This window comes from Argiope bruennichi, chromosome 10 (assembly GCF_947563725.1).
Source record: "Argiope bruennichi chromosome 10, qqArgBrue1.1, whole genome shotgun sequence".
In the NCBI taxonomy this organism is placed as follows: domain Eukaryota; kingdom Metazoa; phylum Arthropoda; class Arachnida; order Araneae; family Araneidae; genus Argiope; species Argiope bruennichi.
Genome location: NC_079160.1, coordinates 81,320,243 through 81,392,331, shown reverse-complemented (window position 1 = coordinate 81,392,331; position 72,089 = coordinate 81,320,243). Strand labels below are relative to the sequence as shown.

The following is a 72,089-nucleotide window of genomic DNA, read 5'->3' as shown; positions in this document are numbered from 1 at the left end:
TTACAAAGTCACCAGGACTCGGGGGCATTGATCAGATTCCATCAGAACTATCTGTAAAACTGTCTTCGTTTCATCAGGAGATGTGTCTGCGAAACAACATTGCAAATTCGCAACATTATCATATAAAAATTTGTTAAGAATTATGCACTGCATAAAAATTTAACCAATATTATTCGAAAGACAATTATTTTTTCTTTTAGATAGCGATGATCATTTAAAAAATTACTGACGAAAAACTGAGAAAAATCACAGAAGTTTGTATTTATTTTCCTTATTTAAATAAATATTTAAAGAAAGAATAAATTTAAAATGTTGAATAGTACAGTTGACCTAGAAATAAATCATATACATACATATATATATACACAAAAGTATTAAAATCAAGATAATAGGAAAATCAAATAAACCAAATTAAAATTAAACCAAATAAAAAATAATCCCGCCTGAAGACTTTTTCAAGGGTCACCCTCAGACAGGGATTAAAAAAAAAAGGGAATTTTTTCTGTGAAGGAAATGCAGACAAGAAAGTCTAATAAAGCCTCGTGATCCGAAAATCCCCTGAAATTAGGCCCAAGAGATATACCATTTTAATAGAAAGGAAAATACAAAACAACAAATTAGAAGAAAGTAACCACTAATAATAACAATAACAAAAATATCAATAAAAACAAACATACCATATCCTACTAAGTATTGATTGTGTAAGTATCACTTTAAAAAATGCAAATCTAAGATACATCTTACTAAAATGAGCGCAACTTTGTTTGTAATACAGATATTGTAATACTGTTTTTGTTATTAAATTCTACATTAAATTACCTTCAATTTGATATATAAACAGTTGTATTTAAGTGAAAATTAATGTATTCTACAAGCACGCAAAGTTGAAAAACATGAAACTTTCAAAAAATGTCCACACTTTTGGCCACCACTGTATATATATATATATATAATATTGTGGCGTTTTATTCGTTTTCTGACTGATAAATAGCGAGGCATTTGACCTACGACATTTAAGGTTTGTTTCGCCAGTACTGTTTGAAATATTTAATGAAAATTATTATTACGTCGTAGTAAGCAGTCATATTACACTTGAAGGTGAAATAATGATAAAAAAGGCAAAGTACAATTTTAATTAACACTAAATTAACAGCAAATGAGTTTAAAACATTATTATCTGTTAATTCTATTTTTAGACACACTGTTCGTGACAAAACTAACGAATAGCTTTCTTGTTTATTGCGGAATGTAAGTAATTAATTCGTTTCTCGGCTAGCAGCAGTCTGAATACCTAAGCTTAACCCGTGTTAACCCTTCACTGCATTTTTTAAAATAGTAATGGAACATGCAATTATTGTTCTCGGCTTGTGGTCAAAAAGATTGATCACTATATTTTGCATGTTGGGGTGTTGACGGGTCACAACAAAGTACAATTGTTCATATACCACGCATTAATACTGATTCAAAAAATGATGCAGATTTTCCATTTGTATTGAAAAGGTTAAAATGTCCAGTGAGACTATCTTTCGCCGTGACCGTTTAATAAATAACAAGGTTAGCTAGAGTTTTGACAAAACTGGTCTGATTATTAATGATCAAAGGGTAATATTTTCACATAGTCACTTGTATGTAACATTGTCCAGAGTGAAATAAAAAGTTGGAATTAGAATCCAAGTTAAAGTAGGTAACCTTAAAAATATTGTTTTTAAAGATGCTTTTAACTAGTAAAAATTAAGTATCTTTTAAAGGTTTTAAGAAAGTTTTTATTTAATTTGTGTAACATTTTAATTTCACGTTTTAACTCTACATTTCTACCGAAAAAATTAAAATTATGTTGATATTTGTTTTGAATTTTAACTAATGCTAAAATATTTATTTTTTAAAATTTCGATTTGAGCTTTTTTGTTCGTGACATTTTTTAAACAGTTCATTTTCAATTACTTTCTCTTGTCTAGAGGGAGAGAATCAATCACTCAGGAACCTCCACTAACCTGAGGACATGCATGATTTGAGGACAACTTCGGGGTTGGTAAGAGAAGATTCGTTTCAATGGAAGTTTAGCAAGCTGCAGATACTATATGTTTTGGGATTACAATATCATCGATGTTGAAACTGCCACTATTTGGCCAAATTAGCTGAGATCTAATGTATACTGAAGCACAAAAATTTCCATTCTAATACATTTGAAATTAAAATGTTGAAAATACGTAGAATGTGTATTTTGTTGCAATAAAATGAAATTAAAGGTAAATACACAATTGGAAAATGTGAGAAAAAAATGTCTGGATCTATCAAAATACTAGCAACAGATGTGTTAAATAACTTTATTTTTAAGATTTGTGCATTGCCTATTTTTTTATTAGATCCAATCACTACAACTATTAACACAATTAAGTTAATTTCTTATTTCTTGTCTAACTTAACTTATTTGAAGGAATTAAAATTCAACCAGAAAGCCTTATTATTGAACAGTGTTTTTGAAACACGTTATGGAAATACAAGATGTTATAAGAATATTGAAAAATATCTAGAAATTTTTAATTACATTTCGATATTTAAGAAAATTTCAAAAATATATGATTAAGAATTCCTGGAGTTTATAAAATAACAGAAGGAAAAATTTTTAATGAGTCGACTAAAAAAGAATTTATTTTTTCTGAAATTCAATTTAAAATCTTATATATCTTCAACTCGGAGGATACCATATTTTCTGTTCAGAATTTATACATAAAAACTCAGAATTGCTGTCAATAAAATCCTCATCACTTTCTTTTTCTGATCGTTTTGATTTCTCATGAAGATTAAACCTGGTACTTATTGGTCGGTCGACATCTTCTGATTCATTTTGTTGAACAACTAAACTCTCAGAGGGCTTTAGTCGCTGATTCGAAATTATTTGGCGACGGATGTGACGGATTAATTTTACAATTACAATCCACAATAACACATCGCAAACCAAAACAGGGAAATACAGAATAATGATGTTAAATATGTAAGCTCGTACATTCTTATCTGTTTTTATAATATGAAGAACTTCGTACAAGTTAAATTCTATATTTTCCAGATATTCAAATGTACCCCGGTTTTCTTCATGTGCTGAATAATTCCGAATTAGTTTGGGATCCAATGTGCTCTCCAATTCACTATCAACGTACAGAATTCTATCATCTTCTTTCTCACTATTTGGAGTTAGTTCAGAACCAATATCAGCAGTTTCATCATCAGTATGTGTGGCAGTCATTAAGCAGTCTGTGGTTTTACAAGTCACGAATTCCTTCTTAATCCTTTCATTTAATTTTACTTCATAATTACTGATCAAATCATGGCTATCTTCTGCAGTTACCGGAGCAGCATTGTTTGGCATTAAATTATCTGGCTCTGAATGATAATTTGCACTATATATTGAATCAGGATGCTTAAAACTTTCAATTTCCTTAACATCTTCAGGAGGAAAAGAAATGTTGCGAACAATATTCTCGGAATCTATATTTCTAACATGTAAGCTCTCTAAATATTCAGAATTGCCATCAGGATTAATATTAAAAGCATTATTTGGTGGACTCAAACTTTCTTCAACAGCAGCCTTTTGTTCTGGTAAAGTTTGATCATTAAATAATTCGATATCATTTGACACTGAATTACTGGAATTGTTATTTGCTCTTTCAAAAGACTCTAAGGCAAGTTCTGATTCTCCATGTGAATCAAGATCTGAAATATGATTAATAGGCATTGTTTCTGAACCAGTTATATTATGTCGGTTTACTTCGGTTACCGATGAATTGAATGGATGAAAGTTTTCATTTTCATTTTTAAGAACATCCTTTCTGGTGTTATCTTCAGTGATATAAGAGTTTTCATTCAAAATGTTTTGGGATATAGGTTTAAAGTTATCCTCAATTTCTGCCTGCTCCAAGGTATTTGTTTCCACACTGTTGGCTAATTCATGCACAAAGCCATCAATAGTTTGATTCAAATGAGTGTCTTCATTAATACTAAAGTCATTTTTAGCTTCTGCACGTTCATTGAGTTTTAACTCATTTCTACCAGTCAATTCATTCAAATCGATTTGCGTGATGGATTTATCCCCGTTCTCTACTTTCGCAAGATTTGATTTAACACTGCTGGCTGATTCAGGTATAAAACTTTCAGCAGTTTGATTTAAAAGAGTATCTTCATTAAAGTTAAGACCATTTTCGACTTCTGCTTGTTCTTTGAATTCTAAATCAGCTCTGCCAGACAATTGATGAATAATATTTTCTGTTGCTTCATCCAAATGAATTTCCTCATTAGCATTTCCATCATTTTCTACCTGTTCAATGGCTTTCGATTCAATACTGCTGGTCGCTTCAAGAAAATGTTGTCCAGTTTGATTCAAAAGAGTTTCTTTCATTACTTCTGTTAAGGATCCAGTTTGATTATGATCTGGTAATTTATCATCAGATTCTTTCAAACGGTTCTGATGGGGCATTGCTTCTGAATCGAGAGACTGGAAACCATCCTCAAGACTTCTTAGCTTACGATGGTTACTTTCTTCAGAAGTAGGCGAAGAATGTTCATTCTCGGAATTTCGATAGAATTCTAAATTCTGTTCGCCATTGAAATGGTATTCAGGTTTTTGGTCTATAGGACTAGGGGGATTGTCAATGAAATTCTCTTCAAAGTGATTTAAACCAGTCTCAGGTAACTCTTTAATTTCGAATTCATGATTCTGACTAGAAAATTTCTGATTCAAGTCAATATTTATCTCATCCTGTTGCGGTGAAGCGATATCAGAGTTTATTTGAATTTCACTGGAGGATTTAGTTATTGGAACCTCATTTGAGTCGAACAAATCATCAGCTACTTGTGTTTGTTCAGGCTCAAGTTCATGTTCATGCTCATTTTCTGTAGGTTCTATCACTTTTTCAGCTATCAAAAAAGAAAACATTATTTTATAAAAATAACAATGGATAATTTTATTTACATTGAACTGAAATTTATTAATAAGACTAAAATGAGTTCACACTTTTTGACAAAAGCAAGTGTATTGAAAACGATCTTTATATTAAAAAAAAAAATGTATTACAGGTGTTTTAAATCGAAAAATGCATTAATTTTAAGTGCTTTAAAAAGTCTCTTCAATGTTTATCTTCTTATTGTACTGACTGATAATTTGGCGACAGGAAATCATTCGTCTCTATGGAGAAAACATCAGGTGAAATTCTCCTATTTATATTGGAATTGTTTACCTGTCGTCCAAGAGGTATAGGAGAGAAAGAACGGATTGGCACAGCGTAGAATAAGACAATTTACAGTAATATATAAAGTGCGCAGTTACGCTTGTCATATGATTTGAGCATGATATGAATTGATTTCATTGAGAGTTTCTCAAAATTGAGATTTCTGATGACGTTCCTTTTAATTAAGTTTCTCAAGTCTGGCTTGGTGATCGTTTTTTAATGACAGACTGTATAGCACAAAATAAGCTTAAACCAATTTAACGAAAAGGAAAAATGCTCTACTTAAGACTAATACCCTTTAGCAAAAATTGGATTTTTTGTGGGCGATTTTTCGCCAAATGTAAATAATGTAATGATAATGGAATGTAAGTAATTATTTTATAAAAATAATTAATAATACAATCCTAAGAGCCATTTGTTGCCATATGTCGCAACTATCTAAGATAGCGAGATTTTAGAAAGTTTTTGGAAAGTTGGCACGATTTTTTCGTGCTTGTAGAGAAACCAGACACTAATTTTACTGGAACACTCCTATCGCAGAAGTTTTCGAGAAAATAAAATAAAATTCAATAATTTTTTAAATCTCTCTTTCCGAAAATAGTTTCGAGTAGATGACCGTTTATTGTCATTTGCTTTTATCTGGTTATAAAGGCCAAAGTTTCCATCGTTTGTTTGTATGATTTTTATTGACTCGAAAAGCAAATTTAGTCACATATATGATTAAAAGAAGCAGCACAGATTTTTTAAAAAATCAACCGAATACCATCCTGACAAAAATCCAAAATTTACAGAATAAGAACTAATAACAAAAAAAGAGGTACAGTTCTAGGGACGGGTACCATTTGGCGATTTTCCGCCAATTTTTTCTCGCCAAGCCCCGCGGACGCTGTAATCTTCAGAATTTTATTTCTCAATATTATGACTATTTTGGTGACTTTATCTTTAAAGTTTGGAGCCAAATTTGGCGGTACCCGTCCCTAGGATTTAGTCTAAAAAGACAGTAATTATAAAAAAAAAAAAGTCTTACAATTACCATGAAATATGGTAATAATAATAATACGCTAAAATGAAACTGTTTACAGAAATTTTAAAAAGTTAGGATGGGATTGCACTCCTACTAAGCCTTGTATAATCAAAAGAGATGAGCTAACAAAAAAAATCGAATACAATAATGATTAAAAATAGGACATTCAGTTCAAATACGTTGCAAACATTGCAATTAATATTAAGTGGCATTGCAACTTAAACAAGTAGAACATTATGTTCTTCACCAAGTCTTGCACAATCAAAATTATGGATCAACAGAAAACGTTTGTTTGATGATGATGATAATGATAATGATTAAAAACAGGACTTTCAGTTGAAATACGAACAACAATTAAAGTAGCAATGCAACTTGAACAAATAGGATACTGTGGTCTATAAATAAGCGATATTTATGCGTGAAATGTGTGCGACCACTGTAGAGCCTAGTCAGTCTGTTGAGACCACACAATGGAATATAAAACTATATAATTCCCCCCCCCCCCCTCCTTTTGCATCGCAATATGAAAGCCAAGAATTTCACAATGTTGACTTCATTTGTTTAACGCCGTCGTACAATTATTTTTTTCCTTGAAGTCTTTCAGATTTAATGAGCAAAGTTTGCGATCTTTTTTGCATTCATTGAATTCTGCTGTCAGCAAATCATTCAAACCCACTTGGAATTCGTTTATTTCGTTAGGCGACATTTAAAAACACACACACAAAAAAAAGCTAAACTAATATTTACAGAAATCTAATCGAATTGCAAACGAAATCATGCAAAATTAATTTTAGCTCTAATGAAAAAACAGTTTCACTTTTGGGTGCAAAAAGCAGAAAAACTATCTTAAAAATGGTATTCTAAAGCATATATTTTTTTTCTTCAAATCAAAGTTAAAACCTTTACCGGAATCGCTTATTTTATCATCAGGATAGTTTTCTTTCGACGATTCGACAGTGAATATGAGTTCTGTCTGGCTCAGCTGTTTGATATCCTTTCCTTCTGTATCACTTGCAAACTCTGAATTGTCTTTCGAAGTTCCGTCGGATGAAAATGCATATACATTACGAGGTTTTAAAAGAATAACTAGAAACGAGTACCACAGAATAGTTAGCATATCTTAAATACACTGGTGGCTAGAGAAACAAAACTTATCGACAAATTTAAAAATAAGAAAATAAACAGAACGGCATTTTGAAAAGCGAGTAAATCAAAATTATTGAGTGCGGGATCAAGATCCGTGACAAGAGCAGATCAATATATTTAAGAGTTGTTTTGCAGCTGAGTAAATAAATTCATGTGCAGCTCATAAACAAATAATAAAGGAAACAGAGTATCTATTACGGGTTTAGGTTGGATATGAAGTATTATTGTTTCTCCAAATTTAATTTTGAATAGTTTCTTTTTATTAACATGATAATATTTATAGGTCAGTATATAATCAGTAAACTGTGATTTGAGTGATTCATATATTGTGATGAAAGTATTCATTCAAAACCCTCTACATCGCTCACTGAACCTACAGCTTCAAAATTTTTCCTATTTACTTCTTCGCTAACAGGTGTTTTCTCAAAGTTTTAATTAAAAATGTATTAAAATTTTTTCATCAATTTCGGAGTATTTTATTACATAAGTCATTTTTATACTATTTTACAATTCAAAATAAATAAATATCAATTTTTATTACCACAAAAGTTTTTTTTTTTTTTTTGAAAATCTTGATAAATTATTTAAGAATATTTACATTACGTTTATTGTTAGTTACTAGATTAATTCTTACGCACATTGTGACGCTTTAAATATATTTTTTGTATGCACTTTACAGCCAGAGTTCATGATCTTAATATAACAAACTGAGTATTCACATCAGTCATATTATCATGTTGCCCGTGCCCTGAATTACTAATTCAAGTCTTCGTCTTCATGAACACAACAGCCCCTAGCAGACCTTAGCTGCCTCAACCATGCGCACTTTGCAGCGCTTTCTATCTCCTTACAGTTCTTTATCCTCAGAACACCCAGGTCTCTTTTCACATCATCCAGCCATCTACTTGGAGATCTTCCTTTGGCCCGGGATCCTATAGGATTTTTAAAAGTGGATATTTTGAGGGCGCAGTTTTCAGGGCTTCTCCAGATATGGCCAAGCCTCTTAACCAATTGCTCCGGATAACCAGTGTTATCTGTGGTTGCCCACACAGTTTGTATAATTCAAAATTGAATCTAGTTCGCCAACATGCTCTCTCTAGTAATGGGCCAAAGATTGTTCTAAGGATCTTTCTCTCGAACACGTTCAGAGAACGCTGAGTGTCCAAGTTTCACTTGCATAGAACAGAACAGGCATAACAAGTCTTATAAATTCTTAGTTTAGTTTTTCAACTGATTAAGTTGTATCTTAGTTGCTTTTTCAGTCCAAAGAAACATTTATTAGCTATTTTTATTATGTTGCCAATTTCTGCTCTGAGTTTATTATTGTCATTAATCATTGTGCCAAGGTATTTGAAATGATCGACTTTTTCGAAGGTATGACTGCTAATACACAGAGGAACACTGCGATTTATAACTAAAGGCGGGAATTCCATAAATTTGGTTTTATCTTCGTTGATGGTAAGGTCCATATTTGCGGCAGAAATTTCCAAAGCTTGAAAGGTCTCTCTCACTGCCTTCCAATAATATCTATATCATCTGCATAGGCCAGGAGTTGAATGGATCCATTCCACAGAGTGCTCATTCGGTCTAATCCACTATATCGGATACATTTCTCCAACGCAATGTTAAAAAACAGACAAGCAAGGGAATCCCCTTGACGCAGGCCTCTTTCTGTTGCAAAGGGCTCAGATAAATGGTTTTGGATTACCAATCCAAGTACCCATTGAAATATTTCTCAAATAATTTGAATTCCAAAACAAAAGCCTCTCGCAATCCGAGATTGGTATCTTATTCAAAGAATGTACTAATTGGATTATTTCCCGAATTACTTCATTATCTCACCCGATACATCGAAAACTCATCTATAAACTTTACTTACAGGTTTATTTTCGCTTTATAAATTAATTTTCAGAATTCAGCCCATTAACTACATCTTCACAGAGAAATCGTTGGTTATTGCTAAAGCTGTTGATTTCCTTGCTATTACTGAGAAAGATATCTTAATTCTTTCTGAGAGTTTCTCGGCTTTACCGTCTTTAAAAAATATTTCAATCTATTCTCCAAAAGTTATTTATCGGACTGCGTCCAAAGCGTTTACTTTAGAAATTAGAATTTACTTAGACGAGAGAATTTCTTTCATGTGGGTTTAAGATCACTCAAATATCCCCTGGAACGAACTAGCGGATCGATTGGCAAAGGAAATTAGAAAACTATCCCTCTATCAAATGGATCTCTTCCAATGATATTATAATTTCAAACCTTAAAAATATCTTACAGAAGACAGCTTCAAATAATTCCCAAAATAGCAAGCCCCTCAACTCTTTAGAAGACATTCCAGGTATTAATACTATTACACTATGGAAAAAAAAAAAAGAATGTAATTGTTGCTAGTCTTATTTTCAAAATGATAATAACAACAAGCCTTTTCAATCGCTTCAACTTATATAATGCTCTCCTTTGCTATGAGTGCAATGATATTCACCATATTTTATTGTTTTGCAAGAAATTCTCGCACTAGAGAAAAATCTCTTTGGATGAACTTTGACTCAACACTCAGGGTAGCATTTCATTTAAAACACTGCTACTAATATCGTAGATAGTAAATCCAACCTTCGTGTTTCCTTGCAAGTTCTCAAGTTTTTTGGTGTATCCTAACTGTGACTATTTTGGGAAATAGGAGATGATGGTCTTAGCTTTCTTTTCCTATATGCTCATTGTTTCAAGAAAGAGTTAATGGTTTAAAAGGTCGGATATCAAAAATTAAATAAAACTGATATTCAATGGCTGGTATCCCTTTATATCGCCAACGGGTGACAAATGGCCACTGTCGAAATGCTGGAATGACATTAGAAACAATAGAAAGAAATACCAGCTGTTGGATTTCAACTCTGTAAATTTTTGATAAATGACTTTTTGTATTGTGAGCAACGATATGTAAAATAAAAATAAAAAAAATTAATGTTGCAAATGCTAAAATTAATACTATATGACCAGAGATAAAGAAAGATAGTTTACAAAATCCTATTTTGAAAGAATGCTAAACTATGTCTCCGTGCTTCTATTACTGTCTGTCCACGACAAGAATACTGCTAGACATTCGTCTATGTTTACGGCGGGCGCTATAGAAACAGGTTGCGGTAGGGATGATCCATTTTCAATGGGTGGAATCGGAAAGAAGTCTGGGGGGGGGTATTCTTTTTCTTGGCGTCAATGTGAAGCGATAACAGAAAATCTATTGCTCATTCGTCTTCTCGCTTTAATCGCAGTTGCACGTATCTTTATATTCGCTTAACTTATTTCTTTTATATTTTATTAATCTTTTCTTTGGTTAATATTAACTGCATTTTATTATTTAATATTTTTTTTTTGTCTCGTAAATTTTGACATCCTTTAAAATGCCTTTTCGATTTAAGAAAGGAGAGACTTTAAAATCACAAGCACGTAAAATTGTGCATAATGTTGCAGAGTTCTGCTCCGAAGAAGCTGCAGAAAAATCTTTGAAGGTTTCTCTTCCACAAGCCATGAAAAGAGCTGCTCAGGCGACTGGAGTGTCGGAAGGCACTATTAGGAAAATTAAAAATGAAGTTTCGACACTGGACAAAACGGAAGTTTTGAGTACTCCTGGAAAGCACCGTAAAAGGCCTATTGACCGAAATTGTGAAATTGACGACTTCGACAAATGTGTTATTCGTCAAACAGTTCAAGATTTTTACGTCCAGCAAAAGCAAGTGCCTTCTTTAAGAAAATTACTTCCCGTATTGAGAGAGAAGTTGAATTTTCATTGGAATAAGGAATCATTGAGGAAAGTTTTGCATTCAATGAATTTTCGCTGGAAGAAATGCGCGAATAAAAGAAAATTTCTCATCGAAAGACCTGATATTGTGTTTTGGAGAAACAACTACTTGCGAAAAATGAGGCAGTACAGAAAAAGTAAATGCCAGATAGTTTTCATTGATGAAACGTGGGTCGACAGTAATCTAACATTTAGAAAATGCTGGCAAAGTGATACAATTTCAGGAGCCGAAATAAATGTAAATTCCAAAAATCGATTGATCATTGTGCATGCTGGCTCGTCCACGGGATTTATTCCTGGCGCTCAATTATTTTACAAAGCGTCAACTAAAACTGGTGATTATCATGGCCAAATGAATTATGAAAATTTTGAGAAATGGGTGTTGGAAAAACTCATTCCAAATTTGCGCCCAAAAAGTGTCGTGTGCATGGACAATGCTCCATATCACACAAAAGTTGCAAATCCGACACCTACCAAATACAGTACGAAGAAAGAAATGACCGATTGGCTGATTAATAACGGAATAGAATGCGATATGAAAATGAGGAAAGCGTAACTGTATTCGCTAATTGATAGGAATCGCCCTAAAGAAATCATATATAAAATTGACAGCATAATAAAAGAAAATGGGCATTATGTCTTGCGACTTCCCCCCTACCATTGCGATTTAAATGCGATTGAGTACGTTTGGTCTTCAGTCAAAAGACTCATCAAAGAGAGAAATATAACAGGAGACTTAAGTTTAGAAAACTTACAGAATCTGTTGTGCGATGCTTTGGGCGGAGTGTCTTCCAAGGAATGGGAGGCTCATTGCCGTCATGTGGAAAAACTTGAAAATTCTTATTGGGAAAAAGATGGAATTTTAGAGGAAGTAGTAGACGAACTGGTAGTTCAAATTGGAAGTACTGAATCGGATTCCGATTCAGAAGAAACGGAATCATGTGACAGTGATTCAGAATTTTTTTAAGAAACTACACAACTGTCACTCGATCTCTGCTAGTTTTGTCATTTTAAAATAATATAGTTTTGCATTCTTTTAATCATAATTAATATATTTTATAAATAAAAAGTGAGTTTTAAAATTGCTTTTTTATTTCTTTTCGATTATTCAATTATAGATTATAGCAGAATGGAATTGTATTTAGTCTAATACATTTTGTTTCTGATACATTGTTATTATTTTCTATTTTTTTCATTAATGTGTTCTTGATTTCTACCATTCATGTTTGTGTTAATAATCAAAAGTTTCAGTTTAACATAGTTTTGATTGTCCTTATTTTTTAAGGTCTGTTTTATTTATTTATTTTGCAGATTTTACTAAATTTAAAGCATGAAATTTAGTTAGTTAATTGCTGATTAATTAATTTTTATAATTGTTATGATAATACTTTAAATTGTAGAAAGTGAAACGAAGAAAGAAACAATAGATTCTAATATTTATCAGGAAATAATAGAATATTTTAGCATGAAGTTACTATGGGCTAAATTAAGATAAAACCTTGGAAATTAATTAAATTGAAATTAGAGTTTAAAATATCATTATATATATACTTTTATAGCTTTTTCTGGATCAAAAACTTTTATTTAATGTTATAAACTGAAATTTAATAAAATAATTATCGTAAATTAGAATTTAACTTTTTAGCATAAATAAGATCGCCTTTTGAATTGATCGATATATGGAACTGGAAAATATAGAAATCCATTTCAGATTATATTTATAAAAAAAATGCACAGTTCAAACTTTTAAAGCAAATTATACTCAGCTGTTTGTATAAGTAAAATTAATTGATCATTCATTTTGAATTTTTTATTTGAAAAGTGTATTGAAAATTTATTAAAAAAAAGTTCTTGCAGGGAACTTTGAATTCCATTATTTTTTAAACAAGTATATTTCACAATTCAGTATTTTATTTTCATCGAAATTATTGAGTAATTTCCTTAAATCTACAGGTATAATTAATTTAGTTATCTACTATCACAATCATTGTCAAGATAAAAAAAAAAATGAGGAGGGGAAAAAAACCCCGTTGTTTTAACCTTTTGCTCTTAGTGTTAAATAATAATTATGAGAAATTGTATTTATAGTTTAAAAAAAAAAGAATTACTTTGAAATTCAAAATAGTGATTCTATTATGCTATATGAAAATATTTAGAGATTAAAAAGATTTAATTTCTTTTCTGGAATTGAATGAGTATATGCAATTATTAAGAAGTAATTCTATTAAATTTTTATCGCTAAATATTATTCAACTATATAATGGTATGAAAAAATATTATATTATAGGTAGCGCATTGCTTTTTTTTCAATAAAATAAAGAAAAATAGTCATTTATTGAGACTTGTTGTCTCGCCTCTCTGTAGTTTCAATAGCTTTCCTTCTTAACTAGGATTCCAAGAATCTAAAAATTGTATGCACGTTAATGTGAGTTAGAAGGATTAAAGTATTTAACGAGATTCCTTTCTACTCAGGTGCACTGATTGTGATAGTAAAACGGTAGCAGATATGTATTCTCAAACGGTATTGATAGGCTTTGAATAGAAATGTGAAGAACATTAGGAGTGAAGAATTTTCAACCCCGAAATGATAAAATGCATGCAGGAATTTGGATCCTTTATTGCTTCGAGGATACATTGAAAGGAAAAGCTCATTTATCACTCTTATTTGAATTGACAGCTCGTGAGAAAATTTTTTCTTTGAAATAATTGTATTTCTTTTTCAAGCCGGGGGAAATGAATAAATGGTAATCTGGAATACAAAAACAAACTTTTACCGCGTTTTTCGTAGAATAATGTAAAGCGATATTGGGCTTATTTAGTTGGGTTCCTTTAAATCTGGGACATCTGGCACGTGCATGAATGAACACTTAAATTATCTTCAAATTCAGAATACTTTTACATATAAACTTTGCGAAATTAATTATGCTGTAAAAAGCTTGTGCATATTGAAAATAAGTTACAAATCACAGTTTGATTTTTAAAAATCTGAAAATTGATAGTGTGGTAATCGTTAATTTTGTGTTTCGGGAAATAGTATATACATCAGAAAAATAAATATAAATTTGGAAAGGTTTCAAACCTATTTAACAATGAGCATTTTACTTTAAAACAAAATAAAAGCACTTTTATAAAATTTATGAAATAAGTACGATTAATTATGTTCAATTACGATTAATTATGTTAAATTAGATTACCTCGCGTTTGCTGCGGAGAATTTGATATTAATAACTTATATAAATTTAGAGCAAATGAAATGAAGACGATTAATGTTTTGTCATGCATGATTTTACTTCTTAATTTTTTTTTTCTTCTTGTGTAGTCGTTAGACATAGAAATATTTATTCAGTTTTTCTATTTGATTTGTTTTGTTCTTTGTATACATATGACAGGAATGCCGGATATTTTCAATATTCCGAGTATGCAAATGATTTTCAGCTGAGTGAATTATTTTTTTAAATTTGTTTTCAAGAATTAAATGCAATAATACCAAATATCGCCACTTTGGCGCTAAACGTGCCAATGTAAGAAACTTGAATGAATTTCTACCTCTGCGAAATGAACTCTTCCTACAGTAACCTGTTTCTATAACGCCCGCAGTAAACATAGACGAATGTCTAGCAGTATTCTTGTCGTGGACAGACAGTATTTCTTTTATGCAAGTATTTTCATTGGGCCATAAGCCAATTGATAAAGCGAGAAATTATTCTAAACCAGCATACTTTAATGTACTAAGATGGCACTAGTTATGCTTTGTGATTATGGCGTCTTTCGAAAACGTCTCAAAAATGAGCCATGTAACGAGATATTCTGCTTTTTCCCAATCACTGCAGTTTGAGTTTTCAGTATTAATTCTAAATTGCACTCTTCATGAGTGTGTTTCTAGCATCATTTTAAATATCTGATCATTTATAAATCAACTGATGGACGAGTTACGCGAAAGACAGCAATGTAATCACTGGATGATTCCAGTAATTTTTTTTCTCGCGATAACTTAAATTTATTGCGGCATACATAAAACAATGGCAAAAATCATCTGAAATAGTGGCAAGGGTAAAAAGTTGCGTTAATTGGAGAACACTTCATAATTGTCATAATTTTTTTTTTTTCAAATCTCACTAACCTTAGTATCTCAAGAGCAGTTCCGAGATAATTCTTTAATCAACATTATATATTCCAATATAATAACCCCAAGCTCCGATAGGGCAAGGGAAAAAAAGACCAAGAGTAGAGAACAAAATGGATTTATTTCCAAGTTATGAACAAAAATGTTAATTTCCGTTATAATTGTTACGACGATTCAAGCATTGGTCACTTAAGTGGACCAGGTTTCTGATCTTTTTGAAGAAAGTTGCTACCAATGATATGACACGCACCTTCAAGTTCTTTTAAGGCTCTTCATTAATCTAAAAGTTTTTTTTTTTTTTTTTTTTTTTTTTTAAATTTTAATTTCTTTCAAGAGCAGAATACGGAGCACGAATGTCTAAACATTCATCCTCCAAGATGGCAAAGCAACTCAGAATTCCAGTATCTTCCGTTTCTTTCAAATGATCAGGTCATTGAACAAGACCTTCTGTTGGGATTATTTTACACCCTTATCCTCATTCATGGAGAATGCGGTTTAAAACGGAGTGAATTCCATCTCTTCTCTGAATTGAAGAGCTTGTTAAGGTCTCGAAATAATTCAAGTTCCATGAAAAGCTTCAAAGGAGCGTTAAGATTCGTCGATGATCCGCGGCAATGTTTTCCGCAGAAGGAATATGCAAATGACTCAACCGATATGACTAATGTCTAATAACTCACAGTCATTAATAATTCCGAAGGCAAATGTCACAATTCACTAATAATCACAGTCTAATAAGTCACAATACAATTCAGTGATTATATTGAAAAGTAACCCTATGATTTGCATACATTCATAACCATATGATTGTGCATCAATTTTTTTTTCTGGCAAAGAATTAAATTTGTTCTCTATTTTCATCTTTTATAAATGCATATATGATTTATCAAAGTATGGGAAGGGGGAGGGGACAAAATATAGGTTTTCAAGGGGGGGGGGCTTGTAAATGTTTTTTCTTTGCAAAGACAATTTATTCATATTAACTGATGCTTAATAGTTTTAATTTTCAACTATACCACCTACTTCTTAATTACATTTTCATATGATTTTATTTGGTAATCAACCTTTTAGAAAGGACTGTACATTCTTCACTACCTAAATTTTTTTAAAGATCACTTTGATATTTTTTGGACAATGGAATTTCCTTGTAGCAAAAACATTTACTAATTCTTCACATCTTTTTGCCTTTTCCTTGAAATAAATCATAACATCACTGTTTAGCAAAGTACGAACCTGTAAATATCTTGAAACGAACAATACGTGACTTAATTCATTTCCAAAATCGCAGGCAATTTCATCATCACAAAAACAACAAACATACAATGCAGTTATTAACATTTCTATTTGATATATCTAGCATTGCTTGGGATAAATTCTTTTTATTAATGAAAATTTAGCTTGTTAATTAACTGTCACAAATCCTTCATTAAGTTCAAACCATTCATCCCCAAGCGGAGACACCTCGAAAAGTTAGGAGCCTAACTCCTACCATCGATGACGAGATGTATTTCCTTAGGGAAGGGTTGTACCGTGGCCGATGATGGTCCTTAGGACTTAACTACAGTTCCCGCCAGAGTTGTTGTTGCGGCGAACCGGTCATTTAGTGTTTATTATTAGTGTGCATTCGAGCGGGTCGGAGAGTCAGTGATATGATTTATGCTTTAGTAATTGACAGCAAAATTTATGATATTTATAACAAAACAAAAATTAATAGCAAAGATTAAAATTATCAAATATTACGTCAAACATTTAAAAAAAAGCATATTTAATACTAGTCACTGTATCAGCTACTCTGCCTCCATTTATTTGTTCCATGTATGTACAAGAAAAAGCAAAATATGCATAATCTTACGTAACCATTTTTGAATTCTTATATTCATCCCTATAAGATAGAGCTCTGAACTCTAAATTGAGTAATTTAAAAAAAAATGATTAAAGTAAAGGCGAATTTGTGCAGAAATTAAACTTATATTGCTGAAAGACCAATGTTTCTAGAAAAATCTAATACTATTATTCCCATGTTTTTTTTATATATATAAAAGAGAACAACTTTTTTAGTAAGTTATCAAAGTTATTAAAATAATGATACAAAACTTAGTTAAACAGTAACTCAGATATGTATTTACAGCATATTATATGATGGCAGTATTTTAAAGAATTTCTATCTTTACTGAACTTAAGAAGCAGTTTTAAATACTTTTACTTTATAGTTAAATCACATTTTTAATTCAAAATTTTTTTTAGTTAAAAAAGCATTTTAAGTGTATTATATATTTCACTTTACAATGCTTTGATTTTTTAAAAATTAGGCTTACTAAATAAATCTTGAATGCTGCCATGTTATTTTCTTGTGCAGTAGTGCACATGCTCAAAGGAAACACAGTTGTTAATTAATAAAAAAAGAAATTTTATTATGTATCCCTAAACCTTCCTTATGTTTCATAGATTTTGTAAACAAAATTTAGAAGGGGGAAAAAACATTGAATAGTTTAAATTTCCACAGGAACAATAACTAAAAAATGTCATTTCAGCTTTATTTATACATATGAATCTAAATAAAAATCCTTAGATTTATGATAAATCAGATGAAATCAACAGTTTCATATTTTTAACAATTTCAAAGTGACAAAAAAGAAACAATAAAAAAAACTGTTTCTTAAATAAAATGAATGCTTCGAGTGGAAATAATTTGCTACTTGTTTTTCATAAAAATAAATAAATAAATGAATAAAGCACATGTTAGAAAAAAAACAATACACAGGTAAAGGGTTCATAAATCAATTTATTAACAATTAAAACAGGTTTCAAAGAAGAATTTCAAAATTATTGTATCAAACTTGATTAGAATTTTGAAACAACCATGATTATTGAATTTCTGCAGATTCATCCTAATACCTAAATTGTCGAAAATTAGTTTGTTAAAATCATGCATACCATACAAAAATGCGTAAGAAATCCCTGTAGTTAATTTTACCACTTAGATGGGAATCAAAATATTCCAGAACATGAAATTCGTCCTCTTTGTTAAATTGGATGCCAGATTTTGCTAATATGTTCTTCAGTACATTGAAATCCACAAAACCGGTGACTTTAGGATCAGCACGTCTTAGATGGAAACGAATGGCTCGGAAATTGCGCACAATGGCTGGTTCTATCGTGTCAATGATTCGCCGCAAATGAGGTGCGCTTGCATACAATATTTCCTAACAGATAAGTTGAAAAATTAAATATGATTATTAATAATGAAATTTTTTTTAATAAATTGCAAGACCTTATTACTTATGACAAAGTTTCAGATAAAAATTAAAGTTTCTAAATCCAATTCTAAAGGAGATCTGCCGCATTTGTTGGTCTGTGGCATACGACATTTTTTTTTTTTTTTTTTTTGTATTGAGTGTCCACTATTTGGTCTGGTATGGAAATTTTTCATATAAATATTGAGTATGTCATCTGATTATCATTCATCCCCAAATAATCCTCTGTAATTTCAAAAAACAGTTAAATTAGCAAAAGTGATTTCTCCAAAATTTTCTCATATACTCTGTAATAAAGGTGTTATTTAGGAGAATGCCTTGCATGACATTGGCGTACAATAATTACGGAATATGAATCGTTGGCATGAATTTAGCATTTTTACTGAATCTATCATGATCCTTGGCGAGTCTTTTGGCGATTCATCCCTAGCATGCAGTTAATAGTATCCAAAAATCGAATTTCTGTTTTAGACACATTTTTACCAACTGACTGAAACAAAAACTGGATGCAAAGCTAATTGAGAAAATAAAAAACAAAAATTTGATATAGATTTTATTCCATTTTTATTTATCGTGTTTATATGTTTCTGAAAATACAGACTGACAGACTGTAAACACCTTGTTGGGCTTTTAAATTTTATGTCCATCCACTGGTATGGTTAAAAAAAAAAAAAAATTCATACAAGTGTTTTGCTAGCCATTTATTACCGTTCAGAATAATAATAGTCATCCAAAATTATCCCTCCTGTAGCTTTAGTATAGGATTATCTGATGACACAGTTTCAGAATGGTAATTAAGGCCTCAAAACATAATTCTGCCAAATTCACAAATCTGATACATATTGAACGTTGGAACTGAACATCCATTAGTTGGTGAAGTATGAAAATTTCTTATACAAATGCTGCAATTATCATCCGATTACTATTCAAAATGATAACATTCATCCAAAATAGCGCTCCTGTAGCTTCCAGATAAAACATTACAAAAACAGGGGGGAGAAATATATGAATGGCACAAAATTTAAACTAAAAGACTGTAATTTAATGATGGAAGAAAAAACTAGTCGTGTTCATTTGTTCTTTTGGCTTTTCTAATTGTATTGTTTAAAATTTTTCAGTTCCGCTAATTTTAAAATAACAATCTATACTACTATTATAAATGTGAAAGTTTGGATGAATGGATGGATGTTTGTTAGTCAATCACGCTAGAATGGAAGTGGATGAAATTTAGCACCGGGAGAGATTATAGTCTGGAATAGGACATAGACTACAAATTATTCCGATTAATTGAGTGGTTAATTTTTATTAATTATAACTAACTTTTCCACCAAAACTCTGGCGCCAAATCCCGCCAAAAATGAGTAAGGCTTCAGTTTTTTTCCCCACGCTAATTAAGTTAGGCTTAACATATTTTCGACCGATTATTTCAAAGGATTCTGTTTATTTTCTTAGTGTTTGATGCATTTAAAATTAAACATTGTTAATCAACCGATCTTTCGGATTCATTCTGAAGTACTTTTAAATTAAAATAAAGAGATTAAAAGAAATTAAAAATTTCTAATCTGCATTGCGTTACCCCAACTGGCGTAGAAAATTCACGCATTTGTGTTACCCCGACTGGCGTTGAAAATTCACGCATTTGCGTTACCCCGACTGGCGTTGAAAATTCACGCATTTGCGTTACCCCAACTGGCGTTGAAAATTCACGCATGCGCAGTGAGTTCTGATTGCTGACAAACTGTGTTTTCATTTTAATTAATAGTCGTGTGCTGAAAGCTTATAAGCCAGTTAACAGCTACGCTACACGGGCAATTGCTTTTGTATTGTGGATGAGCGAGGATAGAATCGCAGCCTGCAGGACATCCGCGGCAATCAGGCGATGATGGGCGGCGTTGTTGGTTTGCTCGCAGGCAATTTTAGACAGACACTGCCGAGTGCTGATCAGACCGTCAGTTCTCATACATACACATCAAAATTTCCACGCGAACGAAGTCGCGGGCAAAAGCTAGTGTTTATATATATTGTTTAAAAAATTTATATAGAATTTAATGTTCCTTATCTTTAAATTTAACTCCAATAATATAAATATCGAGAAATGTTCTACTGGTTTAAATTATAGAAAATTTAATTTTACATAAAGAATAAATATAGTGACTTTTGTTTTGGCTATTCCATTTTCTATTATGAGGAGAGCATTAAATTAGCATAATTAATGCATTAAAAAGACCAATTTATAAGAACTTTTTGAAATATAGATGCTTTTCAAAACCCGCAGAGGAAAAAGAATCAAATGGTAAAATTTACCCAAATTTATAAAAGTATTTTAAGCTGTAATGTAAAGCTAGCTTTTGGTAAGATTCAGGCAACAAATCATGCATACTTAAATATAGTTCTTGATTATGAAATCCAAAAAATAATAATTGGCCCTAAATAAATTAATTATATCATCATTTCTAACAATTTTATTTATTTATGGTAGTCTTTCTCCTGGAAAAATCGCAAAAAACATTTAAAAGCAGGATTCCCACTGAAACATATGTAAAAGAGTAGGGAAAAAACATGCATGTTCCTCAACTGTTTTGCTTTTTCATAGAATTTAGTTGTCACAATAGTTTGTTAGCATATCCTATTAAGATATTAAAAGGTTAATTATCACCCATCTCTCATATGTTTACCTTTCCCACTTTTCTTAGTTGTCTCCATTAACAACAACAGGCATCTTTTCTGTATGTTTTCAGGTTTATAAATATAAAAGTTTTAACCTACTTTAGCAGTTTTCCTATTTTCCTCATCAGACCTCCGCTCACTGTACTTCTGATGCATTCCACAAGGAGGACTAGAGCTCCCACTTGTATTACCTCCAACATTGCTACCTCTATCAGGGGATGTAGGAGCAGGGGTAGGTTTTGATTTGGATGAATCACTATGTTCAGCAGAACTTTTTGGTACAGTCTTTGTCTTTGCTTGTGCCCCTGAAGGTGCGTACTGTTCTAAAAATTGATCATACACAAGCTGGTTGTATTTGTTGACAGGAAATTTCTTCCATAATTCATTAAACTGCAATAGAAAAGTTTTTATAAGTTTGATTTGAACAAAATAAATGTGAAATATAAAGGAATAAAAATAATTTTTTATCTGTTTGAAAAGGTAAGGAGATATAAAAAGAATTCAAAACATTATTAAGACTCATAATAACTCATATTGTGTGCATGAAAGAATGATTTGAAACGAGGGGGAAAAAAACCCTTGATAACCCAAAAGTTTTCCTGAAAATAAATAAAAAAAATTCTTTACCCTGTTTGAAAAATTAATAGTATGACAGAAATAGCACCAGATTAGGAGCTACAACTAATAAGAGTTAATGTACTATATGCATTTGAATATGTTTAAATTTCAATTAAAAATAAGTTTGCTGTAATGAATTTATACAATAAATAATTAAAAATCTAGAATGTAGAAATTTTTTCTTAATTTCAAATATATATTTGATATCCCAATAAAACTATTTTTTAAATAAATATTTATAAAATATAATTTCAAAGAGTTAGAGCATTGCATTGATCAGATAATAAATTATTAAACTTTATATAACATAAAAGCAAACAATACTAATTTAAGACAGTCTTTTTTTCAACTATTATTTTTTTTTATTCATTTACATCAATCGAATTTTAAAAATGTGCAATTTTTAAAGGAAATTATTTATAAAAAAATACTTTATATAATATTGTGATACAAATACTTTTATGAATTGACATATGTGAAACCTTAATTCATCTTTTCAGTAGTAAACAGCTCAGAATTCAACAAATAGGATAGCCTTCATGCCAATTAAAAACATTTGTACTGAATATTGTGATGCACTTTTAAAATTAAAACAAAAATTTGTACATAAATCCCAAATTAAAAAAAAAATTAATAACAAACACAAATAAAAAAGAAATATTGGCTTGCAAAAAAAAAAAGTTATCTATATGTTTATATTATTTTTTCATTTACTGCAGAAATTCAAAAAGTTAAAAGTATTAACAAAAAAAAAAAAAAAAAAAAAATGCACAAAAACATATGCATATATAGCAAACTTAGTCATTTTATTTTGTGATATTTGATAGCACAAATTGAAATCCTTATCAAAATACAATTTATTTGAGAATTACACTGCTAAAGCCATAATTTCTTTTTGTAAAGTTTATATTCAAAGCTTTATTCCTTAGTAAGTTTTATTAATGCTTGTTTAAATCAGATTTTGCAATACAAATAATAAAACAGAAGTTAATAAATAGTCTTTATTTGAGATATTTTCGTACAGCAAGAAATAAAATTGATTTATTTATCAAAAAATTTAGTTGCTTATTTGAATTTAAAATGTATGCATTCCTAAATTTACAATAAAAATAGGGAGGGGGGGGGGATTCTTCTCTGCAGAAAATACATTTTGATCAGAAAATGTTTTAACATTGTCCTTTGAACTTTTCCTTCAAGAAACCTCTAAAAACCGTTTTACTTTAAGCAGTCTGTACCTGTTTATCACTAAAACGAAAAGAAAACTTGTTTAAGATATTTCTTGCATCATCTTTGCAGGCAACGCCAACATTACAAACATCAAGAGCTTTGAAATCTTTAAGCATGGCTGTTTTTCTGGATTGCACACATTCCCGCAATATTTCTTCTACTTCATCCACTGGAAGCTCAGGAGGACATCTGGATTTAAAAGTGGCAAGTTTATCGATTGTAGAAACCCATTTTTTAGTATCCTGCAAAAATATATTGAATAATATTAGTTAAATTGTTAAAAAAAAAATAATTTAAGATGCACAAAAAAAGAATTTATATTTACAAATGGTTGTAGACAAACAAATATGATCTATTCTTTAGGTCAAATAATTTTTACAATCTACATAAAGATTACATTATCTACATACTGATTTCATGATGTATAAATATTTTTTTTTCATAATAATATGTATGTTCTGAATAAAATATAGGAAAAATAACCAATAACAAACCTTTAATAAAAATAAAAATTAAATATCATTTGATTTATCAGCCATAATCATTTTTTAAAATCCCTAAAATAAAGCAAAAAAAGAAATTATTTTCATGTTGTAGATATTTTTAAATACTCTTAAATTATATCTAGAAGCTCATTTTTTAAAAATAAGTTTTCAGCACTCAGTTCTTTATTGTTGTTTAAAGTAAACAATTTTTCATGCATAGTTTTCAAAAGGAACTTAAAAAACGCTTAATAAATTGATTGTGCAACTGTGATTATTGAATTTTTACAATCTCACAGCAGTTCATAGTTATACATACTATTTTATAAAAACATGTACACTGTTGGAACAATCTAGATAGTACTTAGTAAACTTATAACTTAAATTTTTGTATTAAACATTACTATTTAGAAAAGAAAAGGCAAATTTTTCGGATAAGTGAATAGGGAAAGTTTACACATTTGAGAGAAAAAAATTATTGCTTCTAGATATTAATTCAAAAGATTTATTTTTTGTGCATAATAATAAACAGTATTTGAAATGAAATTCTAAACTTTCACATTAATTTATTGCTCCAAAAATTTAAAAATAACCTCAAATTCAAAGATGAATCAATAATAGGGACAAAATCTATTCTAACATATGCTTTTATATTTTCAACAATGCCAGATACAAATGTCAAACAGAAGTATGGCTGTTAGGGCAAATAAAGCAATGTAACTTTAATTGATGCACAGCTTGCACAACTACTCCATTTGATTACTTGGACTGTTATATTTATGACAAAATTAAAAAAAAATGCATTATGTACATATATTTAATGTTTATTCCCACAAGTCTACTGTATATACTGAAATAATATAAAATTTAAGAAATCCTTAACTTTATAGTTATAAATAAATGCAATACTTAAAAAAAGTTTCAGCTTATTATAAAAATACTGCATTAGGCTTTAGACTACTAATGGATATTTAATTTCTTTAAAAAATAAATTTCTTTTCAAAAAATTAGTTTGCTATATTTATTTAGTAATCTAAAAATAAGAATTAAAATAGCAGAAAGTAATCAAATTCATAAAAAATATAATTCAATAAACTAAATTTTATCAATAAGAAGTTAAAATGTAATTTGTACTAAAAAAGTTATTTACCTCTCCAGGCGATTTCTTGTAAGCATCTAAAATTTCCTTATAATTTAAGCTATCTCCATGCAAACGAAATTCAGATATGATTTCTTGAAATTGATCATCAGTCAAAGGCATACAAAGACCATTTAAGATATTATGAAGTTTTTCTGGTAAGATAAAGCCACTTTGATGAAGGTCACATACTAAAATAGCCTGCACAAGAAGAGGTACAAATATTATTCATATAGAAACACATACAAAATATTAATGCATAATTAAAGTTTCCTTTAAGAATCATCAAAATGAAATTTATTGGATCAAAAGTCATCCAAACTTGGAATTACCATAATAAAAATTATAAGATTTTATACCCTACATAAAACAAACATTATAACCAGGAATGGAATAGTACAACACAGATCAACAATTTAGCATTATGAATACTCTGGATTCAATAAAAATTGACAATACTCTTTATATTAATTCAATTTTCGCAAAGTTGAAAATTTTTCTATGCAGATTTCATTTGCCGAAAGTCAACAACACCTTCAGTTTTAAAAGACCATGCTTTATTCATGAAAAATTATTATCAACACATGGAGTGAAATTTAACTCAATTTAACCTTTCAGGGTTTGGAATTTTAAGAATTTGTCATAGTAGAAAGATGCCTGTTATATATTTATTTCAAACATTTCAACTGAAAGGCTTCAAATCAATGCAGAAAGTGTAAAACTGTGCATTCATCAGATAATAAAGAATGATATACAATATACTGAAATTATAATGCCACGACAATTGTTTGTATGACTTGTTCTCATATTTGCATTATTAATAACCTTGATTTATCCATTGCAACAGCTTTTTGAATAAATTATGATTTCATAAGATATATATATAAGATTCTATCATCTTTTTTTTTAAAACTTCCAAATTTAGTAATTTTTGGTCTAGCGGTTTTAAGTTTATAGAATTTTCATAGAGAAATTCTAATTACGAATATCTGATAATTAAAAGTTTATATAAATATCTCTGCTAAACTTTCGATTAAAAAATTAATGAGGGAAAATTTCAAATACAGTTCTTTTTAAAAGTTCTTCATATTTATTTTCAAAATAACAAAAACTACAATTAAATAGAAAATATTTGTAGACTAGAGAAAGCAGTCTTCTCAAAACTTTCTCGCAATAAATGTCTTACCCCCCCCCCTTCCTACGGAAAGTTGTAGACCTTAGGTAAGACAGTGAATACCTTGCATGGCATTAACAAAACAATATTTACAAAATATAGATCTTTAGCATGAATTTAGCATTTTAACTATATCTATCATACAAATATGTACTTTAGAAATCTTTTGCCTATCTGACTAGTACCATAATTTGACACAAAATTACAGTTGTAGTAACAAAGTCGCTTACCCAATTTCAGTGATTAAGTTATTTAAATGTATGCAAAAGTACAGGCACACAGAAGGTCCAACATTTGACAGATTTGGTTCAAAATTTGGTAAGTTCCATATTTTATATACTAAATCTGTACACCATTTTTTTTTATATCAGCTCTTTACATTTTGTAATCATGGAGTTAACTTACAATACAGGTTACAGAAAACTTTTTCAAGAAATTTCATTTAAAATTTGATAGAATCTACAAATTTGGTCGAAAATCTTTAGATCAGATTTCAGACTTCTAAATTACTGCATTTTTAGGATAATTTGCTTACAAACAGATAAATACACATTATAATGCTCAAATAATAATGTTTTTCAAACAAGAGAAGGTTTGAAATGTGGGGATTCGTAAAAACCTCAAATTGAAATTTTTTGACGATTACAATATTTTCTCTATACTTTGTACATGAGAAAACAAAAAAAGAGATATCAATTAAAATTTTCTACTATACAAATATTTATACAAATTCATTTCTTCAAACTGAAAATATTTTTAATCTTCAGGCAATTTTTGCAATCTCATGCAATTTTTTCTAGCTAATTTTTGAAACCTATATATTTGATTTGTCATTTAATACTTCAGTAAATAATAAATACATATTGATTGTTAAGAGAATTAATGATTTTCTAAAAATACTTTACAAATAATCTACATTAATAAAAATATGAAATTTGTATCGAAATATTAAAATTTTGAAATGCAAATACCTTTTCCACATCCAAAATATTCTTATTCAAATTGTGTTTTAATTTAGACTTTAACCTGTTTCCATGTAGATCTTTATATTTACTTTCATCTTTGGGACCACTATTTCTCGAAGACAAGCTATCTCCTCCCTGAAAAAAAATATAACTCAATATAATCAATGGAATTTTACATAATAAACCATATAGTAAATAATTCGCTATCTTGAATGCATTAAAAAAATTCTCCCAGTTAAAAATATACATATTCTAACTTACATGAACAAAATATTTTGTTAATTGAAATTCATTAAATATTTAAACCAAAAATTCTGTTAGAAAAAAAATATCATTGTACTCATATAAAATTTGCATTTTTTATTTGTAGCTGTAAATAAAATCTGAAATTGTGCCATCTGTGTAAATCCACAAGTGCTAATTTTACGATATTGATGATGAAATATAAAGACAAACACTCGGAGCTCGTCTACTAATATCCCATTTAGTTTTATTGGAAACTATATTTCAGGTATCATTTTCAAAAGGGTTTTACAAAAGTTTGAGTTAAAGCATCTCAAATGTGATTTCCCATGGCTTTAAAATGCTAATTTTGTACAATGTAATAGAAAATTTTAGTATAATTCAGAAATTAAAATTGGGAAATTGGAACAAAAATATATTGTTTGCAAATCCAAACAATAAATCTTGAACACATTTTGTTCACAAATAAAAGAATAATTGTCTAAAAAATTTTTGAAAGTCCTTTGTGTAGTAAGCATCCTACAGAATGTTTAAAATTAAGAAAGAAGTATTTAGTTGCATGATGAATTTTTCTACCACACATAAAATGTTAAAATCATCACAACTGGAAACAAAAACTGTTTGTCTCTGACATGGAATGTTTTAAGAAAATTATTTCATCCAAAGTTTCTTTCCTTCCAGTAAGAATTATAAAAAGAAAAAGTGACAAAAAAAAAAAAAAAAAAGTGAATTGGCAGATGTTTTTAATTTTGATAATTCAGACATTTTTTTCCCCTTCTTAATGTAAATTTCTTGAAATATAAAGAAAATAAACAAGCAAACCAGAAACCTTTCTTTGCAACAAGAAAGGTGAAATAATTTTTGAATTGCAAATTCATTTTTCATGATCATAGAAAGTTTTACAAACCGAGTAAGTAAAATAATTATAAGGAATATCATAAATAAATAGGGACAATAAAGTTATATGAATTAAATCTGAGAAACCATTCACTTTTAATACAATTGAGAAAGACTTCGTTCTAAAAGGGCTACCAAGTCAGCAATGATGAGCTTCATAACACATGAAATTTTCCTTACAAACTTAACAATCAGCAAGCTTGTAAAGAAAATAAATTCAGTAACATCAAGTGAATGAGATATAATCACTATAAATCTACATAACATGGAAGTCGAGGGGAAAAAAACGTTTTTTAAAATTAAAGAAATGATTGGAGCTAATTACCCAAACATGGCTTTTTCATAAATACAAATAACAGCAATCACATTTTTATATATAATTTTCACAAAAATGAATAAAAAAGATTTTTTTTTTAAAATCTATATTACTATCAAAGACAGTATATATTTTATGGGTGCATTCATCATGTGACTTTTGTATATTTGCATTACAGTATAAATTTCATCAAAAGAAGTTTTTTGAGTTGCAGTACTATTTTGAAATAGCTCTGAGCAACTCATTGCTAAGAGCTGTTTTAGCTAAGACCAACTAGGCACAATTCATTAAACAGCAACAGCAGTTAATTTAAAATTGCATGAAATATTCCATTTGTATTTAAAAAAATATTATTAATATATTATATTACAAAATTTATTTATCAAACACTTTGCTTAAATCTGTTTATTATAAAATATATTTTTATTTAGAATCCTTATTATCAAATCTATCATTTATGAACACTCACTACTACAAGACAAATTTCAACAAATGAATGACAATATGCAAATTCCCATTTATATTTCATAACCATAAATGGCAAGATCTATCCATTTCATATCAAAATCAGTAATGGTACGTTATCACATCAAGGGAAAAAGAAAAGGCACTACAAAATTCACTTATTGTGCTATAGGATTAAGATAAGCAAATCTATACAGTTTGTGATAGAATATTTATAATTCTTTCAAATTTCTTGGAGGCAAGCAAGAAATATTTAACAATGGCATAATATAAAACATCCAGATTTCAATTATTGAACAATAAGAAATTAATGAAGATTACATGCTTATCATGTAACATCATGTGGATGAACCAAATCATATAAGCAGTTTATCAAATATTATCAATTGACCACAATAAATTGTAATGTATGCATATAAATTTCAGAAAAGAATTACCTCTAAATGCTACTTTGCCACAATCTAAGATTAGATGCTTTTTACAATAATAAGCATATTATAATTGAATTAAAATGTACTGTATTAACACTTCAAAGATTGTAACTAAATTAATATAAATTTTAATTATTTTATTTTATTCTATTGATATTTTTAAAGCTCTTTTCATTTTTTAAAACAATTATGGAAGTGGAAGTTCCTTGTATCAATTAAATATTATGATAATTTCAAAGCCCAAAGAAAAGGCTGGTCATTGTTTACAACAAATAAATAAAAACAAATCTTCGAGATGGGGAATTAAAAATGAAAATAAGGAAAATTAACCTTAACAGAAGCAGTTTTCTTTAAAAAAAAAAAAAAAACAACGTGCTTTTATTAATGCATTTAAAATAAATATCTGTAATATTATTATCTTTTACTTTTTAATCTTTAATTTATTATAGAATCTTAAAATAATTCTTTCTCAAATTTTCCAGGAGAAAATCAAAATCCAATAAAATTATTTATTATTATTTAAGCTCGGAAAATATTTAAAAAGTACATTGTCAATGAGAAATAACAAATGAACAAAATTTCAAAAAATTAGCACAGCATGAAATATATGAAAATTAGTTACAAATTTTTCTTCTTACAAATATAAAACATATGAAATTAAAAAATATATATATTAAGTAACACTTACCATAAAAACTCCTTCACAAGGCCCATCAAACAGTTGTAAAAAATCCATGCAGTTGATGACATTAGTATTACCTGGATCTAATATGGTAACAAGTTCCTTAAATTCATCATCTGTCAGTCGAAAATCCAAACTACTTTCTATGGCCTTTCTTAATTCTTGTCTAGTAATTTGCCATTCTTTATCCTGTATAAAAGTGGAAGAAAATTATACTTTTAAAAATTTAATAAGAAATAGTTAAAAAATTCAATTAAAACCTTCTGCATTATTAAAAGTGTATTCAACTGACCACTTAACATAGAAATTCCAATTTCACACTTTAGCTTATGAATGAAAATAGTTTATGAAAGTGCAACTTAAAGAAATATTTGTGTTTTACAGATTACAAATCATAAAAATAGAGTAGGACTAATTCCATATATATATATAATCTTTCCTAAAAATCTGTTGCTTGAAAGCCCCCCCCCCCCCAATCTATTTAATTTTCCTTCTCTATTCGTGATTTAAAAGATAATGGTAAGAAGGTAAGAAAAATAAATGATCTTAAAAAAAAAAAAAAAAAGATTTAAAAGCATTTTATAGTATAATACTCATAATTCAAAAACATATCTTGCTTAACTCAAATGTTAAATTATGAAATAGTTAGATATGTTTCTTCAATTTGTAGTTAATATTACAAAATATGTAATGTTAATTACAAGAAAAAAAATTCCCAAATTTATTAATTTTTATTATGTTAGACTACATAAATGAAAGGAAGAAAATATTCTTAATTGACTGTATACAAAGATAATAATTCAATTCACTAAATATGAAATGATCATTGAATATTTTTTTTCTTCTCTTAAATGAATTTACCAACGATTTTAAGTAGTTTAAATATCACACATAAAATTAGAAATAAAAATGAAGTTCTTTTTGATTTTAAGAATAAGATTATTATAAATAATTCTAGAAAGCAAATTAACCCTAAAATCAACTTATAACTTGCAAACACCAAAATAAGTCGATTCTTTCCTCTTTTGGGTAATAATTTCTTTTTTAAAAATATTCCATTAGATTCTTTTAATATTGTATTATAAAAAAGCTTAATAAATAATCAGTGAAAGAATGTAATTTAACCATCAGTGGTAAGGGAGAAATTGTAAATTTTTACAAAAATAGCATTAGAGTAATGAATTTAATAGTAGTTAAAAACATTTTTTTAGTCACATCCAGCCATTAGTGGACATACATATTACATACATATAGACATATATATTCATTAAGAGAGGTGTACTGTAATGTAATGTAAAATAATGATATAGTAATGTCAGTTCTTTAATTCTAGATTTCTATAAGGGTAATTCATTATTTATTTAACATATAAAAAATTTTTGAGAAAAATACATTTTCTAATTATTTATATGTTCATTAATACAACAGCCTATTTAATTCAACTTAAACAATACTCAATAATTTCTGAAAATCCAATCAACCAAGTATAAGTTGAAAATGCAGAGTAAAAATAGCAAACTTGAAAAATTAACCATTTCCTTTCAATGTAAGGATTTCGAACAATGAAGCAATATAATATAAAGAAAGTAGTACAGGCTGTTTAATACTGTTTCAGATAATTTCACAACTGTTTGCAGAATATTTTTATATTTTTACAGAATATTTTTAGTTTTCATTTGTGAAAAGGAACTGAAGTGATTCAATTTGAAAACAGGATTTCATTTTTCTTCTTCATTATTTAGCTTGCTAGTTGGATAAAACCAGCTGATAAAGCTCGATTTTAAAAGTAAATGATTATCTCAACATCATTTATCAGAAAAATACTTATCAGTATTATAACTACTATCTTAATATATTGCCATTTAAATTTTTATACTCACAATTAAAGGAAAAAATTATCATCAGCTAATCAGAACACTAGAATACTTGAAAAATACTTTTGTATAAAATATTATAATAAACAAAATTTTTTTATTATAATATTTTATACAAATATTATAGTCTGGTTCAATATAATTCAAATTAGAATCTATATTGAACCAGACTAGTTTTAAAAAATCTTCCAACAGTTAATTTTCTCCAAGTTTTGATATTTGTTAGATTAGCACTGCACATTTTGTTTACAAACACTGAAGTATGAGAAAAGTTATCTTTGTTTGAGAAATTGACTTAAGCTTCATTAAATTATGAAGATCACCTTTAAGACCAATAAAAGTACTGTCAAAAAACTTATTAAAATAAAAAAGAAAATTTTAAAAATGGTGGAGATTAGTTCAAAATGTTAAAATAAAATTTTTGTTAATTTCTAATTAATTGAAAATTGAATTAATTTTTTTAAATTTTGAAAAGTTGACAATATTTTTTCTTGTGTCTTGAATAATAAGTATGACAGATTGGTTGATTTTAGCCTAATTATTTAGAAAGGGATGTAGAACGTGCATACATAGACACAATGATTTTTATTTATATTAAGATTACTTACAATATTAAGATAAAACTGTATTTTATTTTGGAAGCAATTACAAACAAATCGCCATACCTGAGTGGTTTTAGTAAAAACTGAGCGTAGGCGTGCATCGGGATTTAGGACATGATTTTTAATGCGCTGGATCACAGGATAACAATCCAACTTTTCCGATTCTCTATAATTTAATTTTAAAAAATTCATATTGACAGTAGATAACAAGTATTTTTTGTGGTATTTAATTAACTACTACAAATAGTATGATAAAATAAAAGGTGATGAATCAATATTAAGAATTTCTTAAAGTACCTCTGATGTGATTTCTGGGCACCAGCACCAGAACTCTGCTTGCAAAATTTTTCAAGGAAATCATGATAGTTTATTTTATAATCAGGGTCTGAGCAATTTAATTCAAGTCTAAAAGATAAAAATTATTGCATCAATAACAGGCTATATATACATTCACACACTACAAGAATACGAGACTGTTTATTAATTAAATAAAAGGAAAATGAAAAAATTGTAGTATTTAATTTTACCTTTTGTTTCAAAAAAATTTGGATAATACAATAATTTAAAATGAAAAAAAAAAATGACAAGTCAGTTTACAGTGAAATATCCTCAAATGTAATATATATTTTTGATTAATTAAATATAAAATATAATAGCTTGATATTATATCTAATTATTTAGATTTATGAATAGTAATGATTACTTTGTAAATAAGCAGAAATATTCTTAATAAATTTCAAAGAAAAATTAATCTTATATATATTTAATAAAGTCTCAGAAAGTTCCAATATCCACAATTCTATTTTAATCAACCTTTTAAAACTTAATTTTTTAAAAATGAAATAAAAAATTAGCTTTAATCCAGTAGCTTTTATTAATGAATGTTCGTGAGCTAATTAAATGAGCGCTCAGCTAGTTGAAGCATGTGAAAATCAAAGGAATGCATAACCCCAAGCCACAATATAGTGAATATTTCTAGATATTGCTTTCACTGCTATCAAATACAAAAATAAAAAAGTATTTACAGCTGTGAACCTTTTCCCAACATTAATCAACATATTTGTAAATGTGATAGTTTTCCATATGACAAGTTTAAATTAAATTTATTTTAAGCTCCTTTGTGTTTTGATTATCACAAACTAAGCTCTTTATTGTCAGTAACAATTTATCAGAGCAAATTCCTTTAGAATTAGCAAAACTGAATCAACAATACATTTCATCAAAGTGGGATTTACCTTTTCACTTCAATTTTATTATCTGGGTTGTCTTTTTGTGTTCCAAAAATAGTTATCATAAATGGATTACAGAAGCAAAAGTAACACAAATAATAGCATTGCGAAAACAAGGCTGATTATATATATTACAAAAATAAAGTAGGAAAAAAAGAAAAGAAATGCAGCTGTGAGTTCATTTTTTTTTAACTGAAAAACCGCCATTTTTAAATCTAATGTAAGCCATTTAAAAATGGAATATAGTAAGAATAATGTAAATTATCTAGCATAAAATTTAAAAATAACACTCAAAGACTTCCAATGATTGTAAAAGGGAAACTATTAGAAGTAAAGGTTTGAAGCCAATAAAAAAAAAAAAAAAAAAAAAAAAAGGAAGGCTTTAAGGGGGAAAAACAAGTAAAAAATCAGAGTGAGGGAGTTATTCTGATCAAAAATTTTTTTTATATTTTAATTATAGTAATACTCTTGAAGATAATTTTATCTGCCATATGCACAATAGGACTTTGCAAGAAATGTTTTACAAATATATTATGAGTACAATTTTGATAATGATTACTAATGACAATGATGACCATTATATTACATTGCAGAAACTGACAAATTAATTTTTTTAAAAAGTCAGCTTGGTGCAGTTTAAATATATTCTTGCATGCAACATTTTGAATCTAGAATACTTTTATCTAAACAAATATGAAGATGGTGACAAGCAATTTGATATCATGTCATAGAGAATTATTGCTCATTTAATGCTTGATTCAAAATTTTGGAGAACCACCATATCAGATCTTATCTGATGCTCCTTCTTGACCAGATATTTCTTTAGAACATTGCTACAACCTTTAGAATACAAACAGACTCCCAGCAGCAAAAGAACCTACATTACAATTTCATAGCTCAATAGACACACTTATCCATTTTAGTCAATCATAATCATTTTAATCTAACGTTCGTGTTCATGATTTGACCGACAGTGAACAGGGTATTCTTGATTTCCAGGTGAAATATATCAAAATACCACAGTTTGAAATTGCTATTATTAGCATTAAGAGATTATGTTGCATGCATTGCATTAACTACCAGGGAAGTATTATTCTCAAGAATGGCATTTTCAACTGTATTCTGAATTCCAGGACATCTATATTAACTTTAGTGCTTCAACATATACTCCAGTTTTAAGAATTATAGGTTTTTATGATTCCATTTATATTTTATTTCTCTTTTAAAATTCTACTCATTTATGTTTGACATAATTTTTCATTGTGTACAATCAGTTAGCCTTGATTTAAGTCACAAAGTCTTATTTCATTTTTCTCTATCAATGATAGATATTCTAATAAAATGTCTAGTTTTTTTTAAAAAAAGCTTTTTGATAAAGAGAAAATTCAATTTCTATGAATACTTTTTAATGACCCTTTTTAATATTAAAAAAATCACAAAAATAACATACATGAATTGTAGACGATTGAAAATGTAATGCTACATTGCAGTTTGTATATGTCACTCCAAACACATTCCTTGACTTCTGTTAACATTGTTAATGTAAATTTATTAACCAAGAGCACATTCTTTTAATAATATGCATTTTTTTTATTTCCCGTGTTTTCTTTGTATGTTACAGTAGATTCAAGTTATTTTTAAATATACATTGTTGTGTACTTTTGAGGAGTCTGGGTGCATTATGCTACTCTTTTTACAAGTTTTCAACTTAATACAGAAACACATTGCATATTAGTTGTAATTTCTAACCTATTTAAATGTTTTTGAAAAAATTCATTTTTCATTAACAAGCGAATTCTGAAAAAATAAAGTAAAAAATATAAATGTTTGGACTTTTAAAAGTAGTTATTTAACAAAACTAGTGAGAGGATTAAAACTGTTTACTTCAATTACTAAGTATTAAATTATTATTACTTCTTTAGTACCTCGCAATGCACACAGAAAAGTAACTGACCTTTTTAGCACTCTATTAAATAAACTTGTAGACATAGGCAAAGCAAAGAAATTTATAGCTCCTCGAAAGTCAGAAAGAGATATTTGGCCATTGTTCTCATAATCAAATAATTTAAAAATATTCTTCAATGTCTTGGCTCTTCTTTGTAGCTACATTAAGAAATTTACAATGAAGACATATATTTACTTTCAGAAATAGCTTAAAAAAAGAACTCTACCTAAACAACTAAACTTATTAAACTGATGAGAAGTGGTTTTTTAAAATAAAAAATATTTTAATATATTTACATTTGAATATTTAATATATTTAGAATGAATCAATATCTGTTTATTTATACCAAGATATTTTTATTTTGATCTTAATAATCTCAGAATTTTTTTTTACAGATTTATCTTTAAATATTAATTAATAATGACTAATCTATAATTTTCAATATTTTATGAAATAAACCTGATTATCATCAACCTGATTATTAAAATTTGGAATTATTTGTCAATTTTCCAGGTGAAATTGTCAAAGGCCAAAAGGAAAAACGATTCTTTCTAAAAAATGTGCATAGTGATCATTATTTTTTTATTAAAGGGAGCTGTAAAAGATAAAATGCACATAAGGTGCACAATTGGATTAAATTGCAACACTTTTATTTTTAAGTAAACAAAACCTGACCATACTAACTAAATAGTAATTGTCTTTATATTGAAGTGATGTTTAGGGTTGGCAAGTCAAAAGCAAGAATTTGCAATTCTTAACAGCTCAGATATTATGAATAACACATTTTAATATAAGTAGAGTTATTTTAAAAATAAAATATTCTAAAATAGGATAAAATTTTGTTTTTCTACATTTGTATATATAATACTAAAAAAAGATTTAAGTAATCAATTTGGCAAAACAATACCCGTTTCATTAGGACATTCTCAATTTCTTCTATTGGTAAGCCTTGAATAGCAGGATCATCTCTATTTTCTATAGCAGCTCTTCGACTTCTTTGCTCCAAGCTAAAGAAAAAATATTAGCAAATTCATAAAGCAAACACACTGATGTACATCTTTTTAAAAATAAAGTCAATTAAAATAAAAAATAATAATAATTTTCAATAAACTGTGAAATACAAATCAGACTATCAGTGAATAGCAGATATTATACTTAAATTGATTCAATTACCATATAAACATTAATCTCATTTCTAGAAAATATTTTCAGAATGACATTTGCAGCTTCTTCAAGCTCCTTCATTAAAAATCATTTTGGGAAAGCAGATTTTGAAAAATTATTTTTTAAAATATCATCTTAAGAAATCAAATCCATTGAAGAGTAAAGATATGTCTAAGAATGAAGGGATGAAACATTTGCAGTTTTAAACTATGAGCTACAATGAGGACAGATAAATAGAAAATATATAACTGAAGCTTATTTCAATTGAAATAGTCTTTAAACTAATGCCTTGATTACATAAGTACAAAATTTTTAGTTCTTGATTTTTAAGTACAAAATTCTTAGCCAACAATGATGCGAAAAATATAAAAAGCAAATAAGACATTTCATACATACACACACACATAAATATTATATATAAAGTAATATTCTATAACAACAATATTTTATATGCATGCAAAATAGAGCAAATACTGGAGATGATTAGCATCTAACAATTAAATCCTTTTTTTAATGTTCTGTGAATTATATCCCAATTCACCATAAAGAATGCAAATAAAAAAGAAAAAGATTCACAATTTTGAATTTAAACAAAATGTGCAATATAGATTTAGAACTTCTTAGAAAATACTAAAAATATTATGCAAAACTTTGAAAATGTGATAAAATATAATGAAGAAAGGATTAAAATACTGATTTATGATTTTTCTTATGAGAAATACAAACTATTATAGAAAAGATTAATTACACTACTATTTCTGTTTGCTCTAATGAAATGTATTGTTCACAGCTTCCAAACTCCAATAACCAGATAAATTTAAGTTGACAGAAAGACCAAAAGTAACAAAGTATGATTATATATATATATATATAAAACATATATTTCTGAAGAAGAGTCGTGGCCGAATAGAGAAGAGATTCTTTGATCTTTTAATCTTCACACATCCGTTCACAAGCGATACAAGAACAGAAGAGAGTGAAAAAGCATGAAATATTTATCCCCGTGGTTTATATACCATGAGATTCTGATAGGGATTTCTTTACATGTGTCGATTTAGGTAAGGGAATTGTAGGGATCTTCTAAAAGAATTTATTTAAACTGACAGATTTTTATCCTTTCACTCGGAGTGTGGGGATTAGTCGATTTCAGCAATTTTAGAACTTATGTAGCATTAATTAAATAAAAAAAGGCGGAATTGGATCAGAAAATAAGAGAACATTTTAGAATTAAATTAATATGAGTTAAACTAAAATTTAAATTAAGAAATTAATTAGAATTTAAACTAGATTTAGAGGTGTCATTACAATTCCCCCCCCCCTCCCATCATGACGTAGAAGCACATTGGGGCCCTTTGAAGCAGAACCATACCTTACAGCACATACCATGCCTGGTGTCCAAGTAAGAGATTGAAATTTAAATGTATATTAAAAGTGATATCAAAGTTTCACTTACCCTTACATTAATATAAAAATCCATTTGATATATATATATATATATAATGGTAGTAATAATTCTATTCTGCACATTAATATTTATCCAAAAAATTACCTTTGTGAACTTTTAAAATAATTTTGTTTAACTTTTAATTAGAAAAGAACAAAATCAATGAAGGAGAAAAGACCAACATTTTGCTTTTGCTACATTAATGTATTAGACATAATATTAGAAAAATTGACAAACAGCATAAAAATTGAGACTATCAGATATGAAATTAATACATATTAGCAAATTTAGTACTCCTATAATAGCTTTTGATCAAAATGAATTAATAATTTTAATTTAACTGCACTATACATTATTCAAGTAGTTCTTAACTTTTTTCTCTGTAAACTGATTGTATACATTATATTTATATTCAGTACTTCAAATAACAAGAGATAAAAAACTGATGTTTCTTAAAAACTATCAAAGTAATATTTTATTAAAAGATATTATTATAACATTTTCTTTACTGATGTATAATTTTTATTTAGCTGCACAAATGTAACAACAATAAAAGTAACAAATTATGCAAACATATTTTGTAATATAAGTCAGCAAAGTGAAAAATAATTACTCAAAACAAAAATAAATTTACTGAATCTAACAAAGATATGCAAATCTGTATATAAAATCCATTATATAAGCAAACAAATATACCAACAACAAATTAGTTAATTTTGTGTGCGTGCGTGCATGCATGAAATTTATTTCAAATCTAATAAAGCAAAGCAAATTATTTACAATCATAAGTTATTGACTTTGTTAAATTAAATAAAACTGAACAGTCACACAATTCAAAGTAAATCTTAAGGAATTTAAAATAATCAATAATTTTTTTTACCAAATTTCATCAGTTGTATCTTTGGCTTTTTTATCAGACCAACATAAAGCTTGGGCTACAGTCTCTGATGGCATGTACATTTGGTATCGATCAGCATTTATACCCAGTCTTATCAAAAAATCTTTGTACTTGATCACACCAGTTAATTTAGGATCATAATTTTTCCACAAACTGAAAAAGAGAGGATAAAATAAATTTTTATAATGAGTTCGCTGAATCAGAATTTTTAAATATTCACAACAGAATAGTATTATAAAAACATAAAAGATGAATTTTAAATTTTTAGATATTTATTTTTATAAGCAAATGATGCTAGCTCATGTTATTCTATACTAAACATCTCCCCCCCCCCTGTCAATATTTTTTTATATTTTATATAGAAACTTATAGATTGAAATCTAAGAAACAAATCCTTATTTTGCATCAACATAAATCTATTACAACAACTTGAAATTAGAAAGTTATTGATGAAAAACAGAAATAGCACTGAATTTGTTCCATTAATTGCAGAAAATTGTAAGCATAAGCATACAAACAGGAAAAAAAAATCATTAAAAATTATTTAAGAAGACATTAGTAAAATATTTAAAATCTATTATTAATTTGAAAAACTTAGAAACTATAAATTATTACTTCTCAATGCATTATACGCATAAAAAAACACTCAAAACTGTTCAGCATTAAAAAAAATAATTCAATTACTTTTCCTGCTACAATCTTTTATATCTTTGAACTATCAAATCAATAAAATTGCAGTTCTAATTTGAAATATTTGAAAAATTATATATTTGAACATTAACAATGCAGAGAAAATAATAACCTCAGATGATATATTTTTTTAATGAAATGTTATATCTGAAGTTATTCTAAATGTCAAAACTTGAACCATAGGGAGACGAATTATCTTCATTTGGGGCAAGGAGGAAGGATAGTTTTTCACTCTATATTTTTGGTCTGATGCCTTAAAACTCAAAAAGTTAAAAGAAACATTAGAAAGTTATTTATCTGAGACCTCATCACATTATAATTATTACCTTTAAAAAATGTTTTTTTAATAGCGTTATCTCACTATACTGCAAGAATGGGAAAATTCTTTTTAACATCAAATCAGCTTAAATTCATAATTTGTAGGTACATTAATCATATTCAGCTTCTTTATTTAGATAAATTGAACATTTCTGTTAACTATTTGTCTTCAGAAGGGGTGGGGGAAGACAAGTTTTAATAAATATTTTTATTAATACCTAAAACGCAAAAAATAAAATGAAATGAAATTTGAAATTTTTTAAGAAAGTTATGAGCTTAAATCAGAATAAATATTTTTTAAAAACTCACTCATCAAACAATTCATCACTCAGGTCAAAACAGTAATTTCGAATGATTCGACGTAGCTCAGTTTTCTGTATCAAACCATCCTTGTTTATGTCAAACAGCCAGAAAGCACGTATTATATCATATAATCTGGATTTAATCTGACATAAAAACATTGAAAGCATAATTTATTGCATTAATTCAATAAAGTAATGTGTTAGTAATAAATATATATATTTAATAAATAAATATAATCTGCCCACTCTAACTGTGGTCCCAGATCTTATTTCTAAATCTTTAGAAATAGCTATATACTTTTAAATTACAGAAAAAATGTTTTAAATGACACAAGAAATCATATTTTAAGTTATTTCAGTCAATAAATGCATTGTCAAAAATTATGAAGTTTAACTTTGAATAGTCTCATGACTCATGCATCCAATCTTATTTAATGAAATAATTCTTAGCATATTGATGTTTTCAACAAAAACAAAAATCCATGCGTTGGCCAATCAAATCCACCAACTTATAAAGTTTTGCGCATCATTATTTAAGCAATTTTTAATAATATCTATAATCTTGAATTCATAACATGTCTTGAGAAAGCTTCCCCAATGCATGGCATAATTATTTTTCAAAGCAATAATAACAATATTAACTGGCTTAAAATGATTAAATTCAAAGTCACATGACTCGGTCAATTTCCATTAAAGAGTAGAATTTTTTTTTTTTGAATGTAGCAGCAATGTCTTCACTGTGTTTAACAATATTAAATATATCATTTAAAACATTTTTGCGTCTACAAGTGAATATCTCATTACAATAGTTTAAAAATTAGCTATTGGACCATAACTAGAAAGAACAACTTCAATAATAACATCAAAATGCTCATCAATAATTGTGCAACATTCTTTTTTTTTTTCTAACTTAAAAGTTATTTAATTTCTACTTTTCGTTTATCTAATTTACTTTCCTTTTTCTTTCATTTTATAAATTTTAAAAATTAATCAATAATTACATGGTTAAAGATATTGCTAAATAATAGAAGAAAGAAAAATATATCTATAATTATGTGGATTTAGAATGCCCTTTTCTTCCTTTCCATTGAAATTATGTTTAAATGAAATAAGAACATTCCACTAAAATCTGGAATTTTATCAGTTACCTATATTATAAATACAATAAAATATCTGTTAGAAATCATGAGTAAGAAAGATTTTTTTTAAATCTACACTTGCCAGAAAACATCTGCGTACAAATACACAGTAAACCTTCAAGAGCCAACAAAAGCACACTGTAGTGACAATATTAATTTAATTTTTATTTTGGTATTTCTTGAACAATTTTTTAAATATCAATAAAAATATCAGAAATAAAACACATATAGTTTTAAAGTTTGCTTACAAATACAAATTAAAAAGATATTTGCAAATTAATTTTTATTTTTTTGACCTTCTTGAATTTGTATGAAATAAAATATCATCTGCATTAATTTTTTTTTTTTTTTTTGCTATTTATTTATTTCAACTTTGGTGACAATAAAACAAATAGAATAAAAAAAAACATAGTTTTTTTTAATATGATACACACTTTTTAATAAGTATTTAGTTTTGTTAAGTAAATTTAAAATTGCATTTTGAAGATTTTTTAAAGGTAGTATGTATCGTGTTTGATTTAAAATAGATTCTAAAGGAAAGGAGATTACTCCAAATGAAAAGAAAATCATCTTAAGATTAAGGAGCTGTTTGAGAAACTCGCCAGATAGTTGGAACAACTTATTCTTCTATCCAAAGAGTGATCAATAATTACAATTCATCGTAATCTCTTATCTGAGAGTCACGTAGTGGCCTCTCATCTAAGCTGGCTTTACGAGAAAAGAGATGCACCCTGAAATCCGTATGTTTAAATCCAAAGATGACCTCATCTCAAATAGTATTTTATCTTAGAGAGATTTAAGAAATCTTTTCTGTAATACTGAAAAATAATACTGAATAGATTTAAAAATAATACTTTCATAAAATACTGGAAAAGGATGACTATCATGGGCATGCAGATTGTAGAAAGCTACACATTTCATCTGCCAAAACAAAATATTTAAATTTTGACAATGAGTAGGTAAATAAACCTTCTGAATTTTGGGAAAAAGTAATATTCTCAGATGAAAGCAAGTTTTGTATCTTTGCCATCAAAGGGCATAAACTGATGTGGAGAAAACAAAGTACAGCTTTTGTGAAGAAAATTGTGCTTACAGTTAAATATGTTGGAGATGATGTAATGATTGAGGGGGGGGGGGTGCATGGCAGCAATTGGAGTAGGTCGATTAACTTTTATAGATTCCACATTAGATCATGTGGGATATCTGAAAATATTAAAAGAAAATATGAAACAGAGTGCACAAGTTTTGAACCTTGGTGATGACTTCTGGTTTCAATAAGACACATTGCCCACAATGTAAAGCTCTGGCTGTTATACAGTATGAAAAATCAGTTACATTCTCCTCCACAATCATCAGATTTAAACTCCATTGAACATTTATGGGGCTTATAAGAATGCAAAATTTGGCAGCATAACAAATATTTCATCTGAAGAAGCCACCAATCTATGCTAAATGATTGATAGAAGATATAAAAGTTATCCAACCAGATATTAAAGTTTAATTGACAATCCATGGAAACCATTTTCGAAGACTTTTTATTATCTGTATGCAAACTTTTTTTGATAACTTTTAAAAATTACTATTATTATTAATTAAAGCATTGTGTATTATATTTCAGAAATTATTATTGATATTTAATGAATTATTCAGGAAATACTTTTAAATAAAAATTAAATTAATATTGTCATTATAATGTACTTTTATTTTCTAGAAAGTCTAGATAAAAATCCTCAAATAGATGCAGATATATTTTATATTATTTTAGTCAATAAATGCATTATGCATATGCAAGAAAAAATAATAAGCTTGGATAGATCCATTCTGCAATATCAACTATAAAATGATAGTAAGCAAACAGACTGATTGAAAATACTAATTGAACTTTACTAACATTAACTAATTGCATTGAACAAAAAAATTTTCTCATACATATGTATAATAAATAATTTCTATAAAAATATTCATTTAATTTTCCTATGCATCAATTCATTAAAATTCAATTTTTTTCGTGCCTCTTTTATTTATTTTAAAAAAAGGAGCAGGCATGTAGTCCCTTTCAGTATTCAGGGTATAATAATTTGTGTTGCTATATAATCCATTATTCAATCATCCAAGCAATGCAATTTAAGTAACATTTCTACAAAGAGCAAGAAGTCACCTCCTACACACACACACAAATACAGACTGATTAATTGTATATTTATTTTCAAATAAAATTTATAGCTATGTCAATCATTTGTTACTAAAATTTTCTAAAAGCTCTTAAAATTTAATTATGTATCTCCTTTGAGTTATAACAATCATGTTATTTTAACAAGCTCGAGTTCTTAATAACCTGCCACGAGTTTCTAAAGATTGCATACAAGCATTAATATGTGACAGTATTAGAGGTTAGGCTTTATATGGTTACAAAAAGCGATAGAAAAAAATGATAAATAAATAACGATTTAAGATTGTTATCCAGCTAATATGCTTATTTACCTTTTAAAAATTGAAAAACGAACAATGCAATCATGAGCAAAGGCATAAATAAATAAATAAAAAAAAATATTATATATGTTACCACATTCATTTATAACTTAACATTTCATATATATATATATAAGGGTGTCTGCATATTTGCAGCCTAGTTTGAGTTTCTAAATATATAAAAAAGTTATAATGGCTATGAGAAATATTCCAAATTAGAAAATATTTTTAAAGGTCCCTTTATTGATGGCTATGGATTTTGTAATCAAAGCAATTTCCTATTCTTAGGTTCTGTTCATTAATTTAATAAAATATGAGTTTCTTTTTTCTTTTTTTAAATAGAGCCAAAGTTGAAAAAGTATATTGCAAATGCATTGACTTACAACAAATGTTTGAAAATCTTCAATTTTTAAATGAATAAATTAGTTTGATAACAAATATAACTCATTCTTATCAAAAAATATTATTTTATAAATAAATAATAATTTAAAATAGTAATATTAAAAACAAATATAAATTTTACAAAATTAAATATTTTAGTACCTTCTGCTTGATTCTCAATTCTACTTCATCAATTGGAAGATCATCAGAAACTCTGAAAACAAATAGAACAAATACACTAAAAAAAGAAGTGTTAAAAAATTTCACTAAGTTAAGCTCACAGTAATGTTAATAAAGAGTATCTCCTTGAATATTTAAAATGCACTGAAAACAAGCAATAAATAAAAAAATAAAATAACAATCATGATTATGAAACTGTAAATTTTAGAATTTTCCCATTCAGTCAAAAATTTAAAGTGAAGTAAAATTTCCAATCAAAAACATCATAGCATAAAAAATAGCATTTCAGGCTTCTATCATCTATATTTCATTTTTGAAATTTGTTCTTAATTATATAGCAGATATAACATGCATACAAAAAAATACTAACTTCATCCAATAATTGCAACAAAAAATGTTATTGTAAAATATACTTTAAAATATTTTTAATTATTATTAAAATTAGAAACAAATTATACAGAAAGAAAACTTGTGTCACTGAAAAGTTATTTATTTATTTTTTTTGAATTTTAAATTGGTGTATGAATATGCTTCACTACATATTATTGCACAGGTTATTGGAAAAATACTTAAATTTTTATTTTTTTCTAATTACATAACATTTCAAGAAACTTTTTCTTACTAAGCACTATATTAGTAAATACTGAGTAACTATAGGCTAAACTTGGCAATTTTATGTGCAACAGTCTGTATTGCAGAGGATTTTGAAAGCTTTTTTCCACTATGTCTCAGTTTAGATAATATGCAAGCCTATAATATTTTTTAGCTAAAAAAGAATGATGAGAATAGCATACTTGTATGTGCATCATAATTTAAAAGCTACATAAAAATTACCATTACTTTCTGCATTCATTGATACATATTCATTATTATCTATTTGTATATAAAGGTTTTCATATTTATTGTATAATGTTTATTAACTTTTATTTAAAAAAGAATAACAAATGTTTTCAAAAAAAAAAAAACATATACAAGGATTTTTTTTTTTTTTTTTTTTGTATGTACATCATGTATTAAGCAATTGACTTAAAAAAATTAATATCAAATTTTTGATGTTTATATCATTGTCTACAACTGCTGAATAATTAAATGCATCAGTATCATGTTTCTGTTATCTTTTAGTTTTTAAACCAAAATTAATAAAGAAAAAAAATTACTTTTCAGAAGTTATTTGTACATTGATGTTTTTCCCACCTGATATTCTGGTGAAAAAATCAACATAATTTATCTTTCCAGGCTGATTCATATTAACCTAAAAATAGAATGGTTCAAAATCAGTGCATATAAAAGTTTTTGCACACTATATAATACATATGCATACATATACACTAGTTACATAAATTGAGAGAGACAAATATAAAATGTTAAGTTTCGAACATAAAAGTAAATCGTAAATAATCACAGGACATTTCTAACTGCTAGGTATGGGTAATAGATTTTAATCATTTATTGATAAGTTTGCAATTAAATTGAACGTTATGACTGGAATTTAAATAATGCAACAGGGATATGAAGAATGTTTCACTTTTTAAACAAGGGGGAGGGGGATTTATACAGTAAACTTAAAAACAAATATTTTCAAAGCCTCTAATATGCAAATATGCTCGTACTGTAAAGTTATACTATTTTAGAGGTTAGAGACGCGTGAGGATAGAACCTGGGACCTTTAGGTTAGCAGTCCAGTAACTAACCGATTTTGCTAAAACAGCTGTTCGGGCAGAAGCGCTGTTACTGGCTTATATGCGATTCACCACACTATTTTCAATATTTGTTTAAATTGAAAGAGAGTATTACAGGTAAGATTTGCTTTGGTATGATATGCAATCAAAATGCTTAAAAGAAAAGAGGGAAAATAATTGAAAAAATCAACAGTATAAAAATAAAAATGCAATAATCTTTTATTGTTTCAAAAAACAACTTATTTTTTAGGACTAATAACAGATTTTACAAGATTTTTTCCTTTAAAACAAATTTTGATCTGCAACTTTACTTTGAAAAACTTAAATTGATATTTCAAAATTTCAGAGCAGAGCACTGTGCAATAAAGCAGAAAGCACTGTGTGAATCTGCTGGTAAGCCATAGACCTCATTGCTTGAGGATACATAGATGATCACAGATTTTCCAAGAAGTGCAGCTGTGACAGTTTTCAGCCTTACTAAAGGCCATGACTGTTTGCCCCCATTCTTGTATTAGCTTGGGCTTTGTGACTCTTCTTTATGTCCTCTGTGCGGACAGCAAATTTTTGATGCTACTCATCTTGACTCATGCTCTGTACTTGCGTTTTTAAACTGTAAAGTTTAAAAATGTTGGAAGGCTAGAGATAGCAAATCTTCTGTGTATTTGTAATAAATAAATAATATTTCAGTCTTTAGGTAATGATAATTAATAAACCAATTAAATTATAATAGAGTACTGACGCTATAAAAAGGTGTTTTACCACCAAAAAAATAAAGAACAAATTTTAAAGCTCCGAAATACCAAGAAACGAGTAAAATAAAAAAATAAAAATCAATTACAAAATTTAATTCTTACACAAACGTGAAACAAGTTTGTTAAAAATATTTAAAATTAACATAAATCTTTATAAATATCATAAGTCAAACAAAACCCTAGTATATGGAAAAGTGATATATTAATGATAAATAATATTGCAATTAAATCAACCACAAACTAATTTCCATTCAATTGTAACCTAATATTAAAATAAAAGTAAAAGAGCAATAATCTAATTGCGTTTTTTATCAATATTTTAAAATTTTCAAAACTTTTATTTTAAATAATAATAAAACTTTTAACTACATTAGAAACAATGGACTTTCTTGTGCACAAATTTACAATTCAGACATGACACAAACTTGAGACCAAAAAAAAAAAAAAAAAAGTGCCAAACATAAACTTTGAGATGTAAAATAAATTTATACAGAAAATAGATGAAGCTTGAGATATTAAAAATATTGTAGGATTATTACATAAAAGAATATTAATCTGATTGTAAATTTGATTCTGAAAACATTGAAATCTGTAGAAATGTGTCCTGTCTCACAATTGTATGATGATTTTGCAAAGAATGAAAGTGTTTCACAAATTTAAAAAACTCTAAGACACACTGTTTAAATTTCCCCCCACTGCTTTAGTCAGAAAAAAGTTTTTCCACTTAAAAGATTGATAATTTATAAGAAAATCAAATGTGCATTTATGATATTAACAGGAAATTCAATTAAAACAATTTCAGAAAATTCTAATTAATTCTTCTCAGCCAAAATTGACTTCACAACCATTTTAAAAAATTGAAAAACTTTAAAAAAAATTCATTCTATTAGCAAAATAAGAAATGCTGTCTACCTATGAGTTATGATGTACAACAAGGAGAGTTCAAATGTTGACCAACATATTTTAAGAAAGCAGTTTTAAGAACTGTCTTTCTTAATGTACACAAGAAATTTAATTTTATGTTATGAATTTATAAACATGACACACACTAAACCTTCATAAGTAATGAATTATATCAAACAAAAACAAACAAAAAAAATAAACAAAAAAAAAAAGGGAAAGAAAATGTGAGTAGTAAAACAAGTTCATGCATGCTGAAAACTCTTGTATATTATTCCTCGCACTTTATTTAAATTCAATAAAAACAATTATAGTTTGTGAATTTTTTTTATGTACCTGGCAAGAATAATTTTCCAACATCAAATTTCATTTGTAAGATCCACAATATTTACTTAATAATAATAAATGATTTAAAGCTTTTTTAAAAAAACCTTTAAGATTCTGCCAATATTGATCAAAACAGGTGTCATTGAAAATAACATTAATGGTCTGGAGTAACATTAAAAATTAAAGACTCAGCATCTGAAAAGCTGTGACTAACAATATTATTAACTCGTAAAGGAGTATACTTTGTTACTGCTGCTGCTGTAGATGATGATCAACTTAAAAAAAATGGTAAAAAATAGTTTTGATTTTTTATAAATACCTTCTCCATGGGCTTCCCACTTTTATAAGGTCAGATATTGCACCAAAATCTCTTTTAGCAAAATAACTTTTTTGAATATAAAAATCAGAATAAAATGCACAAAGAAACATATTCATTAGTAGTTACTGTTTAGAAAAAGAAAAAAAAAATCATTTTAGGGTATATAAATTTTTAATTGGCAACAGAAATTTTTTAAAAATTTATTAACTGGTACGGTTTTTGAAGTAATTGGGTCAAAAAATAATATAAAAAAAATACTTATTTTTAGTAACTGACAAAAGTTTATGATTTTGGACAGTTATTAGGTACTTTAGACTACTTACGAAGCCACATTTCTGACCACTTTTAGTTTCAAAAGAAAAATTTAATGAATCTTTTCTTTTGCATGCAACTCATAAAATAAAACAGAGTGCTGTTTATATTTCATGACAATTACCTTCATGCATATAGACACAAATTATATACATACCTCATTTAACAGAGCATTAAATTGTGCAGCAGTTATAGGAAAACAAAATGTTCTCAGAACTTGTCTAAACTGAGCCTTTGGTATTTTATTGGTTGATCTCCGATCAAAGTTTTTGCATGCCTATATTTGAAATAATAAAAATAATAAACAAGACTTATAAGGAAAATTTAAAAACAATTTCCTCTTTGTTTTACAATTTAACTCTAATAGTAATACTACTATTAAATGAATTTTTCACTTCATTAAACATTTCATATAATGAGATAAAGTCCATAAAGATATTTTTATAAATTTGAACTTATAAAAACTGGCCAAAGAATATTAGAAAATATAGAAAAAAGAAAAGCCTGGAATGTTATATTACACACAGTTATGGTGAAAGTGAAATAAAATAATATTTATATTAATAATTTCACAAGTGTTGTTAGGCAAATTTAAATAGCTACTAAATATTTTTATATCATTAAAAATGAACAAGTAGCATGATATATTAGTTCTAAAAAAGATTAGTCCAGAAAAAAGTCCCTCCCCCATCCAAATAAAATAATTACAGTTGATATTTTAATAATTGAACACAGGTATGAACAGTTATAGATTGATAGAAAGTCTTCAAAATCTGCCACCGCTTTTTAAGACATTTTACTTTTATAAATCACTTTACATTACGCATTTTAAAATTCTTTTTATCAAATAATTAACTAAATATTTCAAACAGAAAGCTAAAAGATAACATAATTTAGAATATGTTATCATAATAGATTTTAAAATATCAGTCTGCCTTAGATAATATATTGCATAGGTATCATATGTAATATATGCTCCAAGAAATGGAAAAAAAAAAAAAAAAAAAAAAAAATTTGCTAAATTATTATTTGGAAATAAGAATTATCTGCATATCATGTTCTAAGTAAATGATGTGCTTTATCATGCTTATAATAAACATTTTTTTTAATTATATCCAAACATTTCTTTCTTTTTTACTTTTTGATATTATAAATTTATTTTTCCACTAAACATTTTCTCATTTTAAAGAATTGTTTAAAGAATTGTAATTGAAAAGTTTTAAAGAATTGTTTGAAATAATTTTTCCCATTTGCAAATCTAAGTAAGAATATTTTAGCGTAATGCAGTGCGAAAGAAGCATGCTTATATTATTACTTTTTTCTTCATAAATATGTTTTTAAATGAAAGATAAAATACTAATATATTGATTAAATTACAGACCAGATTTTTTTCAATATAGATTTATTCCTTACCCAAGTATGAATAATCATCTTTATACAGAGAAATTTCAATACTTATGAATATATTAACAGCACATGCATTTTCTGCAAATAAGGAAAAGTCTAGTCCATTTATGGCTGCAGTCAGTACCAAATATATAAATAAAAATCCAAAATATGACAATATTCTAAATTTTAAAATATGACAATAATGCAAATATTAATTTTTTTTATATCATTGATATTTTCAAGAAGGTTTTATTTCATAACAATAATTTCATATATACATATCAGAGAACAAATGCCTGCATTCTAAATGAAAAGTACAAATAAAACATACAAAGTAAAATTTCAACATCACTCTTAATTACAGTAGACTAATGTAAATGCTTCTAAATTATAGTAATTTTTCAATTAAAACTGAAAGAAATTATGATAGAAACAATGGATTATTTGAAGTTTGAAAAAAAAAATTCATAAAATTTAAAAGATCCAATATTCAAATTTTCATTGGAAATACAGACTATTATATATAATTACAAAGATAATTACAATTTTTTTATATACAGATGGCAAAAAGTGTCTGGTACTCTCCAACATTGGTTACTCAGTCATCAGTTGCACTTCTTATCAATATATAGCATAATATTAATAACTTATTGAAGAATTTCCAAAGAATTTTAACAAATTTAAACAAATATTTTCAGACATTATTCACAATTATTTAAGGCATTTATTATTGACTGAATATAAAAGCGAAATTTTTTTTTAATAATCTTACAATACAATCTTGTCGATCAAATACATTAACACTATTTGTTAGACATTTACAATTATTTCATTAAATAGCAAACACCTTTGCTTTTCTTAAGTCATCATTTTTAATTCATTAACATCATAAACTCGCATATTCCTTTTTGTACTGAAGAGTAACTCCAATGTTTTTGTATTCAGTCTGGGACAAGATACTGCCCCCCCCCCCTGCTGAACATGCTAAAAATATACCTATTCATGAAAAGAGCATTTCCAGGTTATTTTTTAATTCTCCATATATACGTATATCCATTTTTTTTCCTAGTTTTGCCACATATATATCCATTTTTTTATTAGTTTCATGCAGTTTTATTATTATACATCCGTAATTCTGTAGTTTTCACTTAATTTCTATTACAACCACAGTAATTTTGTACTGTTAGACGAAACAAATATTTTATGTTATTATAACCTAAAAAGATATAACTGTTGGCATTGACTTATTAGCTTATCTAAATAGTGTTATTTGATATTCTGAATGCCAAACAACATCATGAAGATACTGTAATAATGTTGTTGAGCATTTTGTGTTAATAGGATAAGTAATCAGATAATAACATACATAAGAATTCAATTATAAAGCTTTTTTCTGAAATTTGAAATGATATTTATTAACAAAAATGAGCAATAAGCATAAATAAATTATAAAAGACACATGAAATCAGAAAACTGGATAACCTGGATTAAATCTGAGCCTTTGCTTCCCACTAAGCCAGATAATCTGTTTTTAATATCCTCTAGTTTCATATTTGGTCTCAAGTCATACTCAGGAAAAGAAGCAATAGATGATACACTTGCAGAGGAAGCTATGGAATTAAATATAAAAATAACCTAGTTATGTTAAAAATACTTTAAAATGTATCAAAATTAAATAAAATCAAGAATTTCTTATATAAAAAACCAGATTTATTAACTTTTACTAATTTCAGTACTTAATAGAACAGCAAACTAATAAAGATTAAAAAAAAAAGAGAGAGAGAGAGAGAACTAGTTTTTGTTTTGTTCACTCAAGTAATTCTGGAAACTTCCTGTACCAAACAGGAGCAAACAATGTTACTGATAATGCACTATTCAGAATTTTCAAAGTATATATTTAAAGGGTAGTGATTGGGGGAGGGATTATGCAATTAATTGCAATTTGAGATTCCAAAAAATACAGAAATTGCATTCCTTAATAAATGTAATTGGCCTTATTGAAAATTATCACAGTAAATTGTGAAACAAAGCATAAATTCTTAAAAAAAAAAAGAATAGATATTTGTTTGAAGATTAAAATGGAAGAAAGTAAGGGCACTTGTTGGTTGTAATAGTGATCAAAAAGTGCCAAGAAATTTTTTTTTTGCCAATTTGAATCATCAAACTATATAGCATGTGATTTGCAGATTTTTTCATAATAAATAATAATGCACTTGAGTACATTTTTATAATTTGACAATTTTTTTTTTTTTTTTGGTACTTTTAAAACCGAATTGTAGGAAAACTGCAAATAAGTTAAGTCAAAATTTTATCAAATGTATCAATTATTGAGCTATAAAATCTTACCTATAATTCAAAAACTACTCTCTACTCTTTCAATTAGACTATGATAAGTTTGGATACAAATAATCTATAAAGGTTACAATTTATTTTACTTTTATCGTTAAATAATCATTGAATATTTCTCATCAAACTAGACATAAATACATCCCACCCCCACTTCAAAATATAAATGAATAAAAGAATAATTCTCTCTAATATAAAATAATTTTATACAATGTTTTTAATATTTAAAATATATTAAAACGGATTTAAAAATGTTTTTAGTTATTAAAATAATTCCTCATTCCAAATGAGTATTCTTCATTCTACATCTAAAAAAAAAAAAAAAAAATTATTGTAATTGAAATTTATTCACCAATTCTTGAATAAGCAGGACTACCACATCTCTTGTCATTTTCTGGACCCATTACTGAGCAAGCCATTTTTAATTAATATCCTACAGAAAAAGAAGAAAAAAAAATTAGTCTTCAATAAATTTAAATTGTTATAATACAAATAATGATTCTGCTGTATTTCTTTAATATTTAGAAGTAAATGGAACCTCCAATAATTTTCTCTTTACAAATCATTGAAAGAAGAGTTTTCCCCCCTTTTCTTAAACCACAAGCAAAACTAACTTTCAACATTAGAATTAAATCTCACTCTTATATACAGGCTTACACATATGGGGTATACAACAAAGCAGGATGGTTAAGTTGTTTATAATATGATTAGAGAACAGCAGTAGCTCTACATGGGGATTCTAATTATACAGGATTTAATCTCATAGCCAAAGGAAAATTTCAACATTGAATATTAGCCACAAATAAAAATTGACATAAGTATTATTACTGGAAAAGTCTTGAAATATCTATAATAATATTTATTAATGAAAGGCGATGTACACTTGGGCGTGATTTGGACATCTTACTGAAAAAAGAAAAAAAATCTCGAGTATAAAATCAATGTTTGAATACAAACATATAATTTACGAGATCACCATCAAACTTATGAGATCTATTTTTAACTTATAAATTACATAGTTCTGTATAACATATCAAAGTTACAGTAAAATCCAATTAAACTAGTGCAAAAAAAAAAGCTTTCATTAAAAGTAACAATGGTGGCAATTATATATGGTCAGTCACACTAATATAACCATCACCATTTTTCAAAATTTGAGAAGCAACTGCAATGATAGAAGATTTGTATCAGTACATTCGATAAGTAAAAGGTACATGTGAGACACAGCACTAGGCATATTTGTAAATAATTGAAGCATTTCAAAATGGTGTTAGTTCCAGTCAAGGTGAGTAACCTATTTAACTTCACACAGTTTCTGAACTCCTCACATGTTACTGTTAAAATACACCATGAATGACAAAAAAGGCACCATCACAAATAGATAAATAATTAAAAATTGCAGAATACCAGAATCAGAAAGATAGGTGATGGCTGAAAAGATATTTTCTACTTAAATGACATACTAGAGTACAGAAACTAATGGCCTAAACATACTGAAGTAGGGTAGTGGCACATCAGCCAAAGGTTTGTGAAAAAAAAAAAATGATAATTTAAAAACATGGCTGAACATGGTAATTATAAATAGGCAGATAGCCACAACACATCAGCTAATGGATATTCATTGACAAAAAAGGCACCTATATTTTATACATAAATAAGTATTAATACATTTTATTCAAGTTTCCTTTAAATTACAATATATCATGTTAATAAAATGCAGATTAATTTTATTTCATCAAAATTCATACAATTTCTCTTAATTCCAAAACATTTTTTTTTTCTCTAAATGCTGGCATTCACTTATTTTCTTTTCCAATATTTGTGACTTCAAAACAATTGAACTATAGTTTAGATTTTAAAAAAATTATATGACAATCACAAACCATATGAAAAACCACTAAATGCCATTTATTAGTTATAGCTCTGTGTAATTTAAGTACCTTAATTAGAAACTATAATTTTTAATAATATAAATGTTTTTAAATGGCAATAATTGATAATTTAATAAAAAGAATAAAAATTAAAAATGTGCTTGTATATTTAAAACCATTTTCTGATATTAATATAATGACAGAAAAATCTTTTATTAAAATAATTGTACAAAATGCTGAAATTTTTTTTAAATTAAAAAATCTATAAATTCAACTTGCATTTTGGTTTATTAAGTAGATAAAAGGTTAATTATTGAGGTTAATTATTATAACTTTAAAATAAACTTTTATAATTTATAATAAAAGTTTTTGTATGCAATTAAAATTAGAAGTATATTTAACATGGATTTTTAAGAAAAAACAAAAGGGAGAAAAAAAAATTCTCTTACATATTTGCAAAAGATTTGCAACTTGGTAGAGAAGAATTAAAGATATTTTTTATTTGTTATATTTTTTAGACAACAAAGCAAAAAATAAGCCTTGCAGAATATAAGTAATTTTAGAGAACTTCTTATTAAAATTCATTTGTCGATATCACTGCATTCGGAACATGATCAAGCTGTCAGAGGAAACTACTTGTATAAGTGGTACTCTGGGGATGAAAGTAGTATCTCCTGAAATCTCCTTAATATCCTCGTTATAATTCAAATGTCCAAAATATTAACTATGGGAAAGGTTTTTCAACTCGCAACCACTTTTAAATATTACGTTTCAGTCTTTTATTACCACAACAAATCTTTATAAGTGCTTGAACTTAAATATAAGTGGTAATCTGACGAGATTTTGGGATGAAAGTAGTATCTCCTGAACCATTTAATATCTTCTTTATAATTCAAATATGCAAAAAATTTAATTTTAATAACCTCTATCATATTAAAATAGTAGAAAATAAATAATATTTATTATAGAAGTTTCTTAATAGATGATTATTGCAATTAGAGAGTAATAATAACCTCCAATAATCATTCATTAAAATGCTAATAAATTTCAAAATCGGGATCATTACAGTTGAGAGGTTTTTGTGATGAGCTAGTTATATTTGATGTTTATATATGGAACAAATGGTAAGAATAATAACAATCTACACTGCTAGATGAAAAATTAATCTAAAGAACTTGATTTTGATTCACACTAGTGGAGGCTTTTTTTATTTTAGTACCTTAAGAAAAGCTTCAGAACAAGGAATTTAGAATTACAGATTTTTTTAATCAGCACTTTTTTTGGAGTTGTATTTAAAATTGCTTATGCTCAGGTAATTGATCTGTGGTCTTCACCCAAAATGTTAATTTTAAGATGAAAGCAAAAACTTATGCATGCTTCTGAAAACAGGAGAATAATGCTTGAATCATAAATGTTTCATAATTGAATTAGCATTTCTAAGAAATTTTATTTATATATATATAATAAAAAAGTCAAATAACTAAAATAAGAAAGTAAAACATGGTAGTAGAGTAATGAAAAATTTCTATGCAACAAATTATCAAATAAGAAAGAAAAAAAAGCAACATTAACCAGTTACCTGCCAAGGATAACTTGCGAGATTCTGTTCCCAGTGCCACGTGTATAGTTGCGAGACGTATATATATGCCAGGGGCAGTTAACACATTGACTTAGGGAGATTTATATATATGCCCATGGCAGGCAAGGGGTAAAGAGACAGGGATATTAAAATAGTTTCTTCTTTTGAAATCTATATCCTGTATTCTTACTTCATCAAGGAAATAAATTCACCATGTTCCAATGAATAGTTGCCAATTAAAGGCCTTTTTTTTTTTTTTTTTTTTTTTTTTTTTTAAATTTCTAAAGTTAAATCTTCTGATAATTGCTCCAAAAAGTAAAAGCAACAAAGTCAGCTAATCTTAAGAATATGGTGCAATTAACTTTTGACCAAATAATATATTTGAAGAGAAAAATATTTGTACAAAGCAATATTTTTTATGATGATAAAGAGAAATAGAAACAAATAACTATAAGATCTAGAGAAGTAAGAATATTCTGTATTAAAGTCCGTCAAGAAGTGAAATTATAAAAGAATGGGACTTGTAATTTGGAATCACCAAATACAGTTAAATAATCTGCTCTAAATTAATTATAAATATTTTCATAATTAACAGAAAAAACAACTTCAAATCACGAATAAAATATTATTAAAAGTAAAAAAGTTATGACATCTAGACAATTTTAAATTTCTCAGATGGATACAATGAATTTCTCTAACTTATTAATAATGTATCAGATTTGTTATTTTTAACATTTATATTTATAATACAAACAAGTAAAATTTTCTTTTTTTCAGTCATGAACCCCTTTTTGAATATAAAGCATTACCATGATTCAAAGTTTGTTGTTAAAATTTTTTCCTGCTCTCACAGGTGAAATAACAAGGATAAAAAAAATAATTGATAAATTATAACTAAAAAGTATAGTTATTTAGAAAAGTTTAATTAATCTTCATGGTAAAAATGATTTTCTGGATCATATTTGTTGATAAATAAATTTGTTTCAGATTTTTTGAAATTCTAAATATTTTTCGTGGTGACTTCATTTTATATCATATCTACTAGATATATAATAAGTTAGCTATTCCATTTGGTCAGATGAAAGAATATTCTAGTTACACAGATCTGAAATTTCCAGGTTTAGTATACAGAAATAATTTTTTTAACTAAATAAAAATACACAAGCCATTTTTTTATCTGAATATTTAAATGTATGAAATTTATTCATACAAGAAAATGCTGTTCCTAAAATCATGTAAAGATATGCTCCCTTAAAAGAGAATTCGTTGGTCAAATACATATTTAAAATCGTTTTACTTATTCTCAGTTGGTTTTGGTAACTTGTAATTAGATTATGAGTAATATTAAAATTTGGCGAAAAATAATTACTTATCTGGCGACGGCACAATATCAAGAACGCGAAACTTGCCGTTGTTTTTAATATCTATAGAAACATGGTTGTCTATGCGAGTAATATTTCCTGTTCAAATAAAATTTATATAATAAAATTAACAAAGTTTAAAATTAACAGAGTTAAAATAATACAAAAAGCGAAAAAATACCTAAAATATCAAAAACTAAGTCGGAATCTCGATTTCAAATAAAGATTTCGACACATGTATCGAAAGTAGAAGTAGTTTCGAATCTGTGCTTAATTTCAATCTGCTTTATTCATATCTGTAAATACGGACGTAACGCAAAATAATTACATTAGTATCAATTAAGAAACCAAGAAAAAAAGTAAATAGCAGTAATGAAATTTTTATATCCTTTCTCGATTTTTTTTTTACTGTACGTATTTGAATATTAACGAATTTCGGGATATATTGATGTATTTTAAATTCATTTCATATTTTTTTACATTCTTGGCCGGCAATCGTGGTGTGAATGTTTACAATGAAGCATAAACGAGAACGAAGTATGCTTTACATATTTCAATTCTAAATTTCGATAACTTAATATTTAAGAAAATAAAATTTTAATTTAAAATTTTTTAATTCAATTAGAATAAGAAAATTTAAAGTCTATCAATTTTAAGTTTTGCTTCAACCCTTCAGCTTCTAAAGCGGTTTGCTTAAGATAAATAAATCGTTACATTAGACATTTTATATCTGGCATCAATAACATCACATCAAATTTTGTTGCTGTTGAAATGGGAAGTATTGTTGATTACTGTATCGTACAGTTTTATATATATTTAAATTCTGAAAACGCAGTGGGATTCTTATACGTGTGTGCAGATAAATTTTGGTAGTCAAAACAATAATAACTCTGTAAAGTATTCTGCTTGATCGGTTTCATAGATGCTCAATGTTTCGAGTTGTTGATATCTTAAATTAAAATGTCACAACAAATATGGAACACAGCGATGCTATGTACAGCTGTTGAATTTAGAAAATCTTGAAGCGATGCGTTCGTTTTGAAAAGCGGCAAATCATTCAGTAATAAAAGTTTCAAATTTTTACAAACATGGCGAATGTTCAAGCAGGAGAATACTCTTCTGATGAGACTGGGCGATCTGTGCAATCAACTGAAGATGTTGAATCGGAATATACCAGCTGCAATGAATCAAAGAAAAGAGGCAGAAAACCGAAGCATCGGTCAAAATTGAAGTCTAAAGCCAATATTTCAGAAAAATCTGGAAGCAAAAAGAAATCCAATCGCCGAAAAAGTAGCTGTGATGATAGTAGGTATGAAAGTGATGATATGAAGAACAAGATGTATGATAATAATGACTCATACTTGAAAGTTGATATCAAACATGAAGTACTGTCTGATGATGCTCATTCAGCCATGTCTGATATTAACCCACCTTCTCTCTTAACACGTTTGAGGCAACGAAAATTAGAGAGGCGTAGAGCTAGTCGAGGCACTGCCAGTACTGCAAGTACATGTAGCACACTTGATTCTGATGTAAGAAAAACTCAAAGTGAGCCAATTTTAATCACAATTGATTCTGATAGCGAGGAAGATGAGGCTCCTACTGTGACAGTGCGACCAAACAGAACAGCCAGAGTTCATGGTGAAATTGTGCGAAAATTCTCTAAGCTTACCCGTTCAAATGTAGAAGGTTGTAAGTATGCTGAAACGACTGAATATGATTCTGAAGATGAAAATGTTGCAAAAAAGAAGCGAAAGAGAAGAAAGAAGTCTATAAAACTAATGTCAATATCCCCTGAAATGAATAAACCTGTATCTAGTCGTAGCGCTAATAAGCGAAAACTTGATGCAAAGAAACTTGGAAAAACTCATATTCATGTGTATACCCCACTTAAGCAAACTCGTCGATTAAAAATTAGAAATCTGCGTAAACGCTTTGAACAAAGACAGAAAAAAATTACTTTAAGTAAAAGAGCTGAGGTATTTTTACGAAGAACATCATCACGGCTCAGTGCAGTTTCTGCCGATAAAAGGCAGAGTCCCAGAAGAAGTAGTTTAACAACAGGACTAGGAACTAGTAATGAGGAAAAGGAGCCTGCAAAAGTGGGCAGACCAAAACGAAAAGTTAGCAGCAGCCAAATAAAAAATAATATTAAAGATGAGAATGCAAATGAAAACTTATCAAAGAAAAAAATGGTTGATAATAATGATATTGAAGATGATATTAGAAAAATTATCAGTGCTTCAAAACCTAATCTTATTACAGAAGATAAAAGTATTAAATCCTCTTCAGATGTTCAAGATATGAAATCAACTGTAGACACCAAAAGTAATTTTAAAGCAAGTGATGGTACAAAGAGTTCACAGAATAATATTGATAATAGTATTGACACAAACCAGAGTGCAGATTCTGACTCTGGTAAAGCAGATAATGATGCAGAAATGAAGTGTGAAGATCCTTTACTTGACAGCAAAAAGGATGAAAGCAAACGTAGTATTGAATCTGATTTAGAAAAAATAAGAACCAATACTCCTGATACTATGATTGAAGCACCAGTTAAAAATACTTCAGATGAAGAAAGAAAAACAAGAAATGGTGGTTTATCTGGAAAATCAAAATCTGAGAAAGGAAGCTCTCATAAAAAGAAAAACATTAAAGTGAAAACTCCCATTCCAGGAATCATTCGCAAGCGAGGCCGACCTAGATTGTCTGAATCAAATCAAAATATAAAACCCATTAAAGGCACGTCTTTCTTTGAATCACATTCACATGTTGCTTTCCTTCAAAATACCTTCTGTTTTGATGTTGCTTCTAAACTTTCAAAATGTCGTGAGTGTCGACTTGCAATGCACAGGACCAACCGCCGCATGTATAATTCATATTGTCGTTTTATGGAATATAGAAAATTATGTTTCAGCAAAACTGGCCAAATCTTTAGTGCTGGATTTTCTCATCCATCAGATGCTACAAATGAACATTTAAGTTTATGGCTTCCTCAACCTCAAGACCCACCGAAAGATCTAAATTTTGAGACTGCAAAATCTTTATTAGAGCATACTGGTGACCAGTTTTGTGATTTAATTGAGCAAGAAAAAGAGGCCCTCTCTCTCCACATTGGTGATCCACAGTTTTTAACTTGGAAAAGAATTGTACAAGGGGTTCGAGAGATGTGTGATGTTTGTTCAACTACCATTTTTAATATACATTGGGTATGTCCCACTTGTGGTTTTTCTGTATGCATTGATTGCTATAAGGTCCGAAAGTTAGGTGTTGTAGATAAGACTGAAGCAGATGAGGAACAACCTAAAGATCGAGATGAATTCAACTGGTTGTTATGCACAATGCGTCAACCTCATGATCAAAAAGGTTTAGTCCTAACTCAAATGATTCCTGGTGATGCTTTATGGATTATGAAAGATTTATTGCATAAAGCTAGGCTAAGATTAGGCATACCATCATACTGCAAGTGTAATCCACCAGTGACTTCTACACCTGATAAAATAATTTCCACTGGTATTAATAAACAACTGATGAGTTGTGTCACTAGATCTTTTACTTCTGAAAGGAATCATGGTTTTTCTTTTGAGAAAACCTCTAGGAATGATATTGGCTATGATGATTTAGATATTGAAGTATCTGATGCTGCTATGAGATGGTTAGAAGGAAATAGCATGCATGGAGATAATATGAATAATAACTTACCTATGACAGATGATGCCTTCAACAGTTTTGAAGACTTTAATCTCTTAAGCAATAGCTTATTACTTGATAATCAAGATATTACATCTGGATCTGAGAGTGAAGGAGCTACTTTTTCATTAGATGATATAATTGCCAGTGTAACAAAATCTTGCCAAAGTAAAGATCCTGAAAAAAATATTTCTAAGCAATTTAACAAACGTTATCCACAGCCTAAAAGTGGCAGAGATCCACTTCCAATTCGTATTTATACAAAAATTGAAAGTGATTTGGCATTTTCCACTGTCCCGCATTCTTGGTTTTGTAATGGAAGGTTACTCTTCTTGGAAAAATCTGATCATAAGGACAATCTAGCTCTCTTCCAAGAACAATGGAAGAGAGGGCAGCCAGTATTGGTTAAAAATGTCCAAAAAAACTTAGATATGACTCTTTGGCATCCTGATGGATTTTGCAGAGATTTTGGTGATGTGAAGAATGACTTGGTAGATTGTAAAACTGGAGCAATTCTTAAAAGCCTACCCATGAGAAGATTCTGGGAAGGTTTTGAAAATTTTAGTAAAAGGCTGACAGATGAAAATAATGAGTACATGCTTTTAAAATTAAAAGACTGGCCACCTGGTGAAGATTTTAGTGAAAAACTTCCCACAAGATTTGAAGATCTCATGAAAGGTCTGCCTTTACCAGAATACACACACAGAAATGGCATTCTTAATTTGGCTGGAAGGCTGCCATCATTTTTTGTGCGACCTGATCTTGGTCCTAAAATGTATAATGCTTATGGATCTGCTCTGTATCCTACAAAAGGAACTACCAATCTACATTTAGATGTAAGTGATGCTGTTAATGTAATGGTTTATGTTGGCATTCCTCTAGATGGGAATTCTGAGCTTCATATTCAAGAAGCATTGAAAGCCATTGATGAAGGAGGTTGCGACTCTTTAATGAGAGCTAGGGTCCGGCAACGAGACACCAAACCTGGAGCACTATGGCATATATACAATGCTAGAGATGCAGATAAAATTCGAGAATTGCTCAATAAAGTCGCTGTTGAGAGAGGAGAGAAGTTGGAAGCTCATAATGATCCCATTCATGATCAGAGTTGGTATTTGGATACAGAGTTACGTTTGAGACTTTATAGAGAATATGGTGTGGAAGGATATGCTATTGCCCAGTGTCTTGGAGATGCAGTATTTATTCCAGCTGGGGCACCTCACCAAGTGCGAAACTTACACAGTTGTGTGAAAGTTGCCGAAGACTTTGTTTCTCCAGAAAACATTGCTCATTGTTTTAAACTAACTCAAGAATTCAGAAATTTGTCAGATACTCACACAAATCATGAGGATAAATTACAAATTAAGAATATAATTTATCATGTGATTAAGGATTCTCTGTCGCATTTGTTGCCTACAAATGAAACCATAATAACAAGCTAGTGAGTGATTATTTTCTCTGCCATTGTATGAAATTTTTCATTATTTATGAAGATGCCTCATGATACTCTAAAAGTGGAAAACTTGCTCTTTTATGTCAAGTGTGTGAGTTTTATATCATTATAAATTACTGTTATAGTCGGTATATTTACCATTTGTAAATATTCTCCATTTTGTGTTCATTCACTGTGCTACTTCAAATTATATTTGTGATTTCATTGTGCATTGAAAAAAACCCAGCAAAGTCTTAAAATACATTCCTAGGAATTATGCAGCAGTTGTTTTCTCTACATGCTTAATATTTTGTTATCTATAACAGATAAGATACTTTTTCTATTTAAATTATTTGAAATAAAATCTAAGTTCAATTGTACTTGAAATAAATTTGTACAATTTTAAAAACTGTTGGATGTGCAATATTAATAAGTACTGTATATAAGTTTAATGAAAGAAAAAGAAAAATGTTTTCCAATCTTTATTTACTTTTAAAGCGTGCTTAAGAAAGTAGAGAAGAAGAGAAAAAAAGGATTACAAATAATAATAATACTTTGCAAAAACTGATGTTAATTCCCCCCCCCCCCTTTTATATTACTTTTTAATAAGTAGCATTGTAAAGTTGAATAGTTTAAATAGAGTTTTCATGCAGATTTATAACTTTATCTTTATTACATTTTTAACTTTTATAATTTAAACAAAATTATTGTATTTTAATAATGTAAATTAACTTTTAAATATCTTTTATTATTAAAAAAAATTGTTGGTAAATATCTTTTACGATCAAATTGATTCACCATGTTCTTAATTACAATTTTATTTAAAATATTTAGATTTTCTTATTGCATTCTCAACTATCTTTTTTTATTCCATGCATGTTATTTTTAAATTTATTTTGCTATAAAATATTCAATTAATAGAAAGCTAATTTGCTCCATTTTCTTTCCTCTGTACACATTATTAATAAAAAAAATAAACTTTTGTCTATATCTTTATTAAAAATTAAATTGTTGCAGAAATTTTTTTTTTAAATCTGTGTTACATAGTTTATCTGAATTATTTTTATAAAAATAGTATCTATATTTTCTACTTTTATTTCAAGAGCAAATGTTTTTTTAGCAGAATGAATTAAGCATCAAAGTATACTACTTTTCCATTAATGTGGCTATAATTTTCGAAAAGTATTCATTTTCATGCAAAATATGTCTCATTATTTGATATATCATAAATAGAAGAATTGTAATGTCATGTCAGTGTAGTATTATTATCAAAATATAAATTACTTTCACCTTAGCTAGACAGCAATTGTTACCAAAAATAAATATTGACCAAAAAAAGCCATTTTCTTATCAATACTATTGTTACCAAAATGATAAATTTGTTAGTACATTAACTAAAGTATTTTCCAAATATTTTTTTATTTGTTTAGACAAACAGTATATTCTTTTTTTTTATGGAGTATTCTCTATGTTAAGCTTAAAAAATAAAATATCTTAAGAATGATGGGATATCTTCAAATTATATTAAAAATATTGAAACATAGAAATAAGATTGAAATTCTATAATCTATCTTTAAGAATAATTTAATTCTAATGCAATATCTCTTACTAAGTCTAACCTTGATTTAAAATCATTTATAAAAAACATCAAAGGAGTTCTATAATGAAAAACATAAGTTACATACTCCTCAAATTTAGAACTGGGAGATAATAACTCTACTCTAAATGATATTTATCTTTTGATATAACAGATCTGACTTCCACTTGTCACTTTCTGCTGCATAGTTACATGATTACGGATAGTAAATTTTCATGCAATCTTGAGAAAAAGCCACATTTAACAGTCTACTGAATTGTAGAAATAACTTTTCTATTGAAGTAATTTTAAAAGTCTTTGAGTAATACGTGGTTTAAGAAACCACAAAATATAGTTCTTTTATATAAAAAATTTTAGTTCTTTAACTTTTATAAAAAAAATACAGTTCCTTTATATATAAAATTTTAGAATATTCTATATATTATTTCATTTGTTTCTTATTTGAACAAATTATTTGTATGATTTATAACAGCCACTTCATGTATTAATGACTGTCAAATTTTAAAACTCATCTGTTTTTTTATGATTTTATAATTCATTGCAACTTTTAATAAAAACAGTTAAAATAACAAATTATTTGTGATATTGGGTTGTTGAATTGGATACATTTCTATATTGCTGCTTTGATAGCTGCTTTCCAACAGTTTCTATTTTTGTTCAAAAATATTATTAACAATTTATTAGTTTTTTTTTCTTCTTAAATTATAAAAAAATTAATAAATAAATATAAATTTTCATTTTTTTTTTTTCTATTCTGTGATTATCTTGTAAATGTAGACTGTGAAATTGTTTCTTATTTATTGACCAAATATCTTGTATGTGAAGATATTTAGAAGGGAGATAGAATGTTCTTTATGAAGTAGAACAGTTTCTGAAATTTTTGCTTACTGTAAATAATGACTTGCTTATAAAAGTATTCATTGATAAACACATAAGCATTTTGATGATTTGAAAGAAAAGTAGATGTAGAAATTGGTGTTAAGTACTGCATAATTAATTTTGACATTACACTAATTGTAATTTATGACTTGTGTATAAATATGTATTAATGATTGTGAACGCAATTTTATAAGTTGGAAAGAAACAAAACCTGTGGATTGTGATAATTATTGAAATAAGCAATGATTTTATTTAATTTTGTTTTGTTTTATTTTATTGCAAGCATTTGTTTTTGATGCATTTAAGATTTGTTTGCATTGTTGAAAATTAATAATTTTTAGTTATTTTTTTTCAATTAATTTTTCAAAATATAAAATATTTGAATTGTGTGTCCATTACTTTAATTATTCTTTAAAATTTTTTCTTTTGCAATAACAAATATTTTATAAAATAAATATGATTTAGATATGACATAAATGAATGAAATAGAGGAGAGGAAAACAAAGATTTCAAAAGGTTTAGTATTTTGATGAAAAAATAAATATCTACAGCAAAATAAAAATATCTACAGCATCTAATTATTACAGCCTATGACTAAGTGTCACATTTTTGTATATTTGTTCAATAATAGCTATTTAATAAACAAACAAAAATTGGTAGAATAAGATAGTTATGATTTCAAATATTTAAGTAGTTATAGTTATGATACATCTTTCAATTAAGCAACAAATTTTCTTTCAAAATAACTTTCTTTTAAAATTTAACTTCATTTTTTTTCACTTATCCTTTCTATGTTTTTTGACCATATATAAGATAATGTATATAGTTATTTGCTGTATCTTAAAGTTATTATTAAGTCATTAAAAACATTATCATAAGAAAATAGCCAAGCAAATTTGTTCCTTTTGACTTTTTATTTTGTGACATATTGTGAAAGTGTGGCATATTTTAATAATCAAAATATGAATTTGTAGTTTATTTTTAGTTTCTATTAAATGTTATGAGTTTTTTTGCTTTATTCAATTTTTTTTTCAGTTTATAGCAAAGCATGTACTTTTCCATGTGTGTAACAGCAGAGTGCAAGTGCTCACATACAGAGTTATAGTGCAAATTATAGTCAAAATTGCAATGATTACATTAAAAAAAAATTAGATTCTTTAGGAAAGAAATTTTGTACCACTTTGTCTGCATTTTAGCTACAGCCTTGCTAATGGAGAAGTACAGAAATATAAAATGTTATATTATTGTAAATAGCTAATAAAATGATTTCTTTAATGTTTTGTGTGTTATTTCCTAACTTCATATTAGTTGAGTTTATAAAGAGAAAATTCATAATAATAATCGGTAAAAACTAATAATTAGTAAAACTATATTAAAAAAAACAGTTTTTCAAATGCTACCAGGTTTAAATAACTTTTGTCTAGTTCATGTATATCATACATCTCAGAAACTGAAAAGTCTGTATAGCTATTTCACAAAATAAATATCTTAAAAAACTTTTATACATATTTTTTTCTTTATTAGTCTCTGGTTTGAATTTAGGCATATATATATATATAATATATTCAAAAATGATGGAATTTCTCTTATTTGGTATTCAGATTTTTCACTGATACTTTCTTAATATTCAGGCAATAATTTTTGTTCATATTTGCTAAACTGATCCTTTCAAATTATGGCTTTGTATCCATTTGATTTAAAAGAGAAATTAACAAATGCTTTTAAATGTAAAAAAGAAACAAGACATTTGCATTATTTGAAATTACTTTTCTTCCCTCTTACACTAAATTTAATTTTTAAAAAATAGTATTTAGCTGTATTAAGAATCTGATTATTTTTGTAAAGCATCGACAATAGAATTTTTCTTATTCGAACATTTTTCATTCAAATAATTTTCTGTGGTCCCTTAAGCTTCCTATTAATACAATATGAAATTTAAATACACAAAAAAATTCAAATTTAATTTGGTTAATTCAAATTTTTAAAAAAATTCAATATGAACCTTATGTTTGAAAGATCTTATTAATATGTTTTGGCTTCGATTTGTATTCATTTCTTTATATTACTTAAAAAAATTTACTCTTAAAGCATCAATGACACACACACACACACACAAATGTATTTAATTTCATTGCAGTGTGCTTGTTACATATATATATATATATAATCTGCTTAAAAGTATCCTGAGTTTTAATTATTTTTTTGATTAGGGAAAAACTTGTGAAAAAAATTATATCATTAAAATACTTTACCTTTAAAATGATTTTTGTACAATTATCCTGAATTTAAATTATTTTTTAAATAGAAAAAAACTTGGGGGGGGGTGATATCATTAAGACGCTTTTAAAGAAATTCTAAAGTTATAATTATTTTTCTAAAATAATGTGCTCTAAAAATGGTAAAAACATTAAAAAATGATTTAGAGCTGTCAAGTAAAATTGTTCTCACATTCTAATTTGAAATTTGCGACAACAGATTTCAATTTTTAGACAGATTCCTATAGAAAGACTACCTATTGCAATAGTTTTCATGACAAGATTTTGAGAGAAATTCTTCAGTTCTTCCGCAAAGCACCAATCGTTCAAAAGTTTATATATATATATGTGTGTGTGTGTGTAATGATATTTTAACTCTAATTTCAATTTAATTTCCACGATTATATCTTAATTTAGTCCATAGTAACTTCATTCTAAAATATTCTTTTATTTCGTGATCCAATTCCACTTTGTCTACTTAATTAATTCGAGAGAAGAATCGGAAAATAATTAAGAAATATAAAAATCTCAGATGAGTTAACAAAAGAGGTGGAAATGGTGGCGAGTTGAAAAATTTTTTCCCTATAACTTTTTTAATATTGAAGATAGAAAAATAAATCAAGTTAGACAAATTAAGGTTTCATTAAGATCATCTTTCACATCTTTTGTATTTAAAGTTTTTCAATAACTGCAACATTTTAGAAGTTAGGGGCCAAAAAGTGACCTTCAAACTCTAATTTTGACTGTTTCTAACATCAACAATTTATGTTGCGAGTTTCCAAAATAAAATGAAATAAAACTTTTACTTTTCTTTCATTTCCACAATTGATTGATTGAAATGGGATTTCTGGCAACAAAGACCGTTATCCCCCTAATATCAAAAGAATACATTCAATGAATATTAAAAAAACTTCATTTAATTTCCATATTTTGAAATTGTTTAAATGCACATGGAGTAAAGATTAAACGCCTGAATTAAATTAAATAAAAAAGATAGAAAGATTTATTGGCAACATTATGTAAAAACGATTAGCTTAAAAATTTCCAGAGGTTGCATGTTTTTTAGTTCTTTAAAATACACAAAAAATATATGTATTTTTTCAATGAACCTAATTATTCCATGTAAAAATGATAGTTTAATAGTATTCGATTAATTATTATTACTTCTTGAAAAAAAAATTCTCCTACAGGTGCGGAAGTAATTGGCAAGATCAATATCATATAAAGAATAATAAAAATTAGATGCTATTCAAAAACTACTCTTATATAAATATTGCAACATTTGATTTATTATGAAATGACTCTCACCAGGGGGCACTCCAGAAATAAGGATGAGAAGCTTCCGGTATGGTGGTTGGTTCTCGCCACTTTGGTGGGTACAGAAATGGTGGAGGTCGGCTACCGTCGATGGATGACGAGATGTACTTTCCATGGGATGGGTTGTGACGAGACCGGTGATGGCTTTTAGGACTCTAGTTCCCGCCAATGCTGTCGTGGCGGTCCGGTCATTCAAATTTAATCCAAATGCCTTTAATTAGATGGGGCGGAGTAGCCTGTGTGGTTATTATGCTTGTGGAAAACAAAACTTGAAAATAAATTTTAAATTTATTAAGATTTCCAAAGTCGCGTGTAAGATTTTGAAAGAGACGGAAAAATAAATTTTCGTTCCTTTTGCTAAAAACCGTTTTATGTTTGAAAAAAATTGTAATTTTCTGAAACGAAACAATAGCACTTTCGATTAAGACTAAAACTATATAAACGATGCTAACTATAAGTACTGAAAGAAGAATAAGAAACATCTATTCTTATCCAACCTTGATTTGAATGGGTGGACATGAAAGTGCATTAATCGCAACATAGTATTTTAATGTTTGTATATTCGGTTAAAAAAAAAAAAAAAAAGACATTTTTTTTTTTTTTTTTTTTCCCACCGTGTGGCCAATTCTGTCTAACATGTTGAAATTCAGCAATATCTCGAGTTCATACTTTTTTACAATTACAAGATTTTATCATCGTACAGGAAAGTATTGAACAAAATGCTGCTTTATGAAATAAATCCAGGCGAATGGTTTTGTGCAATCAGGAAAAGAGTAAGAAGTTTTTATGGTGGTCCAACATTACTTAAGCAGATTATTTCATAAATATATCGTGCTTCTAAAATATAGAAATGACAGGAAAGTGAAACTGGCTTTAAAAACATTAAGTGATTTCGAATGCGGTAATCACAGATCTATAAATCCCCCCGACAGCTAATAGTTTTTTACATGCCTAAATTACACAAATAATAGTTTTCTTATTACCAAATATTGCGTGTTCTAATATTATTACGTATTTGCAACATAATCTATTGCACGGATTACAATCAACTTTCACTTAATCTTAATGATGCTTTATCAAAATTTAGAGTAATGGAAATAAATAAATACATTAGTATGAATTATTAATTTTTCTATTTTTGATATAGAAAAAAGCAAACATCATAAATTAGGGAATAAGAAGTATTAAAAAAACCTGTCAGAATGATTCATTTTATAGTTGAATATCAGCGCAATAAGCGTTCTGTAAATAATATTACGTATCTTTCTCAAAAAGTTCTCAAGTGAGGATTTCTTTAAGGTAAGTTGAATTCGCTTTTAGAATAAAATTAATTAAGAAATTTTCATGATATGTATCTGAAATGCTCACAATCATTCTTTTATTTAATTTTTCTTCTTCGTTTTAGTTTTTTTTTTTTTTACAACTTTTAATTTTTTGTAATTCCAAAATGCTCCATAATAATACTCTTTTTTATTAATATTAATCATATAGAAAACATTATTAAAAACGTAATTCATTTAAAAAAAACATTCTATATATAGAAAATTATTCTCCAGTTGAAGCTTTAGTAGCTTTTCATATAAGAATTAAGAATCTTTTTAAAAATGTATGATTAAAAATTATCTCTTTAACATCCAAGCACTTTTCAAGCAACGGCAACGGCAACGTCGTGATGTTTCGGAGTTCCGCGATGTGACAAAGTGGTCACGAGCACCTCCACATCATAATTTGGAATAGATACTTTAATTTGTTAGTTTAGGGAAAGTTAAATTTAATTGAACTAGTTTAGACGAGCGCAGTAAAGCTCTAACGTCATGAAATTTGGTAATTAATTTAATTTATACATATTTTTCAATATTTGATCTCATTTAATTAATTAAAATAATAAAAAGATTATTTATGGGGTAAATAGATAATTTTAATGGATTTACGTTGCTCGTGCCTTTTTTCTATGGGGGACTGATCATAACTGGGCTGAATAAAAATTACAGAAAATTTTCACGCGTGTAGCACATCGTAGCTATCTAGGGCCTAAACAGTAATAATTTTGAGAATTTTAAGCCACCAAATTGGCAACAGAGTTACGATGTCCTCAGCTTTTTTACGGCTGGGAAATTAATGTAAATATTATCAATTGCAGCTTTAGGTCTTTTCCTAGAGCTGGGTAAAGCAGGATCGTATGCAGGCTGATTTAGTAACTCGTTGCGAATCTGGGGTAATTTTTCAAAGAACTTAATTGACGTTCTTTTAATAAATTCCGAAACAGGTTCAATTTTGAGGTCGTTATGTATTATTTTTCCTCTGACGTACCAGGGTGCGTTAACTATTTTCCTCGGTTGTCTGTTTTGAAAAACTTGCAACCTCTTGATGTTAGTGGCTGATGTCGCCCCCCATATTTGGGAGCCGTACATCAGTATTGGTCTTAAAATGGCTTTGTAGAGCAGAAGCTTGAGCCTAATCGATAGCTGGCTCCATGGAGCAATTAAGCTGTTGAGTTTACAACTCATTTTGGTAGCTTTGGAGAGGGCTGCTTTAATATGACTATTAAAGCTTAATTTTGCGTCTAAAACTAACCCTAAGTATTTGTATTCATTTACAAAGGGGACGGGTTGGCCGAATATTTGGATTGGGGCTAGGTCAGGCATATTCACTTTTTTAGTAAATAGGAGGCACGCGCATTTACTTGGGTTGACTTTTATTTTCCAGCCGATGAGCCAGCACTGCAAAATGGTAATGTACTGTTGAATGTTTGCTATGACTATGTTTGGATCTCTATGCTGTGTAAGAATGGCGGTATCGTCTGCAAAAATTGCTAAGTGACAATTGCTAGCTCTAGGTAGATCGTTAACATAAATGTTAAAAAGAGTTGGAGAGAGTAAACTTCCTTGCGCACAACCGCTTCGGATTGGTCTGGGGGAAGAAATTACATCATTAACTCGTACCCGAAAATTACGAGAAAGTAGGTACGAGCGTAAAATTTTGACAAATACTTTTCAAGCGGCACTCCCTTTAACATCCAGACTTTCTCAGCGTGTCTTTGGAAGACATGGACTCTTCCAAGCTGAGGGGCAGTTACCCCCCGCACTCTGAAGTAATAAAGCTGTCGATGCTTTACCTTGAATAATTGCCTTGCGGTTTTCGACGACGAGAATCATTTTCCATCAGCTTAAGAGTTTTATTCCAATGTATTTACATTTTTTAGTGTAAAGCGTTTCGCTCTCGTATTTGTGGGGTATTTTTTTATTTTTTATTTTTTACAAAAAATATGAAATTTATTCTATAATTGAGAAAATAGGGTTTTTTTGCAAGTTTTATGTTATGATTCCAAACCATTTAAATAAAAACTGGCTTTGCTAGCAATTTCAAAACACCTTTTCATCTTATTTTCATTAGGCTTTTACATTTTTTTTTCATAATTAAATAATATGTCATATATTAGAATGTAATTTTTTTTTTTTTTTTTTTTTTTTTTTTTTACATAGTAATGTAGAACATACATTGTGCATATATCAATGCAATTAGTACATTTGTTTACATAGTATAGATGTCAATGCAATTCCTTGGTAGACGAGATAATGTTTTAAATCT

The 72,089-nt window shown here is 27.8% G+C and overlaps 2 protein-coding genes across 2 annotated transcripts; one reads left to right on the top strand and one right to left on the bottom strand.

Annotated features, from left to right (window-relative positions):
- Positions 1 to 18,169: 18,169 nt before the first annotated feature.
- LOC129987613 (EF-hand calcium-binding domain-containing protein 6-like) lies at positions 18,170 to 57,421 on the bottom strand. Its single transcript, XM_056095575.1, has 18 exons — positions 57,340 to 57,421; positions 52,873 to 52,953; positions 51,657 to 51,784; positions 48,943 to 49,062; positions 45,654 to 45,748; positions 44,479 to 44,530; positions 40,335 to 40,471; positions 39,000 to 39,170; positions 36,419 to 36,518; positions 35,521 to 35,669; positions 32,635 to 32,742; positions 32,401 to 32,503; positions 29,868 to 30,050; positions 26,834 to 26,962; positions 24,701 to 24,889; positions 23,077 to 23,310; positions 21,323 to 21,613; positions 18,170 to 18,505 (listed from the first exon to the last, which is right to left on the bottom strand). Exons 2-18 carry the CDS (start codon positions 52,937 to 52,939, stop codon positions 18,227 to 18,229), a joined length of 2,535 nt encoding a protein of 844 aa, XP_055951550.1. The 5' UTR covers positions 52,940 to 52,953; positions 57,340 to 57,421; the 3' UTR covers positions 18,170 to 18,226.
- Positions 57,422 to 58,102: 681 nt separating this feature from the next.
- On the top strand, positions 58,103 to 63,379 carry LOC129988668 (lysine-specific demethylase 3A-like). The gene has a single exon (XM_056096937.1). It carries the CDS (start codon positions 58,420 to 58,422, stop codon positions 62,461 to 62,463), a length of 4,044 nt encoding a protein of 1,347 aa, XP_055952912.1. The 5' UTR covers positions 58,103 to 58,419; the 3' UTR covers positions 62,464 to 63,379.
- The last annotated feature ends 8,710 nt before the right edge of the window (positions 63,380 to 72,089 follow it).

Coding starts and splice junctions, on each gene's coding strand:
- LOC129987613 (XM_056095575.1), bottom strand. CDS start 52,939: ATGGCTTGCTCAGTAATGGGTCCAGAAAATGACAAGAGATGTGGTAGT. Junction 40,472..44,478: donor AATTGAGAATCAAGCAGAAG/GTACTAAAATAT, acceptor TTTTTATGTCAG/ATTAAATCCAGATTATATGA. Junction 26,963..29,867: donor CTTGTGAAGGAGTTTTTATG/GTAAGTGTTACT, acceptor ATTTTTTTTCAG/GGAGGAGATAGCTTGTCTTC.
- LOC129988668 (XM_056096937.1), top strand. CDS start 58,420: ATGGCGAATGTTCAAGCAGGAGAATACTCTTCTGATGAGACTGGGCGA.